This window comes from Neofelis nebulosa, chromosome 3, assembly GCF_028018385.1.
Source record: "Neofelis nebulosa isolate mNeoNeb1 chromosome 3, mNeoNeb1.pri, whole genome shotgun sequence".
Lineage (NCBI taxonomy): Eukaryota > Metazoa > Chordata > Mammalia > Carnivora > Felidae > Neofelis > Neofelis nebulosa.
Window position 1 is genome coordinate 101,514,344 of NC_080784.1, and position 72,089 is coordinate 101,586,432.

Sequence of the window (72,089 nt, forward strand, 5' to 3'; positions counted from 1 at the left end):
TATTATTCCATTCTCCCTGCTTTCTAATTCAGCCTCTAAGTTGAACTGAAACCCCAAGCCTCCTCCAATCTTTTGATCAACTCAGAGTTTAATCCTTTCCATTTTAGCTGGATTTGCACTAAGAAGAGACTGTTAAATTATAGAAGACAACTCAATCTTTGCTAAGCATTAATGTATTTGATTTTTGCTTTTCTTTTCTTTTTTTTTTTTTTAATTTCAGGGGATCCTAATGTCAAAATCTCTTTCTGGAATTTATGAGAGGATAAAAAGTAATATCTAAAATAAAAACTGTCTATCAAAAGTGATGTAGAGGTAAGTAAGAGCTTCATGAACAAAAACAAACTACCATGCTTTTGTGTTAGATATAAAATACCATCACTATTTTTTTTATAAGAACCTCACTTTTGACAATGAGGAAATGAATTACCCAAGAAAACATTTTCCTGATTAGAGCCTTTTATATAAATAAATATATTGCCCCTTTCCTGTCCTTCTTGACCAGTGTTAAACAATGGCCACTTATAAAGGAAATGATGTCAACACCCTACTGATAAAAATCAAACTGCACTGGAGAAAACACAGTGAAACATAACAGAAAAAAAAAAAAAAAAACCAAACACAGCTTTCTAACTTATGCATATCCTGGTAACTCCATGAAGAACAGTAAATTATTAAATTTAAAGCATATTTCCATTATGTTTGTACTGCTTTAATATATGTATCTTTCAGCAAAAACAACTACGAAATCCAAAGGAAAAGGTAAAAATAAATTGTCTTTGGCAAACAGAATTTACAGCCATAAATGTATGTAACTCCCTTTTGATTAAATCTTAAAATTTGACTGGCATTCCAATCCCTTTCATAGCTATCCATTCTGGAAAGGGCTATTTCAGCAGGGTTTACAGAATGATTGTGGGGAATCTTGAAGACCATTTATCAGTTTAATGATAATGAATCAATGCTTGGCAGAACATTCAGACTATGGATAAAAGATCGTATAAAATACGTGAAGAATGATCCCATACCTGTAGCAAAGTTGCAGGGTTAGAATTTAAGGTGTTGCAAATCAACCTTATTCTCAAGGAAGTGATTTCTCCCATGGATGTTCTAACTCTTCCTGAATAAGCATATACCTGGATGACCTGTTTTGCCAGCTTAAAGAACCATGAAGATCAAATATCTTTTTAGTTTTTTAAATTCATGTCTTGTTTCCTCTCCTAATTAACAGCTTTTGTGCAAAGTATGCAGAAGAATAAACTAATAGTAATCCGTTTTATATATTTTGCCATCAGCATTTCTGAGTTGATTATTAACCAGATACGGTGATTATAGGAATCCCTCCATTGTATCTGAATTTAAATATTTAAAACACTTTATATAAGTGCTATAAAAAAGCAGAGCTAATATTGGTATTCATTGTTATCTTGCATGTAAGACAATGAGATCCTAAACTGTACCTTGTGCTATGAAGTGGGGAGAAGGATACGGTTTAAAATGGATGGTATCATCGGGGCACCGATGGATAGCTCAGTCGGTTAAGTGTTCAACTTTGGCTCAGGTCATGATCTCGCAGTCTGTGAGTTTGAGCCCCTAGTCGGGTTCTGTGATGACACTTCAGAGCCTGGAGCCTGCTTCGGATTCTGTGTCTCCCTCTCTCTCTGCCCCTCCCCCACTTGTGCTCTCTCTCTCTCTCTCTCTCTCTCTCAAAAATAAACAAATATTAAAAAAAAATTTTAAATGGATGGTGTCATCAAATCCCTAGAAGCAACATGGCACTCCAACTCCCAAATGCCCAAAGGAAATGTGAAATGCTTTCCATGCCAGAACTCTCAGTACTTCATTTCCTCTGGTATCAAAGGTCTTATTTTAATTAAAGCCCAGGCAGCGCGGAGGACTCAGTTACCACCACAATTTAAGAAGTCAAGGAAGCAGTAAAGCCAAAAAGATTACCCTCTAGGGAGCTCCAGGTGCTCCTGTCACAAAACCCTCTCTTTCCAGCAGTCTCAGGCTGTACAGCGTCGAAAGTCACAAGTTCTCAAGGAAAGCAACAGAGTGGAATATCAGTCCTTGAAATGACCTTGGAGATTTCTCAGCTGGCTTAATGTTCTCTACAAAGAGACCAAGGTGCAAAATAATAATGACAGTAATAATAATACACAATAGTGACTAATTCTGTTGTCATATTCTAAGTAGATTTAGTCTATTCAACGAACAAATAAGCACATTAAAGAAAGAAAAAAAGAAAGCCTTAATCCATGTCTCAAAATGAGACTGAACTTAGTATGTTTTCTAGTATACTATCTTGTTTTTAGTCTCTTGAATAATTTGTTAAATCAACATTTAATTGTTTAATTATAGCCTCATATTTAAAAAGAGAGACAAAAGAAAGACATCAATATTAAGTGTGTGCTTCAGTTAATGGCTGTTATGTTTCAAATCAGGGAAACAAAATGTGAAGTATATCTCAATATAATAACAGAAAAAATGGAAGGGATGGAGACAAGCTCAAAAGGACCATAGGACAATTACTCAGGCAAATAAAAAGGTTGACTGCATTGCACTGTAGTCTTTATTTTCAGAGCATGTTCATTAACTTCATCAAGTTTTGTTATTCACAAGGAATCGGCTATCATGCTACTCTTGTGACAAGCCTACAACCCTGAAATTCTTAGGATGAATTTGCAGCAGATCAATTTCCAGTAGACTTTTTAATTTCTCTCTAGAAACTTTGAAATTAAGGAGTAGGGTATTAAAAATGACTTTTAGGGTTCCCACCCCCCCCCAAACTACTTAGAACCACTCCTTGGATCATTTTATAATTTTATTATTTAAAAGAGTTATTTCTATAATAATCCTGTAGCAGCATGAAACACATATAAATGACATAACTTGATACTGACTGCTAAAGGAAGGAAGAAAGTAATTATAAAGCGATACAGCCAAATAATGGAGTCATACAGTCCCATGATTGGAGATTCTACTTGAATTTGGAGTCTGATAAACCTGTGCTGAATTGCATTCTGGTTACCGGCCAGCCCTAGAATCTTAAACCTCAATCTGCATCTGTGCCTGTGGATGAGAGGCAAAAATTTATATCTTTGTTGTGAGGATTAATGGATATAACAAATGAGATTGCCTGATACAGTGCTGTGTTGGATAAATTGTAGATATTCGAAAGATAATTTTTGTGCAAGAGCGCAAATATCCTGTAACTTTACATGTGCAAGCATAGATGGCGAAGACTAAGATGTAGAGAATCACTCTGAGAACTTGTTTTGCAGATAGTATTTGAAGGATTTTAGGAATTTACTGGTAGTTACATGAACTAATGGAAACCGGCACTTCTTCCAAATCAAGCAAACATTCTAACCTTGAAACAAAACACCATGATCAATAGAGACAGACAGGGCCGGGTGGGGGGAGGGAATCTATATAAGAAACTGGTAAGGTTGCCTCTAGGAAGGAGAAATGGTGGACAAAAGTGGGAGAAGACATAATTTTCACTTTTTCCTCTGTTATGGATGGAATGTTTGTATCCCCCCAAAATTCACATGGTGGAATGCTATACCCTATTGTGGGACCTTTGGGAGGTAATTAGGATGAGATGAGGTCACAATAAAACCCTCATGAATGGGGTTAGTGCCCTTTACAAGAGTCATGAGAAAACTTGCTTCTCCCTTCTGCTCTCTGCCATGTGAGGATACAAAGAAAAGTCAGCAGTCTGCAACCTTGAGAAGGTTCTCACCAGAATTGGACCATGCTGGCACCCTCATCTGAGAGTTCCAAACTCTAGATACGTAAGGAATAAATGTCACTCGGTCTATAGTACTTTGTTATAGAAGCCCGAACTGATGAAGAAACTCCTTTTTATATATTTGTATTTTGGTATTGTGTGTGTACGTATTTTTGTTACAATTACTTTCTTATTTTGAAATAAATAGAAATTGAAGAGAAATAGCATTTAAGTACATTGCCACAGTTGCATTCCAAACAATCAGTTCTTCTATATTTGGATAGAAACTTCAAAAAAAAAAGAAAGAAAGAAAGAAAGAAAAGAAACTTCTCTATAGGGAATCAAATGAAAGTAGAAAAGTTTGTCGTTCATTCTTTTATAGGAGTCAAAACATGCCTCACATATTCAAGTAAACTAATTTTTTATTTATACATAGAAAACTACCATCACAAGCAGCTATGCAATACTTCAACTAAATAGCAAATATTTTAAAAAGTCTATATGCAAACCCCCTTTCTAGTCATTGGATGGGGAAGCAACGGGAAGAAGTCATAAAAGATTCTATAGATATGGCTAAGATACAGAGAGCTCTCTGTGCTCCAGATTATGATGTAGTGGAGAAGACAGAAACATACTTAAACAACATAAGGCATCATGTGATAGATTTTGTTAAGTGCACATGACATTTATACATGCTATATGAAGTAGAAGAAGAAAAGATATTTTGCGTGTAGGAATATTTGAGAAGGTGTCTTTGGGGAAGGTTTTATAAGAACAGATACCTGAAGGGTATCTATGGATTGAAAGGCCATTTAGACAATGAGATCAGCTTGAATCACAAGGCAGTGTCTGGAGAGCTCAGGGTGTGTTAAGGCTGGGTGGGGTGCTGGGGCACCAAGAGAAGGACAGCATGTTCGGAGAAGAGACCTAGTCAAGAAAAAGCCAAACCAGATCAGGATTTGGACATCGTGCTAGGGATTTTGAACTTTTTTCTATAAAAAAAATTTGAGAAAATTTGAAGATCTTCTACCCATGTTTACATGTTCAGAAGATACTTCTATGGGTGTATAAAGGCTGGATTGGCATGAGAAGCCACTTAGGACGGTGAGACAGGGAGGGTACACGAACCTTGGCTCTAACTGCAAGAGCAGAAATATCAAACTGTGGGCTGGCCTGCAAAGACAGCTCCAAAGCAGATACATCCCATGCCTCTTTTCACATATTTTTGAATCTGGAATCTTTGTTAACATCCTGAAAAGAAACACATGTCTGGCATTATTCGTGATTACCTTAAGTGGCGAGGTAATTCAAAAGCAATTGCCTGGCTCCGTTAACCGGAATTATGCCAAGGTCATAGCTATTTTTTTTTTATTTTTTTTGACTTTTATTTATTTTTAAGAGACAGAGAGAGACAGAGCATGAGCAGAGGAGGGGCAGAGAGAGAGGGAGACACAGAATCTCAAGCAGGCTCCAGGCTCCATGCTGTCAGCACAGAGCCCCATGCAGGGCTTAAACTCACAGACCTCAAGATCATGACCTGAGCCGAAGTCAGACGCTTAACCGACGGAGCCACCCAGGCACCCCAGTCATAGCTATTTGAGTCAATTAAAAAATAACCAGTTGAGATGCTGCCCTTTTAAGAGTTCAGGCTAGACCATTTTCACTATCCACACTAAGATTTTTTTTTTTTCAACTATGGATGCATTTGCTTTGAAACTGGGTTTTTGTATAACAAAGCGTTATGCAGTAAGCTTCCAGGGATAGTTTCCTAAGATAAGGTTTCATTTAAAGCTTTTGATTCTTCGTATAAATAAGAGATATTTTTCAAACCCAAGAAGCTAAGGGTTACTTCTGAAATTCTTTGGAAAAGTTACACCGGCTAGATAGCTGGCTCACAGTGGAAGAAATGCCTTTGTAGTTTAAGGAAGCTTAAACAGAAGCCTTCATTGCTGATTTGCCGACTGTGTCAAACATCAGAGGAATTTTCCAATGGGCCTTTATGAGTTTAGCATTTGCTTTAATTAGGAAGATACCTGGATGTTTAATGGGAACTTTTCAAGCTATTGGAGCAGAACTAGAGTAAATGACCACATTTATTTGAAGACATAAAGTTAACAGTGTCACAGGTGCTTCATAAAGCAACACATAATTGCAAATGGGAGGTGAGGAAAGTAACAGAAATTTACATCAAAGAAAATTATATCCATATATGTAGCTTAGTTTTTCTTACCACTAACGTTCAAAACAATACATGCTTACCAGGAAAGACAAAAGAAAACCTATTTTCATAACAGATATCTGTAAGAATATTCATTTTATTTTGCTTGAATGAGTTCCATTATCAGTAGAACTTAAACAGTTGGCAGCAATATGGTTTTTCTGGTTATCAAGAAAATCTTGATATTTGAGTTTTTGTTTAGACAACGGGCTCTTTAGTTAAGAGAGGGAACTTCTATGAACTATTCAAAACTTGAGTATGCTGTTCATTTTTTAAAATAAAAGCTATGATAAAAATCTAAGTTCTCTTTAAGAAGTAAGTTGGTGCTAGGAGCTTCTAGGAAGAAATACTTATAAAAAGAAAAGGCTTGAATAGCTTATAAAGAAATTTTAGTGTACATTAGCTTTTTATGCCAGTTGGTCATTTTAACGGACAGAATCTCTTAGAAAAGTAGAGAAATTAGAAGAAACAGGAAATAAACACTTTACCAGGAAGAAAGTCTCTGAGAGGTTTGGGTAAATCTGGGCACTGATGCCTCCTGAAAATATTTATATACTGAGGTGGATATTTCTTTTCTACCTCGGGCCACATGGAGCAAAAAGCTGTAAAAATCTGGAAATCCCAGCCAGGTGAGCTAATAGCTAATCAGAAGTCTTAAGGAGGCAACTTAATGTCTTGTCTCTGATCAGCTGTGAGCAGTGCTTAAAAACCTCCCAAGTTCAGAGTCAACTTTCTGTGAGGGCTATTTTTATCAAGGTTGTTCCAAAACACCAAAGTACTGGGAGTCCATAGTGTGTCTTCCAATGACTTTGCATTTAGGAAAATGCCTTGAATGAGTTAGAATAAGATTTGAATTTGCAATGGCTAGTAAGAATTCAAGTGTATTAAAATTTCTGACTTCTTCAACATTTGTTCTCAGTATTGTCATTTTATGATATATAAGTAATACGAGGAAATGTTTAAATGTTAACATCTGTGTTTTGTTATTTAAAAAAAAAGGTACTGGGTAGGTAGGAAAGAAATAGAAGTGATGAAAAATTTAAGGCTGTGGCCAGTGGTGCATGAAAACATATTCAGCACCCCTTTTATCTGGTGGCAGCCACCGTGTTATGCCTGTAGAACTTAGACAGAAAGTTGCTTAGCCTAATAAGCTCCAGTTTATGGAGAGAGGGCAGAATAATATGACATTATTCTGGACAAGTGTAAGAAATGGTAGTAGTTCCGTATCTCTGAAGTACAACAATGTCTGAATTCCAACTTTGGTCATTTCAAGTATTTCATCAAGCTGTAACTTAACCTCAGGGGTTTATCTCTTTGCTTTTAAAGGATTATTCATGAAACCAAGGGACTGCAGCCATTCTGGAATAATCCCATTTGCTCAGCACACATCATGTATAATACCACCTCACTCATAAGGGCCATTTTTCTTCCAGGACCTTTTATTGGTATTATATTACCAACCCTCTGAGTTTCCCTGTGAGGCATGTATCAATGGTACCACATTATTTCTGAAATTAAACCACAGAGAATTTGGAAGTCTGTCCTAAGTTAAAATACACACTATATAATTATTGTGTACTATTTGTGATATCTGTCTCTTTTTTTCTCACTTAGCAAAATGTACAACCAAAGTGACCAGAGGAAAGGGAAAGTGGGCAATCTAATTCATAGTGTCACTTAATAGATGGCAAAGCTGAGTCCTTGCAAATTTCTAAACCACTTTCTTTGATTTAATTTGTCAGGCCACGGAGCAATGTAACAGAATTGCCATATGAAGAAAAACTATCTAAATATGTCCTTCACCTTGGTAGAATCTAGTGAAAATAAAGAGGGAGAAATTTAAACAAATCTTTATTTTTTTAAAAAAATAACTGTATTTAACTTGAAATAAACATTTAATCTTCTTATAAAAATAAGGTGAATTATTTTGGTTTCCTGGCCTACAGGGTTGAATCCAGGTTTTGTCAGTTTAGAAGTTTATATAATTGGGGACCCCTTAAAAATTCATAACAAATATATATATAAAACAAGAAAAGAATTGCAATAAATTCCAAATTTTTCTGAGGTTATAAATATAGTAAGCATCAAAATATCAGAAAAAGCATAATAGTTTTATTAATTTATTGTCTTCCTAATTTTTTTGTGTACGCTTTTATATTATAATAATTTTGTACTATTTTCTGTTGGGAGAATAATAGGAAGAGAATTTAGTCTTTGTTTTAGTATTGGTGAACACAACTTTTTCCCCCAATAGTTTAGAAAGTCTCCCTTACCTCTACCCATCATCATCAATAATGTTATACAGGACCATTAACATTATACAGCTGTCAAACACATTAGTCTCTCCTTTATCTGTGGTTTTCTTTCTGTGACTTCAGTTACCCATGGACAACTGTGGCCTGGAAGCAGATGATCCTCCTTGTACATGTCATCAGAAGGTCAACAGTAGCCTAACGCTACATCATAATGCCTATACCATTCACCTCACTTCATCTCATCACGTGGGCATTTTATCATCTCATACCATTCATTCTAAGAAGAAGAAGGGTGAATATAATACATTAAGTATTCTGAGAGAGAGAAAGAGAGAGAGACCACGTTCACATAACTTGCATTAAAGTATATTGCTTTGTGCCCTATTTTATTATTACTTATTATCGTCAATCTCTTACTATGCCTAAGTTATAAACTAAACTTTAGGATAGGTAGGTATGTACAGGAAAAAAAAAAAGTAGTACAGTTGGTCCTTGAATAATGCAGGGATTAGGGGTGCCAAACCCCCACTGAGTTTAACTTTTGACTCCCCAAAAGCTTAACTACTAATAGCCTACTGTTGAACAGAAACCTTACGGATAACACAAATAGTCGATAACACATATTCTGCATATGTGTTATATACGATCATCTTATAATGAAGTGAGCTAGAGAAAAAAAAATGTGAAGAAAATTATAAGGAAGAGAAAATACACTTTCATGAATTTTTTTTATAGTATAGTACTGTATAAGTGGGCCTGTGCAGTGTAAACTCTTGTTAAGAGCCAACTGTATATGTGGAGTCCACTACTATCCACAGTTTCAGGCATCCACCAGAGCTTGGAACATATCCCCTGCAAATAAGGGGGACTACTGAATAGGAGAACATCTTTATCAAATGCCTTTCACAGAGAACCTTATGATTTTAGGGTATTTTAAGTTTTGTTATGCAATGTAATCACATGGTCTTTGAATTGATGACAAAGGACCTCTACTCTGTCTTTTGAGTCAGGATTAAGATTCCTGGAATAGCCATCTCTGCATTCAGAGAGTGGGCAATTACTCTACGTGTATAGGAAAGTTATTGTGAGCTACATAAATGTATCCCACTAAACCCAAACTCAAAGTATCCTCAGGATAAGTAACTACCTTTATCCAGATTCCCACACATGTTTGTGGCCACTCCAATATGGCTTGACATTGGGGGAAGTGGGGATGGAAAGATAGCAGAATTTTTAAAAAATATTCACTTATTTATTTTGAGAGAGAGAGTGCATCTGCATGCACACGAGCAGGGGAGAGGCAGAGAGAGAGGGAGAGAGAATCCCAACTGATTCAGCGCAGAGCCTGACTCAGGTTCCATCTCACAAAAAACCATGAGATCATGACCTGCACTGAAGTCAAGAGTAGGATGTTCAACCAACTGAGCCACTATGGCACTCGGAAAGACAGTGGTCTTAATCAACTTCAGTGAAAGTGTCTTATAATGATAAATTTCACAAAAATTATTGTGACCCTGTAAACATTGCTAGGGTCCTTCTGTCAAGGAGCCTGTATAAGGGGCTAAATCATAGTAAATTTGTCTCTGCTAAATTTAACAAATTAAAGAAACTAAAGATTTATATAAAATTTAGAGTACTACAATTTATGTAAAATTTAGAAATTAAGGTATCTCTTGATAGGCATCCTTTTTCCATGTCATAAATAATTAACAATTAATGAGTTTGTTTTAGTAACATATGTACCACAACAATATGAAGGATGAATGGCAATCTTAACACTGAGAAAACACTTTTATGATGTTCAGTAGATTCTAATGTAAGACTAGGTCTGCCAAATCAAATTTTCAATAATGCAAAAGATTTAAAAGGCATTACCTACAGTTGAGGTTGTGGAACAAATGGCTGATTAACTAATACAATGCTTAAGTGTTTGACTAGTATAATGAGAAATCTGAGCGCTTTTCGGAATATGATGGTATTCCCGTGATGGTAAAAAAAAAAAAAGTACAAATAGTTATCAAAAGTCTGAATATCTAAGGGAATATTGTCTGGGGACTTCTGTCAATGGGATGACCTATCCTAAGATGAAATTGATATGTAGGTGAAATCTTTTTGGCTACCATTTATTAAGAAATACTTCCATGAGGTGAAAAATGCAGTTTATAATGATACAGTTGCCTGAAAATCACTACTCCAAAATAAGATTTTGCTCCTTGTTTTGTGTGACATGAATATAAACATAAAAATGGATCGGATAATTATTTTTACTAAATATTCTTTCCATTTTTCATTAATCTATGTGCTAGATTCTGAAAGATAATTTTTAGTCATCAGTCTCTAAGTTTTCTTCCTTCCACCCTTCTTTTCTTTCTTTCTTTCTTTCTTTCTTTCTTTCTTTCTTTCTTTCTTTCTTTCTTTCTTTCTTTCTCTCTCTCTCTCTCTCTCTCTCTCTCTCTCTCTCTCTCTCCCTCCCTCCCTCCCTCCCTCCCTCCCTTCCTTCCTTCCTTCCTTCCTTCCTTCCTTCCTTTCTTCCTTCCTTCCTTCCCCCATTGCTCATTAAAAGAACAGTGAACAAGATAGTTAAGTACTTAATTGCTCAGTTTTCTTACTGACAATTTCCTTATTTTGGCTTGTTCCCCTCAAATTCTCTATCTTATCTCTGCACTACCTAACACACCAAGCATCACAGTATGGAGAGAATGCATAGTGCGGGGACCATGCCAACTTTGAATCAAATAGAACAGGCCCTGAATCCACCATAATGTGACCAAAGGCAAGTTATCTCACCTTTTCAGTGTTCCATTTTCTGGTGGGTTCAACTCTACTTACAAGAGGATAAAGGAAGAATGGACACGTCCCACATAGTGCTTTCTATGCAGCAAGCACCAACTAAATGAATGAATGGATTTATGTGACTTGGTTTTGCCTGTCTATATGATAGAAAAAGTCACCCAAGATACATTGATCTCCCCAGCTGTGTCACTGTTTATGATATGACAACAAAGTTTATTCATTGCAACTCTGCAGATATTGTATGAACTTTATTGGACGTTTCTCAGGGCGCCTGGATGGTTCACTCGGTTAAGTGTCCAACTTTTGATTTCAGCTCAGGTTATGATCTCATGGTTTTGTGAGTTCGAGCTCCACATCAGCCTCTGCACTGACAGCATGGAGCCTGTCTGAGATTCTTCCTCTCTCTCTGCCCCTCCCCTGCTCACACTCTGTCTTTTTTAAAAATAAATAATAAATAAAAAACTAAACAAAATATTTCACCTGCACAAACTCAATGCATCATAGTTTTCAGCAGATTAAAATACTGAACTAGAACTCCCTCTCTGCATCCCCTCTTTCTGTCCCTCCATCTCTCTATCTCTATCTTGGAATCTATTTCTATTGCTTTTTCTCCTGTTTCAAGAGAGAAGGAAGGAGGAAAGTTAATGAAGAAAGAACAGGGACATAAAAGCATTTGGCAATTAAGAAGACGGTTAGAAGGTTTTAATTTATTTTACTTGCCAAACTCTGAACTTATAATAAGGAAAAGAAGTGCTGTTCTCTTGGAGATTATTTCCCCCACTAGTTGCCAGGGGTAAAATAATTTCAGAGACAAACAGGAAATTGGTGGGCCATAAGCTTGCTGTCATTGCCTGGATCTTCTTTCCATGCCACATGTTTACATACATGCTGTGTTCCCCTTGACAAAGACAGACACAGACACACAGGGACTTTAAGGATTTGCATTGTGTGTGTGAAATGGTTTCATTTAAGAGCTGCTGCTGTCACTTCTCAGACAATGCAGAGGACAGAGAGGGAGTGTCAGTGACTGACTAAAAGCTAGGTTGCACAGGAGGCTTAATTCTTTGGGCTCATATACATATACATACACATATATGTATGAGGAGTAGACATATTCAAGATTAGAATTTGTTATGAAAATTTGGCTTACGTGGCTGTAATCTGAGCCAGGAAATACTGAACTTTAATGTTAGCATCTTTGTTTCTGGCAGGCTTCACAGTGGTGCAGGAGGGTGGACCCAGTCCCAACAGTCAGTATGGAAATAAAGGACTATTTTGTGAGTACCGGCCAGTCCTGTGACTATTTCCTACTATTTATGCAGCAAGAGTAGAAGTTCTTACGATACGGGAGGATACAATCTGTGAGATTGCTTAATACTTTCTTCTCATTGGCTTCTCCAACTCAGAAGTAAAGAGCCAATGACAAAAAAATCAAACGTTTAAATCACTTATATCCCACATTTTCTGCCTCAGAGTTGCCCCTTGGCATATACTATTTTAATACTTAGAAGACCCTATATAGGTGATCCTAGGAGAAACACAGTGCCCCTTCTCCTTTATCAATCTAATGCACCCCACACAAATCTATTCTGTGCTGCTGAAGGACCTAATCTTCAGCAGTTGTAAGGTTTGGTGGGGTTGTGGAGCTCAGAGGATTAGCAATTCATTCTTTGCCAAGACTCACCTAATATACTGCAATATTCCCAGAAAGGCTTATCATGTCTGTGTTTAGATTCAGGATAGAGGTGAAGATTTACACTCTTTAATATGAGGATGGAGAAGTGGGACGAGCAGCTGGCAAAGAAGGACACTCACGACATGTGTGGTCTTACATAAAATTAGAAGCAGCCTTGAAAGAAGTATTTCAGGGACAACAAAAGGAAATTTCCCTGACGCCTGCAGTTGCTCAGTTTGACTAAAGACTTTATCTTGCATGCATGTACTCATTCAACAAACATGTATTGAGCATATATTAAATGCTAGTCATTGCCCCAGGTACTGAAGATATAGCAGTGAGTAAAATGGACAGGATCTCTGTTCTAAAGTAGCATAATTCAAATCTAATGATTGAACAGTAAAGGAATTTGGATTTTTCAGTGATGTATCAGCTCTTTTCCTTAAGGAAGTTTCAGGAGTAGTATAGAAGAGAAATTGAAAAATTAATTTCTAAAATCATCTCTTGGTATATGAGGGATGTGTACATGTGTGCATTTATGGCAAAGGAGATTTGAAGTCTAGAGATAATCCTCCCTTACTTGTCATTCTTACCTGACAAAAGCCAAGCACAATAAAAGAGACTGACTTTGGACTTGAGTGAGAATGAATAAAGCAGAACATTGGAGGTGGCAAAACTAAACAGATGTTTAAAGTTTACGGATATTTTTAAAAGGAAATGTAAGACTTATTGAGAAACATAGCCAGAGACCAATTTGCTTACCTACTACCTCTCAGATCAATCTCTCAGCCATTTCCTAATATCAAAAATCAGGAGACTAAATTATGGGCATGCTAAGATGTGGTTAGGAAAAACAGATGATTTATATTTCAGACTTGTCCTCTTGTGAAAAACGAAAACCTGGCAAAAGCCTTAAAACTATAAATATCACAGATTCAAGATGAGTTAATTTAATCCCGCCTATGTTCTCCCCCTTCACTCTTGTAAATTGCACACATTTATGAAGTAGAGAAAAAAGTCCTTTTTGTTTCTCAATGGTCGGATAAAATGTTTTTTGTCTAATTACTCAACACTGAAAAATTTTCCCCAAAGAAGTTTCTAATTAAATATTTAGCTAAGGAAGCATTTTTTAGTAAAGATAACTAATGAATTATATAGACCATGTTTTACTTATTGTTTTAGAACATAAACAATGGACTTAAACCACTACAGTTTTTGATTAGAACTAAAGAACATAAACCTTCCTTTTATATTTATTTTCTGTACCATGTATTTTGGCATTTCATCATGGGGTTTGCTATTCGTGAGGGTATGAATTGTTTTTTATTCATTTGTTTCAAGATGTTTCCCATGTTTTAACTGTTGAAAAAAAAAGTATCCATTGTAGAGATTTTAAGTTTCCTAAATTGACCTTCACTTCTATTTCCTTTGCACTCCCCATAACTCCTGGTATACAGTAAACACAAAGTCCACACCAGTTGAATGCATAAACGTGGGTCAAATGGAATAACTTTGGTGAAACTCATCTGAAGACAGGACAATCAACTAGTTCTATGGAACTGGAAGTTTCTTCTAAATTAAGACACCCTGGGTCACATTACTTAATCTCTGACATTTTAGCCAAATATATTTACCTTAATCACATAAATACAGTCATATATATCACATGGCCCTTAAGAAATTCAATCAGTGTTTTGTTAATTCTTTAGAAACATAGAAAATGTGTGGTGTATAAATTTTCCAGTTGATTCCTTTTGGAACTGGAGATTTAGGTGGGTAGGTGTAAAGGGAAATAAAGTATCATTTTAGAACTTGAGACTTTGGCAACTAACAAATAATTTATGAGAACAACAACAACAACAACAACAAAAAAAAAACAGAATAGGAGCCATCCTTTTGTGTTCCAAAGAAAATGCCTTGGAGAGGTTATGAATAAAGAATACCCATTGAAGCAGAAAAATTCAAAAGAATGCAAGCTTCAAAATTTCAATAACAATGAACATGTTTTTATGTTGGCTTGCAACTTCTCTGCAGATGTTACTTTGAAAGTTTGGATTCTGCTGGATCTTCACATAAAGCATGCATCTTTGGTCTAAACATTGAAATTTGGTTAGGGAAAGCCAGCTGGAAACAGCTTCTGGAGATAGATCTTTATGTTTTCCCAAAACGAGCATAATTTTTGCATTTTGGTATAGAAAAGATCTTTTGTAAACCAACCCACTACAGTAAAATTATGGCATAAATCTGGTTGAGTGTTTTCTAGGGAAGCAATAAAACAAGCAGAATTTAGTTGACATGTTGTTTCTTCTACCTGCACTTGACATTTATTGATTTTAGCTTGTATCTCATTGAGTTTACATTTGGATTCAAATAAATCCAAAGTCATAGATAATTGGTCACTGCATAAAAATGAAATGGTTAGTGCCTGTGTGCGTGTGTGTGTGTGTGTGTTGTATAAAATCATTTCAATGGAACAAATTGTTATCACAGAATCATTTCTATTTCTTATAAGGTAATTGGATATAATTTAGAAAATGTACTAAAGAACAAAAAAATGACAGGAAACATTTTCAGAGAGGAAAGTGTGTGTGGTCGTATATTCTTATGGGGAGTTCTGCTCAAAGGGCAATTACAGTGAAGGTCTTGGTTACATCCTCTGTTGTTGCTATTATGGAACTTCACATCTAGTACACCAGTATTATGAAAAGAACAAACCAGCAACAACAAAAATAAAAAATATACATATATGAGAAAACAAAAACAAAAACAAAACAGAGAAGATTTTCATTCAAAATGATGGGCTTGAATGCCAGCCTTTTTATTTGCTAACCATAGATTTGTGGGTAAGATATTTCATATCCTTTTTCCCATTCTTATAGAAAAGAGAAAGATGGGGTACTAATAGTTACTCTTTGTGGCATAAAGGGAATTTTTTAAATATTAACAAGGAAAACAATTGGTGTACTGTTAATCCTTGAACAATGAGAGGGTTAGGGCTGCTGATTCCCTCCACCCCATCCAGTAAAAAATCCATGTATAACTTTTGACTCTCCAACTTAACTACTAATAGCCTACTATTGACTGGAAGCCTTACTGATAAACATAGAGTCAATTAAAACATATTTTGTATGTTATACATATTATATGCTGTATTCTTAAAATAAAGCTAGAAGAAAGAAATTTGGTAAGAAAACCGTAAGAAAGAGAAAACATTTATAGTACTGTACCGATAAAAAAAATTGCATATAAGTGGACCCATGCAGTTCAAACCCGTATGGTTCAAGAATAAGCTGGATACCTATAAAATATTTATTTATGATTTGTTACATGTAGGTAGTAGGATAAGATACAAACCTTACAATTTAAAACATTACAGTCTCATTAATATTTCTAGACCAACATTTTCTCTCAAACTCATCTTCATCATCTTATTATGTATTTCCAAAAGAGACAACCACTAAACAGCTCATCCTGTCATTTCAGAAAAATTATTGCTGTCATGTCTTTCTAGTGTCATTTAAATTCTTTTGGGTTAGGTTTAAATATGTTTACATTTGGTGTTCCTTCTCAGTCCAAAAATTCCTCTTCATCTATCTGAAGGATTTAAACATTTTTTTTTATGTTTATTCATTTTTGAAAGAGAGAGACAGAGCACAAGCAGGGGTGGGGCGGAGAAAGAGGGGGACACAGAATCTGAAGCACGCTCCAGGCTCTGAGCTGTCAGCACAGAGCCCGACGTGGGGCTCGAACTCATGAACCACAAGATCATGACCTGAGCCCAAGTCGGATGCTCAACCGACTGAGCCACCCAGGTGCCCCATTTATCTGAAGGCTTTTATGGAAAAAACTATATATATAACGTTTATGTTTTGTAGATGGAGTTCTCTCATCTTTGTCATCTCACATAATGCCCATTGTGACCCTGGTAAAGTAGACAGCGATGTACTGTTATGGATTGGATTGTGTCCCCCTCAAAAAAAGATATACTGAAGCCCTAACTTCCTACGTGTTCAAGAAAATGACCTTATTTGGAATGAGGGTTGTTGCAGATATAATCAGTTGAAGTAAGGAATACTGAAGTAGAATGGGCATTGAATCCAGCATGATTGGTGTTCTTGTAAGAAGATGGACATGTGAAGACAGAGACACACAGGGAGAATGCCATGTGACGGAGGTGTGTAGCTGCAAGCCAAGGGATGATGAAGATTGCTGGCAAACCACTAGAAGCTAGGAAGAGGCAAGGAAGGATTCCCTTACAGGTTTCAGATGGACAATGGTCTTCTTCACACCTTGATTTCAGACTTCTAGTCTCCGGGACTCTGAGACAATAAATTCCTCTTGGTTTAAGTCACCCAGTTGGTGGTACTTTGCTACGGCAGCCCTCAAGGAACAAACAGAGGAAGGAGTCCATGGCACTAGCTAACATTCACCCAGTGCTAAACGTGTATTATACACCAAGAAGTCTCACAGTCTATGAGTTATTTCCCAGCCTTATTTATATTTTACAGATTAAGGTATTTAGGTTCAGAGAGGTAAATTTGTTGGACCAAATTTATACAACTAGTATGTGGCAGAAATTGTTTTTGATTCATGAACTTGAGAACAGGAATCGTTAGTCAAACTTTCAAGATGAGTAAACTGATAGTCAGAGATTGACATACTCTTCACTTTGTCTTTTTAAGGCTAACTGTATTCATTTCCTGTGGTCTTTTTCCTGTGCCTAAAACCCAAACATTTTCTTTGCTACCTTTTTTTTTCCTTATGTAGACCACATGCCCTTCCTTTATGATACCCAAAACTGAGTCTAAAACTATGATCAATGGAACATTTAGAGAGAGGATGACCCTGCTCTTCATACATATTTTAATCAATTCAGCACTTTAGGTGGCCAGTCTTGAATAGCAGATGAGTTTAATGCCTGTTTCTTAGTAATATAAAAAATTCTTACTAAATTCTATACCTGAAGCTAATATTATACTGTATATTAACTAACTGGAAGTTAAATAAATACTTGAAAAAGAATTCTTATAATTATAATAACTATCATTTATTAAGCACTGCTAAGCATTAGATAGTATATTAGGTTTCTAAATACATGACTTGATTTAAATCTTTCCAGTGTCCTACAAGATCGCTATTGTATTATTTGTAATGCTAAAGAAGAGTTCCATCAATTTTGTTTTATATTCCCAGGGAATATTTTCCCAGGGAAAAAATTCTAGATGTAAGTGATTTACATAAGACCACTCAATAAATCAATAATTATTATAGCACCAGAACTAGAAGTCAGACCTCTTAACTTCTAATACAGAATTCTTCATACTGGTAGTCTTTAATTGTTGATCACCTAAGGAATTACCCAGAAAGTTTGTTAAAAATATCGAAGGTTGGAGGGGCACCTGGGTAGCTCAGTCAGTTAAGCACCTGACTCTTGGTTTCAGCTCAGGTCATGATCTCACAGTTTGTGGGTTACAGGGCTCTGTGTGGACAGGGTGGAGCCTGCTTGAGATTCTCTCTCTCCCTCTCTCTCTGCCCTTCCCCTGCTCCTGCTTGTTCTTTCTCTCTCTCTCTCAAAATAAATAAACTTTAAAAAGTACAGAACACTAGTATCTTTTAGGATAGAGCTCAGGCTAAATTTTATGTGTTTCCCAATAAATTCTTAAGCATTCTAAATCACTAAAACTGTGGTCTTGGGGAAAATGTGTTAGTCACTTAGCTGACACCTGAGGAAATAGTCCTGGAGAAGAAACGTTTGAAAGGAAGAAAGCGGAAGAAGGGGGGAAAAAGAGAGAGAGGCATTTGATGCTCTACTAACATTGAAGTATGAATTGAAATGCGAAGAATTTTACCTTTTCTAAATGTTAACAATTTTCTAACATTTGTTCACCCACTGATCTCAAATTTCCTTTAAAAAAATTATTTCATGGGGCGCCTGGGTGGCTCAGTTGGTTAACCGACCGACTTCAGCTCAGGTCATGATCTTGCAGTTTGTGAGTTTGAGCCCCGCGTCGGGCTATGTGCTGACAGCTCGGAGCCTGGAGCCTACTTCAGATTCTGTGTCTCTCCCTCCCTCCATCCCTCCCCTGCTCACGCTCTGTGTCTCTCTGTCTCTCAATAATAAATAAATGTTAAAAATAAATAAAAATTAAAAAATAAAAAATTTATGTCAAAACACAGAAACATAAAAGCAACAAAGAGGTTAATCTGCCACCCGTTCATTCTCTAAACAGAATTGCAACTCAGGCCAGCATGTGCCTGAACACAATGCAGATTGATTGTGGGTAATATGGAAGTTAATTTTGAACACTCTTCCAGCAATGGATTCAAGAGGGTGTGTAAGCTACAGTTCATGTTCCTCCTTGCTCTCTAAACTGTTCCTGTTGTGACAGTCTGTGAGTTTGCCAAACTGGACTGAAGCAGCAGATCCTGTCTCCCACTCAAATTTTGTGCTTCCAATACTCGGTTAGCCTTTAATCCTTCATCCCCATGACATTCCATCACTTTGAGAATGGGCACACACATAAGATTGATGCTAGAATACAGCTGTTTTAGCAGGGCTTTTTTTTTTTTTTTTTTTTGCACAATGGGAGGATTTTCATAGATGTTCAGCTCTTAACTCTACTTCCTCCTGAAATCTCACTGCTAATTCAACTGGGCATTGGTCTATTAACTTAAAATCGCTTCAATTTTCTAACAAAGAGCACGCTTCAGTGATCCTCCTCATCTTACTAACACTTCACAGCTTTCTCTTACTATCCAAGTACATGCTTATGTAAAATACAAAGTAAGGATTCTAGCTTGGTTTAGTTACTAATTAGGTGATTAGATGGATGTTCTTACTCAAACTCTTTCAAATCAGTATGCCTGAGTTTCTATAGCTGAAAAATAAGGTGCTTACAATAAAGGGGTTTTAAAGGTCTCTTCCAGTATTAAATATCCATAACTCAGATTGGGAACTAACAGTTATATTCTGGGATATACACTGGGCTCTAAAATCATATGCTTCCATATTGTGTAAAAGTATCAAAAGTATATAGAAAATAAGATAAATTGATGGACTGATAGAAAGATGTGATAAAGCAAGTATAATAAGATGTCAGTAGTAGGTGATAAATATACAGGTACTCACTGTAAAATTATTTCAATTTTTCTCTACTTGAAAAATGTTGTAATATGTCATTGTAAAATGGTATCATTAGCATGTATGATATATATACATATGCAGGAAATTATATCTTCTAAATACTATGGCTACTCATATTTGGAATTCTCTAAAATAATTATACACACATACTCTCTAAAATATGTCTTCCTTTATTTTGTCCACCACGGCAGACTACAATTTTTATTCCTTCGGCTTTACTCGGTTATCTCCAAAGGATTTGGAGCATTCCATGGTGATCCCAGAGCATGTCAAATTCATTGCAGCTGTAAAACAGCTGGTGCAGCCCGCTCACAGTGGCACTCTGAAATGTAGTCTGAATTTATTAAAAGCTTGTGACTTGATTATAAACTTTATTTTCATGTTTTATGATGTTAGAAATAAATATGGGAAATAGTAATATTATATTGCTTGGTAATTCCTAGCATTAAAAAAAAAAAATTCAACATCCAGTTTGAGCTTGATTAATTTATATGCTATCTCTTCCTTGATTTACTTTATGACATGTGCAAATCATTGAAGTTGAAGCGAACTGCATCAAACGTTATTTTGTGAATTGTAGTATTTTGTTCTTTGAATGAGAAGACAGACCTAGAGGCATCTCTGCTACTTTTACATAGAATGTGGTACAATTTTATCACATGGAGATTCTGGAAAAGTCTTGTCTTTCCATCTTGAAAACAACACTTTAGATGCAGTGGAAAAATTGATACCTTGCTTATTTCAAGCCCTCCCAACAGGAATGGCAGTGGCAGGTTGGGGAGGCTAAACTGTGGACATGGTAATATCCACAAAGAGGGACTATTCTACACGACAGAGGTAGAAACACCAGGCATGATTACTGGGGACACCAGCACAGGTGGAAGCAGCGCCCAGAAGATACAGTGTGACACGGCCATATCTGGAGAGCAGGAAAGAACGTCTGGTGCTATGAATCAGCTGAATGATGTATTTATATTCCAATGAAACATTCCTGGGGACATGTTGAATACCTGGGACTTGTAGGAATGACGTGTCTAGCAATATTAGATGGGGCTAAGAACCAGTGCTATACAGTATATGCATATACACACACACACACACGACCCACATGTACCTCTGCCTATGTTTCTAACATTTACCACAAATTCCTTTTTATTTGGAAGCTGATATAATACACGAGTCCCTTGTGGATAAGTCCCCAAGGCCAAAAGCTCTTCCTTCCTCACCTCAGTCTTGTGTCTCTCCCACCACTTCCATAAGTTTCTATGTGTCCAATGAATCACTTTCACATATCTCTGATACACAATGGGAGGAGGAGGAGTCTCCACAGCAGACTATATTATTCCTTGTTTTGTGGTTGATATCTCTTGCAGTTAGTTCAACCCCTTCACATGTCCTCCAAGTTCAGGTGGACAGATATCATGCAAACATTTTTCTTACTCTTGCTGTTTGATTTCCATTTGCTACTTGCCTAGATGTATGCACTGCAGACATCCTTGAATACCATATTGTTCTGGTGCCCAGCGATGTTCATCTTATTAATGTCTTCTATGCAGTGGGAAAAGGTTACTAGTTGTCTTGACTTTACTATGTAAAAATAACTTATTTGGAGTTGTTCATTGTCTGATGTTACAAAACACCTTACATTCTTCCAATTCTATCATCTATAGTTGAAAAGAATCCACTTGCAACAAAACGGTTTCTTACTTATGGCTTTGTTATTAAACAGAGGCATAGTTACTTTGCACATATATTATATTGCATACTTTATCTGAGTTTGTCCTTGCCATATTTCTGTAAGAAAGGCAGGTGATCATAGTAAGTGTTATTGTTTCTACTTTACAGTAGGAGATCAGAGAATCTTGTGACTTTTCCAAGATTACCTCAAATCAGTGACTTAGAGGTATTAAGTATTGGGCTCAAAGGATGTGAATAGTTGGTTTTGGCAATATCCTTCCTGTTGTCAGAGAATGTATGTTGAAGGCTTGAGAAGGGAATAACTATCATTTTTGACATTATTATTCATATGGTGAAAGGTGAAAGCCTGGGCTTACAGCAAAATATGTGGGATTGCTTTGAGAATTCTCCTACTGGTTGACCCAAGGCTTCTCATTAGAATTCACCAGAATGTTTATTTCTAGGTTCATAATGAAAACTCAGGAGGAGGTGGGTGGATATTGATGTCTAATAATCAGTTTTAATTCCAAAACAACGACTGATCTTTCTCTAAAACAGTCTTCTCCCATGTTATCTCTTAGAATATGGCAATCCCATTCTTGTGATTGTTCAGGTCAGGATTCTTAAAGCTATTCTTGATTCTTTATGTTGCACTGCATGCCTAGTCTATCAGCAAACCTTGAAAACATATTCAGAATCTGACCAATTTACTACTTCCATATCTCATACTTCATCCAAGCCAATAATTATTGGAATGGGCTCCTACCCTTTATCTTTGTCTCACCTTGATCTTCTTTAATCTGTTCCCAACATAATGGCCAAATGGCATTATGTTAAAACAAAGGTCAGATCATATTTTTCCTTTACACCAAAGCGCGCAATGACCTCACATCTCACAAGGAAGTCAAAATTCTTATGATGGCTCGCATCCTATGGATCATCTGCCTCCCCCATTTACCTCTCCAAACTCATCTCCTGTTGTTCTCTCACTCGCTCTATCCAGCTACACTTGCCACCTCTCTTCTTCTAATGTGCAAATATATTCCTGTCTTGGAGCTTCTGTACTCACCGTTCCTTCTGCCTGTAACCCTGCTGCTCCAGGTAACTGTGTAGGTTGTCTACACTTATTTCATCAGTCAGTTCTTTAGTCAACTATGACCTTGCTGGAGAGACCTTCCTGGTCATCTTATGTAAGACTGCGTAAGATCCATAAGCACAAACTCAGGCTCTACTTTTACACCTTAACTTTTATCATCATCTCACATACAATGTTTTACTTATTTGTATTGTTTATTTTATATCTCATCCAGTAGAACCTAAGATAAATAAGCGCAAAAATTTGGTCTGTATTTTCTACTGTTGTGGACCCAAGGTTTAGAAAAGTTCTTGCAACATAGTTAGGAGTTAATGGCGATTTGTTGCATTAATGCATTTGTTGAATATGAAGTAAATGCTCTCTTTTGGGAAAAAGGGGTCTTTATTTTCTTTAGGCTATCAAAATGGCAACGAGCCAAATATAAAATAGACCAAGTCTAATACTGTAAGAGGTGCTAAGTAAGAAATGGAAAAGACAGGCATAGGAGAAAAATACAAATATGGTAGTTGGTGATCAAGATATAATAACACAGTAAATAATAATGTCTTTTGCTTAATTTGAATTTCACCACCCTCAGATTTGCAGAAAGTACATATAATTTCCTTCTTATAAAAAAGAAAACAAAAGTTCAGAGAATTAATGTGATTTGTCTAGAGTCACACTACTAGTACATTAGAGAGCTAAAGTTTGAACACAAATCTTAAGATTTTGAATCAATGTTCCTTTCACTTTTCACAAACTCACTATGGAATAACTTATTTTCAAGTCAATGTTATAGTAACAGGAAAATTAAAGCTTCTTAAATCAATACTGAAAATATGTTTAATTAGAAGGGTCTAGTAACTATACCAAAATAAAACAAACTCTCAGAAGAGTCAAAATGATTTTTAAACGATTTTACTATTGGCATTATTTTACATAGGGAAAGTGATGGGAAAATATGCAAATATTGCAAAGAAGCCTCATTGGAATTTCATTTAATTTATTTTTTTCACTTTGCTTTCAGGAATGTGTAGACAAGTATTCTAACTCTAACAAAGAAATGCAAAATATTTTAAAGAAACACCCGTGTCAGGAATATGATAGCTGAAAATGAAATAGCTATGGAATTATACCATATAGTAGTTAACCTGAAGAGGTTCAATATACCATTCCAGATATTCTCATTAGGAAGACAATGCTTATTTAAATTTAATATTTGAATAATTTTCATGAAGAAGTAACTTCCTTGAAAGAATAATCAGAGGCTATTTTTACTCTTAAATTGTTCTGAACTTCTTAGTACGTCACGGGAGCAGAACTTCACAATTATTTTTTCGCCTTTACTCTTTTTCCCTGTCTCCCAAATGATTAGTTGGGATTTATCATTATAAATGCTTTGGTAAATCCTGTAGTTCCTTTTAAGGATGAAATGTAGAGCAAATTTGAATGACTGGTGGCAAACTTCTATATTTCTACAACTATAAACATTAACATGTGGCAGACTGTACTTTATTACTTGTCTTTCTTATTTTTTCTTTTCAAATTTTTATTTCAATTCTAGTTGGTTATTACTTGTCTTTCTTATTTTTTCTTTTCAAATTTTTATTTCAATTCTAGTTGGCTATCATACAATGCAATATTGGTTTTAGGAGTAGAATTCAGTGATTCATCACTTACAACACCCAAGGCTCATCATAACAAGTGCCCTCGTTAATGCCCATCACTCACCTGGCCCATGCCCCACCCACCTCCTTCCATCAGCCTTCAGTTTGTTCTCTAAATTTAAGAGTTTCTCATGGTTTTTCTCCCCCTTTTTCCCCTCCCATATGTTCATCTGTTTTATTTCTTAAATTCCACATAAAAGTGAAATCATATGGTATCTGTCTTCCTGTAACTGGCTTATTTTGCTTAGCATAATACACTCTAGCTCCATCCATGTTGTTGCAAATGGCATAATTTCATTCTTTTTGATGGCTGAGTAATATTCCATTGTATGTGTGCATGTGTATGTGTATAAGATTTGTTTTTTTAATAATTTGTAAAAAACATATTTTTAATGTTGGTCTCATTTTATTTAAGAGTTTATTTTGTATCCTAAAATAGTAAACAGTAGCAAATGAGTTACAGAGCAAAGGAAAGGAACCAGTGTGGACTAAATGCTAACTAGTGACTAGATAGATACTTTATATGCATTATTTTACTTGCAATTCAGAATTATTTCATTAGTATGGGTATTCATAATCTGTATTTTATAGGCAGGGAAGATGAGATTCAAAAACTAAGTTTACACAGTTACTAAGGGAGAGACACAGAGTTTGAATTCCATTCCACCTCCAGAGTAAATGACCTTTCAAATACACCCTTCTGGATCCTCTGGTATCAGGGGAAAATGATCCAGGAAACCGCCCACAAACTTGCAATGCTTGAAATGGCCTAAAGCTGTCTTGGCAAATGATTTATTTTTTTAAATATGGTCTTAATTTTTTTTTTCCAGTTTCATTGAGATATAATTGACACACAACACAGCACTGTATAATTTTAAGGTGAACGATTCTATGGCAAAGAATTTATTAATTTAAGGATCAGGATATAGTATTTAAGCTAAAACTGTTAACAAGTTCTTTCATATATTGAAATCCAGCTCCATGTCTACGAGTCCCCATTTATTATAAGAAGCCACACACAACAATGACTTGCAATTTATTGCTTTTCAGGTATTTAAAAAGAGCTATTTTCCCCCTGAGTTTTCTCTTCTTTAGGTTAAATACTACAATCCATTCTAGATGATTCCCTAGTAAATAAAGTACCAATCATTTATGATCTGTAACCTGACAGAAATTTAAAACTCAGAGAGGGGTGCCTGGGTGGCTCAGTGGGTTAAGCCTTCGACTTTGGCTCAGGTCATGATCTCGTGGTTCATGTGTTTGAATCCCTGCTTGGGATTCTCTTAGTCTCTCTCAAAATAAATAGCTAAACTTAAAAAAAAAAAAAAAAAAACTCAGAGAAAATTTTGACATTTAATATTTAATGTCCATTCTATTGATGAAATAACTGAGACCCACATTGGCTAAGTAACTTTTAAATAAAAATAGACTATATTTATCTAAGTTTACTACAATGAAGGTAAGTATGCACTCACATGTGCATATATGAAAGAGTAGTTTTGACCTTATTTAAACTCCAGAGAGAAACACACTTTCAAGGATTTTTAAAGGAATAGCCAGCATGCTTATGATTGATTTAAAAAAAAAATGCAGAGTCTATTGCTTATTTATTTTGATATCCTAAATGGCAAAGTGTCTTACACATAGTGAAGATCAATGAATACTTGCTGCATAAATGCTTTCCTTAATAACCATGACAGACACTTTGAAATAGACTTTTATAACTTAGCATTTGGTTTTCCCACTCTAATAGTATCCTAGCGCTTCTATAAGAAATTTTCAAAACTTGAATGGCTTGAAACAACAAATTTACTCTCTTCTAGTTCTGGAGGCTGGAAGTCAGAAACTAAGGTATTACCAGGGCCAAGCTCCCTCCTAAACCTCTGGAAGAGGATCCTTTCTTATCTTCCAAATTCTGGTAGCTCCAAGCATTCCTTAGCTTGCAGCTATTTGCAGCTGATTGAAATCTCCGGCCCTGTAGTCATGTTATGTTCTCCCCTCTTATAGCTTCTGTAATTCTTATAAGTCATACAAGATTAAGGGTCCACTCCACTCAAGTGCACCTACATCTACATCAACCCTATTTCTATTTCCAGATAAGGTCACCTTCTGGGTACTAACTAGGGTTTGTGACTTTAATATATTTTGAGAGGGACACAATTCAACCCATAATACTCACAAACATTAAAATCCTTATAATAATAAAAGTAAGTCCCTAACATATCCTTGTATAAGTTTTTAAGATGATTACACTTCATTTGTGCCAGAGTCTAAGTGTTCCTTGGTCCAACATGTAAGTGTTATCTACAAGCATTTATTACACAATCTTGGCTTATTCATTTAGTGACAATAGGCCTGCAGAAAAAAGCTGGCAGAATCTAGTAGAAGGATCATGCTTCCATTTAGTCAAAAGTTAAACTGAGAACTAATTTAAAATTTAGGATATGTGAGGAGGTAGTCTCAAGCTATTTTTCTAAGCCTTTTCTAGATTTAATAGATCATTCTACCTAATTGGTTATGTAGAAAATTCAAACTCCATGAAGGGCTGTGTATCTGAAGTCCACTGTACCTTTGATGGATAGACTTCAGAATATTCTGTGCACTTCTTAAAACTGTATGAAGGGTGTGTGTGTGTGTGTGTGTGTGTGTGTGCATAAATGTATTTTCCTGGGACAGAATTCCTAGCTTTCCTCAGAGTGAAGTGATTCATCATCCTTCCAAATAGGAGAACCACTGACTAGATTAGCTAAATCAAGATGGTTCAAGGAAAAATAATGAATGTTGGCAAGGACATCTCTCCATGACTTGCTCCTCAATATTCTACCTTTAACTTTTTCTCTTAGAGGTGCCTATATTCTTTAAAACTTTTAATTTCAGTGCAAAACTAGAGCCCATTGTTTTTTTTTTTCATCTTAAGCTTTGTAAATTTTCAACCAGTTTTCCTGTTTTACATCATGTTTGTCCCATTACTCATTTCCTCATAGCCATAAGCTCTGCTTTGCAAAAAATGGTTAGATTTCTGATAACCAAATCTATAATAAAATTTAACGATTGACACTGAGCCAGTATTATGTGTCATTCATCAAATATTTGGCTGACCTTATTATATTCTATTTAGATACTTACTAAGAATTAGAGATATAAAAGATAAAAATATTTTTTTTTAAAGAGTGGTCTTTTCATTCCAAAGAGGTCACAATTTATACAACAGTTTTAAAACTTGAACATACATATGAATCACATGGGGATCATGATTAAAATGGAGATTCTGAATTGGTGGAGAGGAAGAATTCTGAGACCCTATATTTCAAATAAGTTATCAGATGATGCTTATGCTGTTGGTCTGCAGATGATATCTCATGTAAGAAGTGTTCTGTGCAGTCTTTCTCAACCAGATCTGGAGGAGAAGTCTGTCCTGATGCCTTAATCATCCATTTATGTCCTAATGACCTAATTATCCATTATGTATTCACTTCAATGTCTCTAGAATGTGCTAGTTACGCACCTTCCTTGAGAGAACTGAGAAAAATAGTCTTTAAATCACTTTTTGTCTTCTGTGTTCAAGTAGAAGCTTGTATTATTTAGGAATGAATTCAGATTTAAGCAACCAAAAGTCTATTCAGGGACTTAGACAAATAAGGGTTACTTATTTCAGACAGCCAGAAGTCAGGGCTTAGTAGTTCAGTGCTTCAAGGAACTTTCACCTTTTTTTTTTCCTTCAGTTATTCTCAGCATGTACAGGTAGGTGCTTACAGATGTTGTCTCTAAGTTGTGACAGCTGCCTCAGCAAGCTCGCATCTGCTTTCCAGGTGGAAGCAGGAAGAAATATGGGTAAGGAAAAGCCAAAAGATAGCTCAGTTTATAAATGTCCCTTTTTAAAAGTTTCTTGGCAGGTAAGCACAGTGACTTCAAACTAATCTTTTTTTTTTTTTAACTTAAAATTTTTTTTTAATATTTATTTATTTTTTGAAGAGAGAGAGAGAGAGAGAGAGAGAATGGGGGAGGGGAAGAGAGAGAGGGAGACAGAATCTGAAGCAGGCTCCAGCCTCTGAGCTGTCAGCACAGAGCCCAACGAGAGGCTCAAACTTGGGAACTGTGAGATCATGACCTAAGCCTAAGTCAGATGTTTAACCGGCTGAGCCACCCAGGTGCCCCTCAAACTCATCTTTTTGTGTAGAACTGGTTCACACAGTCATTCCTAACTGGAAGTGAGTGTGGGAACAGGACTATTTGAACTCTAGTTTTGGAGCTTCCATAGTAACAGAACGTAAGAAAGAGGTTTCAAATGGCTTTGGAACAGCCAGGCCATAGTTCCTGCCACACTCATGGAACTGAAATATCATAAGTAAAAACGCAATTATCCGTGCCCAAATTTAAAGCAATAGTGTGAGCAAAAATTCTTCTAAAATATCCGAGTCGTCTAGAACTTCAAAGATACTGTATCGGATGCTGCGTGTTCCGATTACACTTAGATTTGGTTATTCCTGTACCTTCTACCCAATGCAAATGGAAGTGCATTTCTCCCTTTGGCTTTCCCTAAGTCTTTTCCTCAGTTTTACAAATTCCTTTGTAAATAGAAATAATACCTTAATGCACACAAGAACATGTATGTTTCACTTTTTATCTGTAAAATACCAAACTTTTCCACAAAAACACGAAGTTGTGAACAGTCTTAGTATTCTATGTTAGTCATAGGCAAACAAACCATTTGAAACAGATTATTTAAATATAGCTTCCTTTTTGATGTTAAAATCAAGTTCTAGTATTTACAGTCAGTTGTCTGTCTGACTTAAAAAGAAACAACGAAACTCCATGCAATGAAGAGTAGGGAATTAATAACAAAATATCATCGACTATGTCTTAGGCACTTTATATATTTTAATACCATTAGCCCTCTCAGCCACCAGCTGAGGTCTTCACATAGTCCACTTTCCTAATGGGGACTAAAGTTCAAAGCAGTAACTGATGAACATCACATTATCCAGCTAAAAAATGTCAGAGCTGGATTTGAAGCCAAGTGTGTTTAAACTTTCCACTTCCTCTCTGTCTTAGAAGGCATGTGTGGAACGTACTATCTTACTCTGCTTATCAATTACCTTAATGACATTCATGATGGATGTGTATGTAAAAACAGTAAAGATTCATTATTTGCCTCTATTCTCTTTTTTACTTAGAACTGAATTTAATAATTAAATATGCATCAAGTGATACTTGCTGGAAAGAAGAAATGCCTTTTATTTCAATGCTGTGATATTAGTAATAAAAATTAAAGGGAGAAGAAAAAAAAGAGCAGAGGCATTGGGGAAGTGTAGAAAGAAATGTAAAGAAGAAAATTTAAATCATAAATTAATTGCCACCTCTCTGACATAATAAATAAATTGGCATTTGACTTACAAAGTAACCAAGATAGTAAAACTTAGTAAAAGTGAGCCATCGGCATTTCACACATTTTAGATAGTAAATGAAAGAAAATATTTAAACTCATGTTTAAAAATATATTTACGGCTTCAGATATCATTTATGGAAGAAATAACAGTTTTGATTATACAGATTTAAATTTTCTATATTTTTAGAATTTCTCTATAATATGAATTGCTCTAAAAATTAAGAAAAAAATTTTAACTAGGTAATTTTCTCATTCCTAACACAAGGAATTATCAAGAATTGACTATGTTATAGCCCCTGGGCCAGGCACTAAGCATGTACTAAGTAAGGTACACAGATCCTGGTCCTGTCCTAAGAACCTACTCTAGTGGGATGACAGGTGAGAAAACGGCAATTCACACACAGTGTGACAAATACATGGGATTCTAGGGGAACAAACAGAAAAAAACATAGTTGTTTGAATCACTTTCAGCCTAATAGTTTAGTAACTCTTCATTTTGTAAAAGTCCATTCCAAATGAATAAAATGTAAGGTTTAAATCTATATGAAGGTAACACCCGGGCTTCCTGAAAACTTTCCACTCTGAAATGAATCATGTTGGAGGAATACAGATACCAAGGCTAGCTCTAGATTAATTAAAAGATGTTGCATTTAAAATAAAAAAAGAGAGAGAGAGAGAGAGAAGAATGAGGTGGCTTCTGTAATTAAGAGAAAGGATAATCGTTTCATGGTTTCAAAGCTTCTCAATGTTAGAAGAGACAGCCTATGTAGTTACACAGAAATTGCATATAATATACAGAGAGAAAGATATAGAGATATAGAGATCTCTGTCTCTCTCTCTCTATGCACACATATAAACAGTTAAATGCTGAGCAGGAAGTATGGCATTCAGAGCCAAAGAAGTGAGGAGTGTCCTGGCTACCTCTGGGAGTTGGCAGGAAGCACAGAGGCTGCGGATAGGAATTAGAAGTATTTGATAGCTCAGAGGAAAACATAGCACGGAGGGGGAAATAGTGTAAACAGAAAGGTCACAAAATAAAGGCAGGGCACTGGGTTCCCTGGTGGATGCAGACAGGAACAGAGGCTGTAATCCAATAACCAACAGGGTACAAAGCGCCTCCATCGCAGAAGTGGCGACCTTGGCAGGAAGCACAGATCATACCATTATGTCCTCATTTTTCTCCTCTGTTGGGAGCAGATTTTATGACTATACTTCAGACAGAAGACATTGTAGAAAGAAAAATTATGGGGCACAGAGTTTTAGAAAAAGAAGAAGGTGAGTCTGTTTCACCTAATAGCCTTTTCCTGCAGATCAGGTTTTGAGGTTAATGATGTTTATTCTGTTTGGGGGGGACTGGAATCTAATATGTGAATTTTGATATCAATATCTAAAGAACTAGATTGACAGTTTTGATTTTTTTTTTCATTCAAAACTTATCCGAGTTAGACATACCCTGAAGCTAATTTAACAGCTGAAACTTTAGGTTGCCTCACTTTGGCCCTTACAAGACCCTGTACCTGATTTGGCATTTGTAATTTTGATTCCTTTTCAAATTGCATAAAGAATATGAATGATAATTTTTTAATAAAGATGGCAGATGACTACTTGGGTCACTGCAGCATTACTGACAGATTTTGTAGGTGGAACACTTTCTTGCCAGCTCTACGGAGGCCAAATTTCTACATTCAATGTGAAGAGGGCATATGACATATCAACTAAATGTCTAGAAAACTGAAAAGGATATTTTAATGTATTGCATAAGGAAAACTGGTCAATCAATCTTGAAATGCTGCAAACTGAAATTCAACACAGTTTCTGAATATTTACTTCAGTTGCTCAGATCGTTGAAGAAAACCATAATTGCAATCTGTCAGCCTCTGATGGTTGGATATTGGATAGATTTAACTTAGTGTACAAGCAAACACAACGTGAAATTGATGTTTCTGTAAATCAGGTTTATAAGCTTTACTTTTGTTGTTATGCTACCTTTTATCTTTATCTAACTAAATTTTATGCACTAGATAATCAAATATGATGCTTTGGGCTACCGGTACGAGGACACCCAAGTGAAAATGATACGTATCATAATAAGCATTTGTGACCTCACATTAACAGAGTTCCAGATAGGGCTGGACAGCATAGTGATGTAGGTCTGGCACCCTGATGCCATTATCATTTTTTCATCTGAATTCCCTGCCACTGTCAGCATGTTTGCATCATCCCCCATCATGATTTCAATGTAGCGGTGATAGTTCCATGAGGCACATGACCTCTCTAGTGAAGGACAAAGAGATGATCCCTTCCAGGGTCTCTGTTTTTGTTACTAAGAAATAAAGATCTCACTCCATCAAACCAAGATTTAGAAAATAGATAACTAATTTTCCTTTCTCATAAAGGCTAATTGTGTGGTCAGCATTGGTCACATGGCATACCATTGCTGTAAGCTTTCCCCGGGGTCTGGGCCTGGCATTTTCAGCCTCTAAACTGGGAGTTGGGTTCTGCCAGGAGAGATGGAGGGGAGTCGTGGGGATAGGTCTATTGTGAGCAACCAAGTTCCATCACAATTAGCCTTTATGAGAAAGGAAAATTAGTGATCTATTTTCTAAATCTTGGTTTGATGGAGTGAGAGCTTTATTTATTTATTTATTTATTTATTTATTTATTTATTTTCATTCTTTGGGTGTATACTTACTCATATGAGCACATCTGTGTTTTCACCATCTGTATGTTGCATTTTTTCTCACTCTCCAGCAATTTCACTTGCCACAAATCTTCCTCCAGAGTCTGAAAAACTTCAGACATTTTTATGTTGATGTAAGCTCCTTTGAGCTGCAGACTTTGGCCAAGTTATAACAAATCCACTAAACTGTGGAGATTTTATATCTCACTAAGGCCAAGAGGGTGGGCCTCTGAGCTACACAGCACAGAATGCCAACCATCCTGCATCCAATTACTTGGGCACAGGCCAGAACAATTGGTGTTTCCTGTCTCTAGTCCAAACTTTGAGCTGCTTCCTAGCAGAGGTCACAGGAGGGTAAAGGATGTTCCCTAAGGACTCTACTGACCCCTAAGAACTTATTGGAAAATAGCAGACTAGCTCAGGCTCCAGAGAGTATCTCCAACTAGTATCTTCAAAGACTCACATTTATTCAAAATGTCTGGGCACTGTTCTTGCATGACAGGTGAAGGTCTAGCTCCATTCCTTACTTCCTCCAGGAAATTTTCCACCCATACAGCAGCCCTCACTCAGCTGACCTGAGATTATATAACACTTTGTCAATAATTCTCATTCAGCATTTAATCTTATGCTAGTCTGCAACATTTTTTTTTTCTTCAGGTGTCTTATATTCAAAGACTTTTTGTGTTTTTCCCAAACTACAAAATAAAACCTTTCAGATCAAGGACCACATTTTTCTGTTTCTTACCACACTCTTACTATCCATGTGCCATATAAATACATTAAATAAGCAACCACATATAAGATGAAAAAAACTTAAGATGGTGATAAGTGCTGGTAGAGGAAGGATCATGAGCCATGTGATGTATGGGGGGAACGTAACCTAATCCCCAGTTGAGAAATGATTTCTCTGAGAAAGTAATATATGACCTGACTGACACCTGCAGGATGAGCAGGAGAAAATTAGGGACAGATAATGTGCTCATGTGCAAATACAAAGTTGTGTCTGGAGTAGAGAGTGCAACGTGGATGATGGTAGAGAATGAAAGTGGGGGAAAGGTGGGCCAGAGGGTGCCACAATCTGTTCTCCTTCCCAGATGAAGAGCATGGAGCTGCCCAACCAGAAAAGGCACTTCTCATTACCCTTTCCATTAACGGTAGCCACAAGATACATCTCTCTCTGATGGCATGCGAGTAGAAGTGATGTCCCTATATCTCAGACAGGATTTTAAGTCAATGGGTGCACTTCCTCCACATGCTCACCTCCCATCCTCTGGGCTCCAATGGTAACAGCAGGGTGACTTTGGAAGCTCTGTGATAGAGGCCGTTGTACTACTCTCAGTCTAGGACCCTAAATGATTGCTTGCGGAAGATCCTTTACCAACCCGGAGCCCCTATCCTCAATTGTCACATTGAAGAAGGACAAACTTCAGCTTTAAGTCATTGAAAGTTGGAGGGATCTTTGCTAAGATTGCTTAACCTAAACAACGTTAGGGAATTTGGTTCTGATATCACAAGTAATGGGAAGTTATTTAAAGATTTTTACATGGAGAGATATATGATCAAATCAACATTTTGAAAAGATTTCTTTTTTTTTTTTTTTTTTTTTTAATTTTTTTTTCCAACGTTTTTAATTTATTTTTGGGACAGAGAGAGACAGAGCATGAACGGGGGAGGGGCAGAGAGAGAGGGAGACACAGAATCGGAAACAGGCTCCAGGCTCCGAGCCATCAGCCCAGAGCCTGACGCGGGGCTCGAACTCACGGACCGCGAGATCGTGACCTGGCTGAAGTCGGACGCTTAACCGACTGCGCCACCCAGGCGCCCCTTGAAAAGATTTCTGTGTGCAAAGTGGAGAATATATTGGGCTGAGTGAGAAAGAATTAGGTGAGAAAAAAATAAAGACAAACAGAAAAGCTATTGCAGAAGTCTTAGTGAGAAAAAAGTCTCTTGAGGCTGTGGAAACAGAAATGGGTGGATTCAGATCTAAAGTGATGTTGATCAGATTTGGTAACGTATCGAATGTAAAAATTTGAGAGGGAGGGTATCTACAAAGACTGCTACTTCTCTGGCTTTGGGCACTGGGTAATTGGGTCATGGCCTTCCTTTTAGATTAAAAAAAAACATAGAGAAAAGTCCTGAGTTCACATTCATTTGTGCACATGCACAGAAACCCTTATTAATGTACAAAGATCAGTCTCTTATTCCACAAAAATGAAAGGAGAGCAGTGCTGTCTTCGAGAGGTAGCCCTTTAAAGTCATTGTGCTGGTGGTTAAGGTAACTGAAGCCTGGAATCAGATCAGCTCGTTAGCTAAATAGCTAGGATGTTTAACTTGGTTATTCAATTTTTATCTGCAAAATGGGGAAATAATAGCGCCTGAGACATAGGTTTGTAACCGGGAGAAAATGCAAGAATACATATAAAGCATGTAGAAGGATACTGACCCTTGATAAAAACTCATTCACTATTGCTTCAAAGGCAGCACAGTCACATACTCTTACACGTTATCCAGGTTTGGAAGTGTCATCAGCATATCACGTACTCTTTAGGTGGCAAAATATATTCAGCTCAAGAACTTTTAATTTTACAGTGTATGCTTCATACAAATAAGTTAATTTTATAGGCCTGGTTTACACTGAATTCCACAGGCAAAGCTTATGCTAATCGTCTGTTTTTCTGCTCTCATTTTGGCAAGTTTGTTTTCGGGCCTGATTTATAGATAAATTCCAAGTCTTGGCCCTTTCTTCCAGGGCTCCACATTTACCCCCACAATAACATAATATTTTTCCACAGTCACCTAAATCTGAACTTATTTCCTTCAATTCTAAACTCAGTACCCCCTCTATGAATAGTCTCTTTAACCAATTTCTGCACTCTTTTAACTTCGTTAACTTTCATACATCTTTAATTCTTTTAGTTACTTTCTTCTTAAAGGAATCCACAGCTGCTCTAATCTTCCTCTTGAAAGCAGCTTTATATTCAGTATCAATCTTATGCCCTATCATTCCTGCCAATATTCTCCCCATTATCTTTCTCTCTGGTGCTTATAGAATCAGTCTTATCTTACATTCCTTTCAATAGGAATGAGAAAGGGGTGTGTGTGTGTGTGTGTGTGTGTGTGTGTGTGTGTTTGTGTGCGCGCACGCGTGCTTGTGCCTGGAGTTGGGAGAACCACTAAGGTTAAAAAAGAGATAACATATAAGAGCAAAACACACAATATAAACGTAAGCTCTCCACTAAAGTTATACACCTTAATCCAAATATTTCAATGCTTCTTGGGAAACACTGTAAAATTATGTTTTAGGACTATTTATAGAAGAGCCTTTCCAGGTATCAGCTATGTTCCCTACAAGCAATTTTCCACTTTTTCCTTGAGTGTGTGTGTGGGGGGACTTTTGTCAGATTCAATGTCCTAATACAGATTATGTTTTTTTATATGTATACCACTTTATTTTATATATTTTTTATTTTTATTTTTATTTTACAGAAAGAACACTGCTAGTGGGGGAGAGGAACAGAAGAAGAAAGAGAGAGAGAGAATCTCAAGCAGGCTCTGTGCTCAACATGACCCTAATGCAGGGCTCGATCCCACAACCCTGGGATTATGCTCTGAGCCAAAATCAAGAGCCAGATGCTCGACTGAGCCACCCAGGCACCCCAGTATATGCCACTTTAGAATGTTGCCTAATTTTGTCCCAAAATGTCACCTTTCATTTTCATTCACTGCCTTCTCATTTTAAATCCATATAAAGTTTTAAAGAAAAATATTCTTCTAATTTCTATGTATATTCGAGTCAAGTATAGTAAAATTTCAGGGAGATCCAAAAGAGAACAGACAGGGCAGGGCAGGATCTGTGTAGTTCTGATCATTTGGCCAAATGTTTTCATAGTATCAGAATAATATCACACCGCTATAGCACAGAAAAATGTAATGCCCCCAAAATAAATTTTTGATTTTACTATACAGAAATACTCAAAGGGCAGCTTTCCTTTTTTTTTTTTAATTTTTTTTTTAACGTTTTATTTATTTTTGAGACAGAGAGAGAGACACAGCATGAACGGGGGAGGGGCAGAGAGAGAGGGAGACACAGAATCGGAAGCAGGCTCCAGGCTCTGGGCCATCAGCCCAGAGCCCGACGCGGGGCTCGAACTAACGGACAGTGAGATCGTGACCTGAGCCGAAGTCGGATGCCCAACCGACTGAGCCACCCAGGCGCCCCGCAGTTTTCCTTTTTTGAAGGAGATAACTGGAAGAATTCAAGCACTGCCAAATTCACTCCCTCCATGTCTTCTATTCATTTATGCACTCATTTATTCTTACACCAAATACTTTTTGACAATTTTGTTATGTATAGTGAGGTTAGAAAGATGTGAGATATTTCCCTATTTTGAGGATTCTAAAAATCTGCTAGGTAGTTAGTAAGCTAATTAAATATATATTCACATATTATAATATATATATATAATATATTATATATATAATATAACTATATATATAACTATATATATATATATAATATAACTATATATAACCATAACCCAATTAATGTATCAACAATTAATAATATAATTAATTTATATATTTTGAGAACCAAAATCATGTCAAAGCATGTACAAAGCAATGCACTAGGACAAGTATTATTCTCCAATTTTTATGATGGAAGAAACAGAGACTCAGAGAAATTAATCAATATTTATAACCTCACCCAACTACTACTTAAGTAACAGAGCCAAGATTTAAGTGAAGCCATCTCCCTCTGATTCTAGAATAGTGCTCTGAACAGTTATACATTGGTTTGTACTTAACAATTGTTTTATCAAAATAAAAGAAAACCTAGTAATGTTCACACCAGGTACAATAATACAGAGGTTTTATAAAATTCATAAATCAATTTTTTATTGTGTTTTACCTAACTTTTTCTCAACATAGCTATGTTTAAAGGCATATTTTCTAATAGGTGATTCTAATTCATATAATAACGTGTTTCATAAGGGGACTCAGAATACTTTTCTTTTGTGTTTTTTTAAATGTTTTTATTTATTTGTGTGTGTGTGTGTGAGAGAGAGAGAGAGAGAGAGAGAGAGAGAGAGAGAGAGAGAGAGAATGCGCTATCAGGGGAGGGGCAGAGAGAAAGGGAGACACAGAATCCAAAGCAAGCTCCAGGCTCCAAAACGTCAGCACAGAGCTGATGTGGGTCTTGAACTCATGAACCACACGATCATGACCTGAGCCCAAGTCAGATGCTTAACTGACTGAGCCACCCAGGCACCCCTGTGCTTTTAAAACTCCTATTCTTCCTCCTAGCCCAACTCAAAATTCCCCCCCCCCTAAAAATCTTTCCCTGAACCAACACCCAGATAGCACAAATCCTTTCCTTCATGACTGAACCTTCCTGATATGGAGTACACTTAAGAGTCACAGGGCTACATCACATGAGGTCGTATTGTGTCTGTCTACGTGCCTGTCTTTCTTGACTGAATATGAGCATGACAAGGCAAGTCATAGTACAGTTGCTTCTCTCACAATACCTCATACATCGTTTTCCACATAGTTAGTCTTAAGTGAATGTTGGACACTGCTGGTATTTAACTAAAACAGTATTCTGAGCCCAAATGTACTCAGGTATGTGATTCCCTGGCTACACTAACGAGGCAAAACTGAAATGTTAGACACAGAAAGGACTTTTTTTTTTTTTTTGGTATTATCTGCCTATACTTTTCTTGATGTAAAAATATGTGCACTGGGTAAAGATTATCTAATGGTTACATTTACTCCTGAATATAGGTATTAATCTAGTTGATGTGTGTCTAAAATAATGCTTTACAAATGATTTAATAAAGGAATGTAAGCGTAAACAAAGGCCTCTAAATAAACCAGGAAAAGTTGACTATAGGTATGGAAAACTTGCAGGTCTATGCAAGGCATTGTTAGAAAATTTGTTACTTAGCACGAGGCCAATGTCCTTATTTTTAACATCTTAAGGTACCATATTATAATGGTCCATGTGGTACTTCTCTGTAATCAAACTGCTTGAGCTGGAATCATGTTCTTCACCACTTACTGGCTTAGACATTTACTTTAGTTTTCCATATTATATCCATTTGTAAAATTGTTGTGGGAATTAAATTAAGATAACTCCCCTAAAGCACTTGCTGGGTGCCTGGCATGCAGTAAACTCTGTACATGTTAGCGATTCTTATTTGAATTAGAATTCAAAGTTTCAGGTTTTGTTTCAGGTTACTCAATATGCTTATTGATGGACTATGTGAACACAGGACCCAGCAACGTCTCATGTAGCTAATGGAAAAACCTAAACCATAGAAGATGGTCAAAATGGTAAAAATCTTGGCAAATAACATTTCCCCTTTACTTTAAGCTGCTGTGGCTCCATGTTCTTTTTAAGTTTTGTTTTAAATTTACAATACATGAGGTTTAAAAGTTTCCACACTGGGTGGGGTCTAAATGTGGTGCCTCTTTAGGTTAGAAAATGACAAGATAAATACTGAAAGATTAGGAGAAATACAATACAGAACCGTATCTGTGAAGAATATATCAAACTGCCATCCTCAAGGGACCATTGTTCATTTATTCATTCAGAGAAGCATTTTGCAACAAGCAGACTATTAGTGAGGCAGGATAAAGGAGTGATTGTACATGAGAACAATTTCCAAAGTTTCTAAAAGGAAGTAAACACTAAATCTCTCCAAGAAGGACTTGTAGCATTCTTGGCTTTACTATATGCCATGCATCCATCTATCTGCTTACATTGAGAAATCTTTACTCCACATTGCCAAGTAAAGTTAATGAGGAAGTATTCTGAGACAAAAGCTCTATATCCAAGCTTTCTACTGGACTAGCTCTTTGCCAGTCAATAGGTGTTCCTGTAATAAAATCCCTAAATGTCACAGTCAGAATAGCTAGAAACATTGATAATGGGACTTATAAGCAAACATGTCAAAAAAACATATATAACAAGAAGCAAAGAAAAACAACAACAATGAGAGACATAGGAAATAGGAGAAAACAAGAGGAAATTCCTCATGAAATAGATTAAATTTTTGACTGTACATTCTCTGTGAAATGAGAGGAACTGTTTCCTCTTTGAAATAAAAGCTCCAAGAGAAGATGTAAAGATTCAAAGACAAGCTGATATACAGTAAAAGAAAATAAATATTGGATGGCAGATCTTGTTCGAAAAAATAATGATAGCCAGTAGAGATGGCAAAAGTAGCAACATTTCGGTGGTGACAACTCCCAGGGAAAAGTGATCTGGACAAAAGAAAGAGGAAAGAAACAGTAGAAGCCATATGGCAGCTGGCCAGACGTGTTGGTGAGAATATAGGACACTTCTCAGAATTAACTGTTAAGATTCTGAGTTGGGTTGGTGTCCTGTGTTAGTTCCCGGTAGTAAGAAGTAGTTAAATTATGTTTCCAGGAAGTAATTCCTGACTAACCTGTTTTGTTTGAAAGAGACATTCTAGAGCTAAAAACACAAAACTGAAACAAAAAGGAATGTTGTACGTTCATATTATTAATATTTTCTCATTTTAGTTTTTGCCTTCCAAACACAGTCTGACAGTGCCGGGATCTAAAATGTCCAAACCCAAAATACCATCTCTGATTCAGGTAAGGAGTAGACATCTGTATTAGATTCTTGATGAGATTTTGGTTACAACCTTGTCTGGATAAAATGACTCTGGACATACAGTCAGGAAAGGGCTGCTTCCTATATGTCAGAGTAAAGCTTTAATTGGAAGTATTTACTGCTGACTCCTTGTTCCCTATCCTCCATACAGAGGAAACACAACATTCATGCAATATTCGTATTTCTTGGAGAAAAGCGAAGATTACAAGTTTCTCTCAGTTCAATAGAAAAGATGAGGAGCCAAAGACAGTGACTGGCAGAAATTCAAAAGAGTGGGAACATTATGCTAAGAGATACAGTAAAAGGATGTTAAATTATGGAGAAGTGTTTGTTGTGTTTATTTTTTAACAACTGAGATAGAGTTTTAAGAGAATGAAACAATTCCAGTTATTTAAATGTCTTTGCTCCTCAACTGCCTTCACCATAGGGGTTGTAAACTCTAACTCCTTTCAAGTTCAAATACTTTGGATCTCTTGACTTCACTTTTTGTTTAGTTGTGTCTTTGAGAAAAGACCAGAGAGTTTTGAAATTTCACAGTGATGGCTAGGTGACATGGCTAGATGGATATCTACTCATGTAGCAAGTTGGTTGCTGAAATTCAGGAAACCAGGTACCGAGTACCTGGTATTTGCTACTGAATAGTTTCATACTGAAAGTTTTAATGCTTGTAACCTTAAATTGTGAAATGAAAACAAATGCATCCAAAAGTCTGAATTTCAAAGTTCTGACCTTGGGCTAATAACGTTGAATGTGGGCGAGGATGGTATTTTAAAAATGCATGCGGTTTTACAGTCCCAAGCAGTCTTCAACATTTTGAGTAGTCGAGGGTTGCAGAATATATCCCATATGAAAAGGGGGACATGACTTTGAATTCCGTCTCCGAGCCAAATTTTACAAAGGTCCCTCATTAGCCCATTGTTCTCTATAATACCCATCACCTCTCCTTGGAAGTTTGTTCCATTTCAGAAGAAAAACGAGGTCCACAGAGTCCTTTCAGTACATTTAAAAGAAAAAAACATAATTGGAACAGGATTGCTATGTCACGTCCATAAGATTTTTATTTAATCCTGCAAAGTCTCTTTTCTCCCAAGTAGTTTATTTTGTCTCCATTTATCTAACTGTATCTTCTTCTTTATTTAAGAAAAATATCTTGAAATGAAATTATCAGGTCAAAGAATATGCATTTTACATTATGATGCACATTGTCAAACCTTATTCCAAAAAGAGGAAAAAGGTATACCCCAACCAATTTTGCATGAATGTGCTTATTTCCTCACATTCTATCTCTAAATATTCCCAATAGTATTCCTTTTTTATGTTTTTGTCCTTGCCTGTTTTTCTGTAAGGGGAGCCCATATTTTTCTTACTTATGTTTTAGAAATACTTGATATTTATATATTATAAAATTATTTTTCTGTCATAAAAGTTGCAAGCATTTTCCTAGTTTGTTGCTTATGTTTCTACCTTTTTATAATTATTCTATGTAAAAGAATCAATGTTTATATAATCACATCTCTTATTTTTTTTCTTAATCAGTTATCTTTATGACTTTGTTATAAGTTTAGAAAGTCTTTTTTTACACTCAAGAAGTTAAAAAAAACTTTCACTATATTTCCTTCTACTTATTATTTTTTTAACGAGACATAGAAGAGTTGTTAAGGACACCGATTTGCACAAATTTGGATTTCAGTTCTGCTCTTTAATTTTAAACCATGTGAATTTAAGCACATTACTTTCTGTCTAAAATGAGGAAGAGAATTTCTACCTTTTGTTATGAGAGTATTAAAGCAAAGAAATTTATGAAATACTTGGCATGGAGTAATGTAATGTGCCCAGCATATTATGAGTGCTCTCTAGATAGGTATTTTACTATTATTATCCCTTACACTTAAATATTGGATTCATCTAGAATATTTCCCTGAGAAGTCAGAAACACCTTTTTATTTTTTAATTTGTTTACTTTTTATTTGAGAGACAGAGAGAGAGATAGGGAGAGAGAGAAAGAGAGAGAATACGAGTGAGGGAGAGGGGCAAAGGACAGAGAGAATCTTGAGCAGGTTCCACGTTCAGTGCAAAGCCTGATGCAGGGCTCGATCCCACAACCCTGGGATCAGAACCTGAGCTGAAATCAAGAGTCAGATGCTCAACCAGCTGACTTATCTTTTAAAAGTAAAGATTTTTCTTGTTACACATCTTTCTGATACCACCTTATGTTCTTCAGAATAAATCTTAATTCCTGAACTTGTCGTTATCAATCCTCACAATTTTGCTTTGACCTGGATGCCCAGCCAAAGCCTCCTGCTGCTGACTCTCATGTTATTATCTCATGATACCAATTTATTTATTATTTCTGAATGGGACTTGCACTTTGATACTCTTGTACTTTCTCCAAATTATTACCATTTTTTTTTCTCCCTGGAACCTACCCCTTTTTCTGTCCTGAACATATTAAAATAATTCTTTGAGGCCCAGGTCAAGAATTGCCTTCTTGATGAAACTTCCCATTGTTGCTCCTCCCCAACAGAATTAATTGTTTTCTCTTCTGACTTCCATGGGATGTTTGCCCCTCTCTTAGCACTACAGTACACATGGGCATTGCTGTGTTCACGAATATCCACCAGTTCACGAATATCTTGTGGGAAATATTCTGTCATGCTTTTCAAACTTACCTGCCCAGTGTTTGACATACCGAGTGGGAATGGAAAATATGTGATGACTATAAAGTACAATATATAACTTCTGTCCTATTTATGTACACCAATCACAACACTTACTTGGATATAGTTGCCCATATAACATATTATGTGTGCATACATATATATGTATAATTGCATATGCATATAATTTTTCTATGTAAATACTTATTACATATAAAACCTTCAGGTTACATTTATAAATTATATCAACCATGAAAAGTACTTTTTGGCAATGTCATTGCATCTTTCAGGCTTCAAAATATTAAAAGGCTGAACGCTTTCAGATACTGATATATTCTGTGTAAAATTTAAGTCGGCAAAAGTCTTAAGATACAGAGAGTCTATGCTGACCTATAGTCACGGGACTTTAGAACGGCTGGCCATGTGTTCATATTCCTGCGTCATTTCCGTTACTGTACGATGAGATCAAAGATGAACTATAACTGGTCTGCATAAAATCTAGTTAAATTAACATTCAGGGATCACCACTCTGTGCCCAGATACTATCATCAGGGTGACCATTTTTCAGACTACGCTCTCTGAAATATTTGACCTAGAAGATGCTAAAAGGTTCTCCTCAAATAAAGGAATTCTATAGAACAATTAGTTTGGGGTGTAGCACATACCAATTTCTCCCCTAGGAGAGTCATTATCTCTTGAACTTATAATTTAACTCATTGTTCTCCAAAATTACTTACTTGAAAATTGAACTTTTTTTCCTAGTACATACATAAAAGCCACACTGGGAAACCCTGACGGGTATGATCTCCTTTACTCTTTACAACAATTCTGTCAACAAGTGCTGTGCAGAAACTCCTGTTTTCCACATAAGGAAATGGAAGGTTTGCCAAATGCCATTGGCAAGGGAAGGATAGAACCCAGGTCTCTTCATTCAGGTTCCAAGACTCTTTATACCTCAGCTTCCTCTTGTGAATGCTTTAAACAGTGTGGCAATTATCCTTACCTAGGAAAACAGGATATTGCTCTGGGAATTATGAAAAATATTTTTCTAGGAAAAGAGATTATTTTTCTAAGCATTGAAATATCCCATTACCACCCTAGCATCACCACTATCTTTTAATATTCTCATTCTCCCAAGATCATCCTGCAGTCCTATATTCTCCATGAGGTCTACTGTGACAATTCCATCACATCCTTCTCATCCCAAATCTTGAGGAATTCTCTGAATTCTGCATTCTGTCAGCTACTGGATATTACCTCTTGTTGTTACATAACTGTTTCATGTGTGCCCGCCATATTTTTCTAACACCACATAATTTGTCTTAACTTCTTTATCTGTTATCAGTATTAAATACTTTATATAGTACTTGTTGAAGGAATGAATGAATGAATGAGTGCAGAAGTAAATGCATCCAAGTGGATGACGGAGCTATGGACACATAGTATGGACACATACCGGTTTAATATCCCAATTCCTAAAATTCTCATATAGTGGGGATAGAGTGGCAAAGTGGGAGGGAACTCTGACTTTTTTACTAGTTCAGTGGATCTCAAACTTCAGTATTTATCCGAATCACTTAGAGAGCTTGTTAAACCACAGGTTGCTGAGCCCCACTCTCAGGGTTTCTGATTCAGAAGGTCTGGCATAAGGCCTGAGGATTTTTGTTTTGTTTTGTTTCTTGGGTTTTTTGGGGGGGCCTGAGAATTTTCATTTCCAGTAAGTTTCCAGGTGATGCTAATGTTGCTGGTCCAAAGTCCATACTTTGAGACACACTAAGCAATGATAAATTTGACAAGTCTGATCACTGGGTTTGTTCTGTTCAGCTGTGTGACTGAGCAAGGTTCTTAAATACTTAGCCTTAGTGTCATTTTAAAAATGATCTTAATATACTTAAGTTGCTGAGTGATGGTGATATAATATATTAAAAAGAGCCAGCCACCTAAAAAGACATTAATACGTATTAGATTGCTTCCTTTCCTCCCTTCTGAGGAAGTCGCTGAGAGTGCTTTATACTGCAGTCCTTCTTTTTCCTTGTCTCCATCAGTTCTAGAAATTTATACTATGCTGTTCTCTTATAAATGTGCCCAAGTCCAATAGCATATACCTTGGAAGCAAGATATTGGATAACAGAAGTAATAACACAGACCCCAGGCACAGAATTCATTACTCACAGCCAACAGCAGTTCTTAGTTCAGACTACAGCCGGTTCTAGTTACAACTATCCCTTGCTCGAGTACAGGGCTTCTGCTTCAAAACAACTCAGAGACACTGACTGCTTTCTGTTTTATCTCCTCATGTAGCAGTGATAGTGCTTAAAGTTATCCCCAATCTGATGCCATTCTGTCTCACTCCATCAAAAGGCACAAAGAAGCCCTATCTTTGCTCTATTACGGCATCCTTTCAACAGACCCTTTGCTTGGGAAAGAATAGAGCTGAACTTGGATGATATTGCCTCACTTAGGAACTTGACCATTAGCAAGATTAATTGTGAAAAGAGAGACTACAGTAGTTTAAAAATTCTCTGGTGAGAGATTTCTCCTAATTTTCAGTGGATGGATTACAATGAATATGTGCCTCCCTTCTGGCTTATATTATCAAAATGGTCTCCTTTAAAGTTAAAAAAAAAAAAAAACTATTCTCCTGGGCTATTTTACTCCTTATTATTATGTGCATTACATATTTTTGACTCATTCACTTGGGATGATCAGAAACTATATTTACCCTGTTCCCAGTTGGATTCTGAGGTTGAGCTTAAGATGTGAGTCACAATTATGCATATTAAAGCTCAACATCTTTATATTATATAAATTTTCAGAATGCTGGAGGTGGAAATGTCCATAAGGATCAGCTACATTGACTGGCAACAAGTCTTCCAGGCTCCCACAGGAGGAGTTAGAAATGCGACAGAAAGTACTTGGGGTTCCTGCTATGCAATACAGAGAGTTTCTGAAGGTGGAGTGTGATCTCCTACTGCTACTTGGAGAGACATTTCACTCCATGTTTGAGAAAATGAATTACTCCCACTTGGTTTAACTTTCTGAGAACTTTTCTCCTCAGGTTTCTGGCAATTCTATCCCAACTCATCAGCACGACAACTGGGCTAAATAAGTCTGAAAAACTGTCAGTGATAGATGAGTGGGCTTATGTTTTGGTGACTTTGCTTTCTTCACTTTGGCATACAGCGTCTTTTCATCAAAGAAGTAAAACAAACCATGGAGAACATGAAGAGAAAAACCCTTTGTATCTCATCTGACACCAGATGGATCACCCTAGTCCCTGCCAGTAGCAAGATTGGTAGAATATGAGAAAGGGGAATTAGGATCACCCGGACCTTTTTTTCTGCCACCAGGCAGCCAATGCTTACTGAAAGAAATCATAAAATCATATACATTGGTCCATTCCACACAAACACTCTCTAATTTCAACTGATCCTCTTGGCTAGGGAGTAATCCTTTGATCCATCATTCATTGAGTCATAATTTCATTTGCTACCGTAGTTATTTCAAACTGTCTCTATTTTTCATGTTTAGATGCTTAATCCAACACCCTCCAAATCACTCTCTCTCTCGAAGCTATCAAGAATATCAGGACTATTTGACAGCAGTTTCCTCAGAGTTCCCTCTCAGTGCACCCGTACTTTAGACTTACCATCTCTGCATGCCTGACACACTTCTTTTTTTTTTAAATTTTTTTTTTTTCCCCACGTTTTTATTTATTTTTGGGACAGAGAGAGACAGAGCATGAACGGGGGAGGGACAGAGAGAGAGGGAGACACAGAATCGGAAACAGGCTCCAGGCTCTGAGCCATCAGTCCAGAGCCTGACGCGGGGCTCGAACTCACGGACCGTGAGATCGTGACCTGGCTGAAGTCGGACGCTTAACCGACTGCGCCACCCAGGCGCCCGCCTGACACACTTCTAAGGAAGAGGTTCCCGTCTTCCTTGCCAAGGCCCTGTGTGCGTACTCAATCTCACTTTCTCACACTTCCTTCTTCACTGGTACCTGTTTCCTCATGCTGCTTTCTCCTTCTTTCTGGCTCTAAAAATTCCTATTCCTTTATTTGTGACCATGCATGACCAATAGTCATAAAACAACTTTCTCATAATTTACTCCTCTCTTAAGTTCTTATCCAGTCTCTGCTTCCTTTCACACAGAAGACTGACTTACCATCTGGCCTCTGCCCTGACTACTATATTGTAATTGCCATGTTGGACAGTCTATATTCTCACACTCTTTGTTCAACTGAACAGTGTGAGCTCCTTGTTTTTGTTTGTTCACTTCTTCTTTGATATTTGTGGCATGCGCTGCTGCTGCCACAATTTTCATCCCTTTTTTGTCTCTTTAATTGACTCTTATTCAAGTGTTCAGTGTCCTAAGTATTGGTATTTCCTGTTTCTACGCTAAACGCTATTTTTGCTTTCTGTGATTTACTTTGATGAGTCCTTTTATCCTTAAGTTTTGAACTATTTCCACTGAACAAATCAATAACCATCTATCTCTCCGGCGCTCCCCTTTTTCTAAACTCAAACCTCATCAGCTCTTCCAACTCAAAATATTATAAATGAAATTTCCTTCCAAATCAACCTCTCCTTCTAGTTTCCAGTTTTGATCATTCAACACTGTTTCTCTGTTCATGTTATCATCCCCCTCCTAAACAGTAAGTTCCATGAGGACTAGTTTGTTCATCCCTCTCTCTGAACAACTAAAAAAATGCTGGCGCATGGTCCTTGGTATATAAATACGTGCCAAATTAGTGAATGAGAAAATGAATGGATGAATCCTGCTTATCTAAGCTTGAGAAATTCAGTCATTTTTAACTCTTCTTCCCACTACCTCACTAATCAAAATGGTGGCCAAGTCTCTTGAGTACTTTTACAGCATTCCTTCTCTATGCACTATCTATTCTGACTGCAATTTCTTTGGTGGTTTAAAATTTTAAATTCCTCTTGCTTGGCCTCTTGTTTTAGCCTCCTTATTGATCTTTCCAATGGCCAGAAGCAGTTTGTCCCTCCTCTCAATTTCTTCTATACATTTAAGATATTTATTACTGGTGTTAGGTAGCACAGGTCCAATGCACATTTTATAATGGTTCTCTAAATTGTATGCTTGTTGAAATAGAAGGTTTATCATGCTATCCTTTTTATTTCTCATGGCATTTAATGTATATTTCATTATTATGAAAATAATTGGCTAGTAAATATATGTGAGTGAACACCAATACCACAGTACACTTATTATTTAAAAAATTTTTTTTTAAGTTTATTTATTTTGAGAGAGAGAGAGAGAGAGAGAGAGAGAGAGAGAGAATATGAGTGGGTGAAGAGCAGAGAGAGAGGAAGAGAGAATCCCAAGCAGGCTCTGCACTGTCAGTACAGAGCCCGATGTGGGCTTGATCCCACAAATGGTGAGATCATGACCTGAGCTGAAATCAAGACTCCAACTGAGTCACCCAGGTGCCCCAGAGTAAACTTCTTAAAGCACAACTCTTTTCTAGTCACTTCCCTGTAATTAAAACCTTTAATGACTTCTCACTGCATACTGAATTAAGCTTAAACTCTTCAACTGAGAATTTAATCTATCACTTACTTCCTACCCATAACATAGCCCACAACCTTTTACCAAGGTTATACCTCTTTCCCTTCTTGCTTACATAGTCTGTAATCCGACCATTCTAAGGGAGGGAAAACTTTACCCATCTTAGGTTTTTAGCTGGGCTCTTTAACAAAAACTAAGATTGACAAGAGAAAAACAGTTTATTAATATATGCTATGCAAATCACAGGAGAAATCTTGACAAAAGTAACTCAGAGTGGTGGTCAGAACTCCAGCTTATATAGCATCTTAAAAAAAAAACAAAACAACAACATACTTGTAGAAAATGACAGCAGAAAAGAAAGTTTCATGCTTCCAAGAGCAGCAAATTGTGGGAGGGGAGTAATGGAGTAAAGTCTGTTTGCATATTCCTCTGGTACCTCTGTGCTGCTAAGAGTTTGTCTCCAGTAAAAAGAAAAACTATATCCTGCTTTTAGGCAGGAAAGGGGAGGGTAGAGAGAGCTTTCCCTGCATTTTTTCCTTCTTATTGTCTTCAGCTCAAAATGATTTTTGTGTCAGAGGCATATTTTCCTTCACCGAGTCTACTTCACCAATCATAATCCTCATTTTATTCAGGCTGTTCCCTCAAAAACATTCCAGCTTTGTTTCTGCCTGTTAAAATCCTATCTACTGTTCACGATCTATCTTCAAGAGTTCAGCATGTTGGAAATAATGTTGAAGCAAGTAAGAATCAGAAGAAAAATGAAGATAAAGAGACTGGGGACTGTTTCCTGTGGATTTCTCTGTTACCAAATCCCTGCATGAACTATGTGTCCTATCCAAAATTCCTGTCACTGTTCTGCTCCCTGCTGTGGACCCACGACTAGTATTAGGCATAGGTTATGTTTAAAATAGTCTACTCTAGTCAAAATGCCCTAGTCATTATGGTAGCATTTGGATCTAGTTTCCTCCAACGTAGAGTTGTTTCCAGTTTTGCAGAGGAGATTGGCAAGTACATAACAGAAATAGTATGTGGCACTGAACAAATAAATCAGGGTTGGAAGCATAGGATAAGCAAGTGGAAAAGCTTTTTCTCATAATATTTTGGCCCACTTCCATCCCCAAATAATTTCTTGGGTTTCTTTTTTTTTTTTTTTTTAATGTTTATTTATTTTTGAGACAGAGGGAGACAGAGCACAAGTGGGGGGAGGGGCAGACAGAGAGGGAGACAGAATCTGAAGCAGGCTGCAGGCTCTAAGCTTCAGCTCAGAGCCTGATGTGGGGCTCGAACCCACGAACCGTGAGATCATGACCTGAGCCGAAGTCAGACACTTAACCGACTGAACCACCCAGGCACCCCTCTTGGCTTTCTTTATTACCATTAATATTTTTAGTCACTGGGATGTGGGCAACAGCTTGAATCATTCTTATTAATGTTAATCTCATAAATAAAAATTTTTTAATTTATTTTTTTTATTTATTATTTAAGTATATTGAAGGTTATAAGTAAATTTTTACATAAATGTAAACAGCATCACCTGCTCCCAGGTTGAAAGAGAGAAACCTAGCACATTGTCTAATCATCACAGATATTGGTCTCATTGGATGTAGTCTCAGAGTCTACCAGAAGCCCTTTACTGCATTACTAAGGCTGTACAAAGCCAGTTGCACAGATGTAGCTCTTGTTGTTCAGATGCTTACAAACTGAAACTTTAATTCACAGTGCCACTCTTAGGATCTGCCAAGATCAAAAGTTTTGCGTGCCTCTTCTCTACTCAGGAAACCATTAATTAACACCTCTTCACAAACAAAGTTCACTCTGACTTTCCTTCTGCTCATTCTTTTGTCTTAAGATCCTCCTGACATAAACAGGTAGGATCAAAAGCCGCACCAGTTACTTATCTTCCATAACCACCCTTAAGTCTGCCCTGGTATTTATGTCTCTGCCTACCAGACAAGAGTTTCCTTTCCACTTCACCCAAGAGTATATTCTATTGTGTATTAGAGCTATGAGGATGCAAGCTGACACTCTGGTTAGGATGCTAAACAATGCCAGGGAAATACTAAAAAGCATCCTATTGAGAAAATCATCCACTTACTGAAGATTAGAGCCACATAGGCAAGCCAAACGTGCCCAAGTAGGAAGGAGATACATAAAAAAAGGGAGGTCAGAGGGTGGAGGGGTAAGTGATTAAAGGAAATAAGTAAATAGAAATCAAGTGACTCAGAGCCAGTGAATTACCTAAAGGCAATGAAAATAAAACAGCACACATGGAATCTGGTGATTACGTAAAACTTGGAAAGTTATGTGTAAGTCTAGAACTTCTCCAATTCAAATCCTATTCAATTCTTCTGAAAATAATCTCATTTATTTTCAAATCTTTGACTTTGAGCATAGCTAGCTCCTCTTCATTCATTTATAGAACAGACATTCATATGAACACTGCACTTTCCTATGATGACTAATCTAAGAAAAGTAAAAGGGGCCACCGGCTTAGCAATGGCTGCCAAATGGCAGCTGGGACACAAACACCCCCAGGCATCACAAGGAAGTAAAAAGAATAGTTTACTGCAGGTGATAACACCACTTAAAGCAACGCAAATCATGACTAACAGATTTGAGGAAAGTGTGGATGTTTGTTTAGCACTAACTGAGACCTAAATAAAATCAACTCTGAGTCATCAGGGGAAATTAATGACATTTAAATCCTTTCTTCTAAAACAGGAGTAAGACATTCCCAGATTGCAGCTAGGTCTTTTGTGCCCCAGAAAAATTAGCTTGTAATCCTCTGACAAGGCTGTGAATAACTCAAATGAATATAGTCTTAGTTCAATTTGGAATTAAATTACCATATACAGTTCTGCTGGCATCTGTGCTATCCTGGCCTTCAGACAAGTGCCTTATTTAATTTACTCTATCTGTCTATCTGTCTATCTATCTATCTATCTATCTATCTATCTGTCTATCTATCTAGTGTTTATTTAATGGATATAGCATGTTTCCATGTTTCTGGATATGGTTTAGATTCTACCAATAATATGGTCTTGTATGTAACTTGAAAGATAAAACATAGAGCCCAGTTTTTCTTTGCCAGAGGTGAAAGCCACAAAGGCTCTGGCAGACAGGAGTTCTTACAAGGGCAGTCTGAATCCATTTCAATCACCCACTTTGGGGGTGTGGGGGCAGTTGAGACACTAATAGTCATTTTTTGCATTTTCCTGACCTCTAGTGGCAGTAACTTCACTATTTTCTGGATCACAGTTGCATCTGTGACTGAAAGCCAGTAATAGGTGCCTCACACTTGCTTCCCTAGTCCTCGTAACCATTATATATGCACCTAACTCCCTGCATTAAGTCCATTTCATTTAAAATACTTGGAAAGTTAGTTCTAAATGAACCAGCCTCCTACCCCACCTCAATGCTTAAAATCTTAGAACATTTTTTCACAATGCATGTAAATAACACACATTTTACTTATCCATTCATCAGTTGATGAGTATCTGAATTGTTTTCTTTTTTGAGCTGTTATGAATAACGGTTCTATAAACATCCATGTACAGTTATAGTTCTATAAATATACATGGCTTGTTTTCAGTTCTCTTGGATACATACCTCAGAGTGGAATTACTAAGTCATATGGTAACTGTATGTTTAATCATTTAAGCAATATCCAGACTATTTTCCAAGGCACCTGCACCATTTTATAGTCTCACTACCAGTGAGCAAAGGGTCCAATTTTTCCACATTCTTGCCAACACTTCTTATTCTCTGTATTTTTTACTATAGCCACCTTAATGGATCTGAAAGTATATCATAGTGATATTCTGATTTGCATTCTTTATAGCTAATAATATTGAACTTCATTTTATGAACATTTTAATCATAGTATGCCTTCTTGCTCCTTTTTTATTTATCTTTCTTATTAGATTACTTACCTTTATTACTGGCTTGTGAAAGTGCTTTATTTATAGATACAAGTCCCTTATCAGATAGATACTTTCCAAAAATTTTCTTCCATTCTGGGCATTGTCTTTTCACTTTCTTGATGTTGTCTTCTGAAGAACAAAGCCTTTTAAAAATTATTTCGATGATTTCTGCCCATTTCTTCACTGGATAATTTGTTTTTTGGGTGTGGAGTTTGGTGAGCTCTTTATAGATTTTGGATACTAGCCCTTTGTCCAATATGTCACTTGCAAATATCTTTTCCCATTCCGTTAGTTGCCTTTTAGTTTTGTTGATTGTTTCCTTTGCAGTGCAGAAGCTTTTTATCTTCATGAGGTAGAAGCTATCTTCAATAGCTCATTTTTGCTTTTAATTCCCTTGCCTTTGGGGATGTGTCAAGTAAGAAATTACTGCAGCTGAGGTCAGAGAGGTTTTTCCTTGCTTTCTCCTCTAGACACTTCTCTAAAGAAGACATCCAGATGGCCAAAGGCACATGAAAAGATGCTCAACGTCACTCTTCATCAGGGAAATACAAATCAAAACCACACTCAGATACCACCTCACGCCAGTCAGAGTGGCCAAAATGAACAAATCGGGAGACTATAGATGCTGGAGAGGATGTGGAGAAACGGGAACCCTCTTGCACTGTTGGTGGGAATGCAAATTGGTGCAGCTGCTCTGGAAAGCAGTGTGGAGGTTCCTCAAGAAATTAAAAATAGATCTACCCTATGACCCAGCAATAGCACTGCTAGGAATTTACCCAAGGGATACAGGAGTGCTGATGCATGGGGGCACTTGTACCCCAATGTTTATAGCAGCACTCTCAACAATAGCCAAATTATGGAAAGAGCCTAAATGTCCATCAACTGATGAATGGATAAAGACATTGTGGTTTATATACACAATGGAATACTACTTGGCAATGAGAAAGAATGAAATATGGCCTTTTGTAGCAACGTGGATGGAACTGGAGAGTGCTATGCTAAATGAAATAAGTCATACAGAGAAAGACAGATACCATATGTTTTCACTCTTCTGTGGATCTTGAGAAACTTAACAGAAGACCATGGGGGAGGGGAAGGAAAAAAAAAAAAGGTTAGAGAGGGAGGGAGCCAAAACATAAGAGACTCTTAAAAACTGAGAACAAACTGGGGGTTGATGGCGGGGGGGGGGTGGGAGGGAAGGGAGGATGGGTGATGGGTATTGAGTAGGGCACCTGTTGGGATCAGCACTGGGTGTTGTATGGAAACCAACTTGACAATAAATTTCATATTTAAAAATAAATAAATAAATAAATAAATAAATAAATAAATAAATATTAAAAATAAAATTAAAAATTATTTTGATGATATCTTTTTTATTGTTTCTTGTGTTGCTTGTTCTTTTGTTGTCTTATCTAAGAAACTGTCTAATCTAGGACTACGGAAATTTATGCCTACATTTTCTACTAAGGGTTTTATACATTTAGGCTTTTGATCCATTTTGAAGCCATTTTTGTTGTTTTGTTTTGTAGATGGTGTGAGGTAGAGGTTCAAGCATCATTCCTTCAATAGTGGATATCTATTTTCCAATACCATTTGTTGAAAAAGCATTCTTTTTCCATTTATTTGTCTGGATACTCCTATAGAAATTCAACGGACTATTAAGTGTGTGGGTTTCCTTCTGGATCTCAATTCTTTCCTGTTTTTGTTGACTATATATTCTAGTGACCTTTCTAACCTCATTATACCTAATAATTTTTAAATATATTCCTTTGGACTTTTTAAAATGCAAGATCATATTACTTGCAAATAAGGAAAGTTTTTTTTTTTTTTTTTTCTAATCTGGATGCCTTTTATTTCATTTTTATGCTGAACTGCCCTGACTAGAACTACTAATACATTGTGGTGTAGATGTTGTGAGAGACACTTAGAGAAAAAACAGTCAGTCTTTCATCATTTCGTTTGAAATTAACTCCTGTGGGTCTTTGTGAATTCAGTTTATCAGGTGAGAAAGTTCCCTTATGGCATAATAGCCTGTTTATTTTTTTCATGAAGGATGCTAAATTTTTCAAGTGTTTGTGGTTCCTGATATAGTCATGTGATTTTTGTCTTTTATTCTATTGATGTGGTGTATCACATTAATTGATGTTCAAGATGTTAAACCAATCTATCAGAGCAAAACTCATTTGGTCATGGTGTACTATACTATCTACCTATATTAATATTTCTGGATTTTGCTGAGGATTTTTATATCAATATTTGTAAGAGATAGTGGTCTTCAATTTTCTTGTGATGGCATTATGTGGCTTTGGTATCAAGGTAATACTGACCAACTAATGCAATTAGTTGGGAACTAACTGTTCCCTCTTCCTCTATTTTTGGAAGAGTTTGTAAAGAATTGGTTAGCTTACTTTATAATCGAACTACTTTCTAATAATTAACTTCTCTAACCAATTCAGAAGTTATTTGGTTGTATAGAATGAGGTAGCAAAATACACTGATTTTTTTTTTAAATTAACATTTTACCAAGATTTTGTTTACACTAACATGGAACCAACTAGACCAGTATTTATGGAATCATGTTCTTAAATCACTGAATTGGAAAGTTATTCTTTAACAATATTAAATTCATAGATTCATCAATTAAAAAATTGCTTAGTTATTCCTACTTTATTATTTTTCTAGATTATCTACATTTTTGAGTTATTCCATGAAGAATGAAGTCCATAGACTTCCTGGATGCCATAGTAATACTGCTTTAAAGGTAAAGTCTGTAATATTGTGATTCTCAGTCTTCTTTAGCTCTGTAATTAAGAGAATTCTATCTTGTATCCTACTGCATAACTGCTCAAGGAGTTTTTCAGTCTTGTACTCCTGCATCTTTATCTTTGTGGATAGCACATTTGACTTCTATTCTATTCTATTCTATTCTATTCTATTCTATGGGGCAAATAATGAACAATGCATTTGTCAAAACCCATAGAACTATGCAACACAAAGAGTGAATTCTAATGTAAACTATGGATGTCAGTTAATAACAATGTATCAACATTGGTTCACAAATTGTAACAAATGTACTACATTAGTTGACCAGGATGTCAGCAATACTTTGTAATGGAGAAAGGGGGTATTTGGGACCTTTCTATTCTTTCTATTCAATTTTTCTCTCAACCTAAAGATTCTCTTTAAAGAATATATACTGACCTAAAATAAATGAATAGTATGTGAAGTCATTCTAAAGAGCTATATGAATGATAGTTGTTTTTAAAACTAGGTATAGGGATGCTTTGCAGATTATGGAGTTTCACACTATGGTTCATTATTAGTGAATTCTTTCCTTTACTCTGTTTCGCCAAAGATGCTCTGCAGATACACCAGTCCCTTGTGACCTATTTTTCTAAATTATCAGGTCTCTGCTCTATAATGTGTAAATGGTAACAACTGTGACAATGTCATGTCTATTCCCGTGTGACTTAGTTGGTTATTTCCTTTTACAGAGTCTGAGTGCTGATAAACCCTTGAAGATTCTACATCCAAGACAGCAACATCACTCCTCTCTGTAAATTGTTGCTTCCCAATAAATCATAACAAAGAAAAACAAACTTCATCTAATTCCCAGGACAAGCACAAACTGAAATAATATGAATATACATCAAAGTTAACAGAATTAAATAATCATAATCTAATGAACAGTGGAATGTTCTTCTGCTATCAAGATGGTATGAACATTTAATGACATGGAAAACACTTTCAGTATGTTCAATGGAAAGATAAAAATCGATAGACATAAATACAGATATGAAAGGAGATACATCCAAAATAACTATTCTGAGGGCATCTGGCTGGCCCAGTCAGTTAGGTATCTGAGGCATCTGACTTTGGCTCAGGTCATGATCTTGTGGTTCATGGATTCAAGCCCTATGTCAGGCTCTGTGCTGACAGCTCAGAGCCTGGAGCTTGCTTGGGATTCTGTGTCTCCCTCTCTCTCTGGCCCCCACGCCATTTGTGCACTCTCTCTCTCTCTCGCTCAAAAGTAAGTAAAACATTAAAAAAAAGTTATTCTGTCCAGAATTGCCTTAAAGAATCAAGAAACATTTTAAATTTAAATATTCCTACACTTTGTCACCCTGGCATAAACTTCATTAAGTAGTCAATTAGAAAAAACAGCTCAACTGAAAATGTACACTCACAAGTCTGAGGTCCTATTTTTGTACACGGAAGTGGAAAACATGAAATTTTTTAAACTTTTTATTTTGACATAATTTTAGATGAGATACAAAGAATTCTTATATACCCTACACCTAGATCCCCCTAATATGGACATCTTATGTAATGACGGCATGCTTATCAAAAGGAAGAAATTATTGGTAAAACACTATGTAAATAAACTACATATTTTATTTGGATTTCATTAGGTCCCCGCCCCCCCCCCCCCCCGCCCCCGCCATGTCCTTTTTCTGGCCCAGGATACCATATTGCACTTAGTTGCAATTTTTTTTTTTTTTAATTTATTTCTTCTGTCTACTCCAGTCTTGACAGTACTATGTTTTCCTGGTTTTCATGACCTTGACACTTTTGAAGAACACTGTCCTGGCATTTTGTAATGTTTCTAAATTTAGGTTGGTGTGGTATTTCCTTATAATTAGACTGAGGGTATTTACTTTTTTGTTTCGTTTGTTTTTGAGGTTTGTTGTTTGTTGCAAGACTTCTACAGAGGAGAAGTGCCCTGCTCACTACATGATATCAAGGAGTACATGGAGTCAACATGACTTACTACTGGCAATGGTTAAGGTGATGCATTCAGGTTTCTCTACTATAAAGTTATTATTTTTCCTTTTCCACACTCTATTCATTATAAATTAGCAACTAAGTCCAGCCCATATTCAAAGGCAGGTGAATTAAATGCAGAATATATTTTAAAGCAATGTTTTAAAAACATCTATTTTCTTGGGGTGACTGTGTGGCTCAGTCAGTTGAGTGTCGGACTCTTGATTTTGGTTCAGGTAATGATCCTGGGCCGTGGATTGAGCTCCACACTGGGGTCTGTGCTGAGAGTGAAGCCTACTTAAGATTCTCTCTCTCTTTCTCTTTCTCTCTCTCTCTCTTTTCCTCCTTCCCTGCTCATTCTTTCTTTACAATAAAATTTAAAAAAATAAAATATTTTCTCTATGGCTTCTTTTTTTATTTTTTTTAACGTTTATTCATTTTTTGATAGAGACAGAACGTGAGTGAGGGAAGGGCAGAGAGAGAGGGAGACACAGAATCTGAAGCAGGCTCCAGGCTCTGAGCTGTCAGCACAGAGCCCGATGCAGGGCTCGAACTCACGGACCATGAGATCATGACCTCGGCTGAAGTCGGCCACTTAACCAACTGAGCCACCCAGGGGCCCCTCTCTATGGCTTCTGAATGGTGTCTCTCTTGGTTGACAACGTGTAGCATCCTCATTGTATATGAGTTTTTGTCTCTGAAGGGTGAGGCCTAGCCATGAGGGGCTCACAATATATTTCACACATGCCCTAATAGTTAAAGTTTGGTGCCATTTCTACAGCCATTTTTGCATGGTGTGATAATAGAGATAACAGACAGAGAATGACTACCTTCTTACTTTTTTTTTTTTTAAGTTTATTTATTTATTTTGAAAGAAAGAGAGAAAGTGTGAGCAGGGAGGGACAGAGAGAGAGGGAAAGAGAGAATTCCAAGCTGAACTGACAGTGCAGAGTCTGAAGTGGGGTTCAAATTCATGAACCATTAGGTCATGACTTGAACCAAAATCAAGAGTCAGACACTTAACCAACTGAGCCACTCAAATACCCCTCCTTTTAACTTTTATAAATAAAAATATTGGTTCATTCTGGGGACTGTAATATTAATGCTTCTATTTCTTTTTAACCTTTTGGTATTCATGAAATTTTCTTCAATATAAACGAGGGGCTTTCATAACAGCAAAAAGTGATGCTATGTAAAAACAAATGAAACAATGGGTTTATGCAAGGAATATATACTAATGGACGTGTAGCCTGAAGATAGACTAGAGAAGAAACATCAATCTTAAACATTTTTTTCTATGACTAAACATATGGACTGGTTTTGGTGGTGCTGGTTGTCTGATACTCTTTTCTAAACTTTTTACATTCCGTCCAGTTGTCCAGGTTTGCTCTCATTGCTGCCATTCATAGCAGGGTGAAGGATTAGTGGGTGCCAATTATAAAATAAAAAAATTTCCAAAGGAAATAAAACTTGTGAAGTGGATGGATCCTCAAATTATGCTGCTTTTTACTTAATAAATGTGTCTTGAGGTCAGTCTCTTTTCTTCATCTTGTTTTATGTCACAGAATTATTTCAGAGCATCACTGCCTACCACTTTGCAATAGTCTGGTGGCCTTTGTCATTACTTACTGCCCAGATAGGAAAACTGTACATTGTGGTCAGGTTGAATTGCCTATTATATGTCCTATGGTGTGTTGAACGGTAGGTCCTCCAAGAGATTATGACTACATCCCAGAACCCATGAATGTAACATTATTTAGGAAAAAAGATTCTTTGAAAATGTAATTAAGGATCTTGAGATGACATAATCTTGGATTATCCAGGTAGTCCCTAAATCCAATGACAAAAATCTTTACAAGAGAAACACAGAAACATACAGAGAAGAGAAAAAGGCCATGCAAAGATGGAAGCAGAGACTGGAATTATGCAACCATGAGTAAACAATGCTTGGAGCTACCAGAAGCTAGAAGAAGCAAAGAAGGATTTTCTCTGAGACTTCAGAGGGAGTGTGCCCCTGCCAGCACCTTGATTTCAGACTTCTGGCTTGTAGAATTGTGAAAAAAATAAATTCCTGCTATTTATTTATTTATTTATTTACTTATTTACTTATTTATTTATTTTTAAGTTTACTTATTTATTTTGAGAGAGAGAGAGAGAGAGAGTGTGTGTGACAGTTAGCAGGGGAGGGGCAGAGAGAGGATGAGATAGAATCCCAAACAGGCTCTGTGCTATCAGCATAAAGCTTAATGCAGGTCTTGAACTCACAAACTGTGAGATCATGACCTAAGCCAACACCAAGAGGCAGACCCTTAACTGACTTAGCCATGCAGGCGCCAAAAATTCTTGTTGTTGTTAAGCCACTAGTTCATGAAAATTTGTTATAACAGTCCTAGAAAATTAATATACTTTCGAATTATAAGCTCTTGTTAGATCCCTATGATCTAAGACTGCTTTTCAAACTTGGGAACTCACAAACCCTAGGAATATTTCTATAGGCCCCTGAAGTCTAAGGACCCTATTTTGAGAAATGTATCAAATTCATGTCATCATTTGATTTTGAATTCATTGGGTATTTCCTATGTACCAGACACTGTGGTAGTCTTAGACAGTATATCAGAAACAAGACTGGTATAATCTCTACTCTTCTCAAATTCATATATTCATGGGCAGAATGAGTAATATAATTCTAGATGGTCATAGAGACTATAAATAAAGCATAGGCTGATGGGATAGAATTTAAACAGAGTGCCAGACACTTCTAATTTCAAATGAGTGATCAAAATCTCTTTGAGGAGATGACTCTCAAACAAGAAATGGATAACATGAAGCAGCCACCCAAGCAAAGTGAGAGAATAGCATTCTAGATGGAGAGTGGTGTGAGATTACAAGAGAAACATATTTGGGGCTCTCCTGGGATTCTGGAGAGCCTTGTAGGCACCGAGGAAGAGTACAGACACTAGTCTAGTACAAGGGACCATCATCAGTGGGTTTTAAATGGAGAGTTATATGAGGTGATGCCCTTATAAAAAATAAAATAACTCTGACTGCTCTGTGGAAAATTGATGTAAACTCCTCAATGAAAGCATAAAGAAGGAAGTAGGAAAATGAATTGGTTTCTCAGAGATGAGAAAAAGAGTGGAAGTATAAAGAACTGGAAAAATCTTGGAGGTACAACTAATAGAATCTTTTGATGGGCTGGATGTAAAAACTTGGAAACGGGAAAAAACAGGCCTCACAAATCTGGATGAGCTATGTAGAAAAAGGGTATGGAAGAATAGATTTGAGAGGAAGGAAATTAAGAGTTCTGTTTTAGACATGTTAAGTTTGAAATACTATTAGACATTTAAGTAAAAATGACATGTTGACATTTGGACGAAAGTTCATTGAAGATGTAAGGACTACTGGGAGTCATTAGCATAGGGGTGATGGTTAAAGACATGTGGCTGGAGTAACTGAACTTCAGAGAAGACAGACAAGGATAAGGAAGGAGAAGGGAAGAGAGGAAAGTAAAGAAGAGAAGAGGAGAAGGTGAGCCCTAGGGAATACTCACATTTAAATTCTTGCAGATGAAGAGACCCTTATTGTAAGAGAAAGTCTGGAGAATACAATCTCCAAAGGGAAGAAAGTGTTTCATTATGGGGTGATTTTTCAACTCTACTGTTTGCTGTTGGAAGTCTGTATGAGGTGAAGAACAGAGTGTTAATTTGGTAATGTAAAGGTAATTGGTGATTTTCACAAAACAGTCACAGCAGAATTATGAGTATGGAAGTATGGAAGACCAATTAGAATATATTTACAATAGAAAGAGAAGTGATCAAATGGAGACAGGAACTAGGTATTATCATTGGAGATTTTTTTTTTCTAGAATGTAAACAGAGGGAGTACAATATGTAGAGGAGTATAAAGGGCCATGGGTGGGATTTTATAAGATAAGAGACAAAACATCATATTTGTGTACAGATGGAAATAAGTAAAATGAAAGGAAGAAATTGGTGAATGTAGAATCTGGGGAAAAAAGTTACTTGCAGTAGGGGAGTCCTTGGGGAGCAAGACAGGGTGATATTCCAGGCACACAGAAAGGATTTAGCCCATGAGAGAAGGAAAGGAAAGGAAAGGAAAGGAAAGGAAAGGAAAGGAAAGGAAAGGAAAGGAAAGGAAAGGAAAGGAAAGGAAAGGGAAGGGAAGGGAAGGGAAGGGAAGGGAAGGGAAGGGAAGGGAAGGGAAGGGAAAGGAAGGGAAGGGAAGGAAAAAGTCGTAGGACAGAAACAGGTAGGCTGCTAGCAATTGTGTTAGCATTTTAAGTGGTGATTAAATGAGTCAAAATATCTTTTTGTTAATTTTAGGTAATTACATAAATGTAAAAAGTTATTTTTTTTTTCCTTTGGATGCTGGTGATTTCTCTCTCTCTCCCTTTTTTCCCCTCAGTTTACACACAGTGTAGTCTTGGCTTCAGGAGTAGAATCCAGTGATTGATCACATATAACACCCAGTGCTCATCCCAACAAATGCCCTCCTTAATACCCATCACCAATTTAACCTACTCCACCAACCTTCAGTTTGTTCTCTATATTTACGAGTCTCATGTTTTGCCTCCCTCTCTGTTTTTATTTTATTTTTCCTTCCCTTCCCCTCTGTTAATCTGTTAAATTTCTCAAATCCCACATATGAGTGAAATCATATGTCTTTCTCTGGACTGACTTATTTTGCTTAGCATAGTACCCTCCAGTTCCATGCACGTTATTGCATGCAAATGGCAAGATATCATTCTTTTTCATTGCCAAATAGTATTCTATTGTATGTATTTACCATATCTTCTTAATCCATTCATCAGTAGATGGACATTTCAGCTCCTGCCATAATTTGGCTATTGTTGCCATAGCACCAGAATTCTTCACAGAGTTAGAACAAACAATCCTAAAATTTGTATGGAACCACAAAAGACCCCAAATAACCAAAGTAATGTTGAAAAAGAAAACCAAAGCTGGAGGCATCACAATCCTGGACTTTAACCTGTATTACAAAGCTGTAATTATCAAGACTGTATGGTATTGGCACAAAAACAAACACAGAACAATAGAATAGAATAGAGAACCCAGAAATGGACTCACAAATTTATGGCCAACTAATCTTTGACATAGCAGGAAAGAGTATCCAATTAATAAAACAAACAAACAAACAAACAAACAAACAAACAGTCTCTTCAGCAAATGGTGCTGGGAGAACTGAAGAGCCACATGCAGAAGAATGAACCTGGACCACTTTTTTACACCATACACAAAAATAAATTCAAAGTGGATGAAAGACCTAAATGTGAGCCTGGAAACCCATCAAAATCCTAGAGGAGCAAACAGGCAGCAGCAACTTTGACCTTGACCTTGGTCACAGCAACTTCTTACTTGACATGTCTCCAGAGATAAGGGAAATAAAAACAAAAATGAACTACTGGGACCTCATCAAGATAAAAAGCTTCTACAGAGCAAAACAACAAAACTAAAAGGCAAACGATGGAATAGGAAAAGATCTTTGCAAATGACACATCAAATAAAGGGTTAATGTCCAAAATCTATTAAGAACTTACCAAACTCAACCCCCCCCTCCAAAAAAAAATAATCTGGTAAAGAAATGAGCAGAAGACATGAATAGACACTTTTCCAATGTAAAAAGTTAATTTTTAAAAACCTCTTTACAATCTGAACACCTGAGAATGTATCAGCAGACTTAGTTTGATATATACTAGCCTACAAAATGAAGCCCAAATTTTAATCTTAACTCCTTTGAACACATGAGGATAATTTGCTAAATATGTGTATACATCATCTTTTTTTTGGCTTTAGAAGGAAAGTCTGCCTCATTAAAAAGCTTTTGTCAACACTGTAATATTCTTCAGCTAAAGTCTAACCTGTAAGAGGTTTTACTTGGAGTATACACCTCTTTAACCTTGTTTTGTTTTGTTTTGTTTTGTTTTTTCATATAACTTTTGTTTAGGGTCTCAAATTCTGTGCCAGATTTTTGGTCAAGTTGTTTCCATTAAAAGATACTGATTTTAAAAACTAGTAACTTAAAACTGCCACACAGACCACACACAAATGGTCCACTAAACATTCTCCTTCCCTTCTGATGACTTTAGGATGGCACTGTTACCATTAACCAGTCTTATACTATTCAACTTAAGTGGATAAATTGACACAAACAGTTCTGAGACCATTTTCCCACTACTGACTAAGACTGGGGTGGCAGGCATTGGGGACAATATTCATTTAGCCGTCTGAGCTTTCTGGGCAGACTTGGTGACCTTGCCAGTTCCAGCTGCCTTCTTATCTTCTGCTTTGATGACAGCCACGGCAACAGTCTGTCTCATGTCACAAACAGCCAAACAGCCCAGAGGAGGAGAGTCCAAAGGGACAATGGGAGTTAACAGTTTCATATTACAGATTTTTTTCTCCGTTTATACCAACTCTAGCAGGTTGTTAGTAATTCGGCCTATTGTTTCATCATTCATAATTCTGAACTATCCTATATTGGTCTAAACAAGATTTAGTCTTCCCACACCTGGCTGAATGAACCTTTTGTCTACATGGAATGCTATGTTAAGGTCACCGTTCTCTTCTCATTCTCAGCACAGTGACTCAGTTCATCAAATGCCAAAAGGTTGCTGGGAAATTGAAGACATATAAATATATACTATCATAGAAATCATATTTTCTACTTTCTACACATAATATGATAATAATGTAATTCAGAAGAAAGAGCATATTTTTAGCTTACAAAGGGTCTGAACCAAAGTTCATTGAAGAGGCGAAATCCTACCTGAGCAGAACGATAAAGGACGTTAGCCATCCTTGGTAAAGAGTGAGGTAAAGAACCAGCCAAAGAGAGAAACTTGCATGATTAAAAGAATATATACCATCCCTGAGTTTGACAGCAGCATAAGGTTAATGAAAGCAGGGGAAGAGTATAAAATTAATTTGTAAATGTAAATTCTGACCTGGTTAGGAGATGACCTGGCTTTGAAAGATAGGTCAAAACTTGACCATATAAATCTGAAATTAATAGATAACCACTTACATTTTAAAGACAGGAGGTGCGAGGTGTAACATGATAAGACCTGTGCTTTTGAAAGATGGATGAGGGAGCTGCGTGTCTGGAGACAAAGCTGAAAGGCTGCGAGTAGTAATTGCTGTCAACCTTGCTCCGGAAGCGCAGGTTAAAGTAGACACGTGTCCATGGCCAATGTCTCTTCTGTTTCCATCAGGCTTCTTCTAAAATTAAACAATTTAAATAAATTTAAAAAGTCACAAATAAAACAAGTTCAGAAATTTTATTGACTCCTTAAAATTCCACAAATAGGGAGAGCGATGACCTTACTTTTTGCAGAGACTTTCCCCAAACCTTGCCAAAGTGGAAAGCTTCAAAATATTCTAATTACTTGATAAAAGCACAAAATTTGCTACTCAGAAAAGGGTCAGTATTTTACAGCTAGGATAGATTCTAATAACATCAGCTAAATAGCTTCCAGTGGCCAAAATATTGTTTTGAATGCTTTTAACTTATCTGACTTATTTTAATAGAAAAGATGACCATTTTATTTCTTTACTTATTAATTCATTAGGATACTCATCCATTTAAGTTTTTATTGTGTTGCTTGTCTTTTCTTCTAAATGACCTTAGTTATATATCCATGTCTATATTTATCTGCCTAAAATGAACATGGCAACATAGGACAGCATAAGGCTTACTTAAGGGACATTATAAAGATGGGGACAGACTTATCAGAATGTAGTATGTTACATGGTACACAACTCTACCTAACTTTCCCTATTCAAGAGATTCTTCATTCTCGTAAGAATCTAAATATGAAGATTTAAAGTAAATACGGGCATTTTTCTTACTTTTTTTTTTAAGAGAGGGTATTGTTTGATTTCACACATGTAATTAAAAATTGATTAGAGGGGGCATGTGGGTGGCTCAGTAGGTTAAGCATCCGACTTCGGCTCAGGTCATGATCTTGCCGTTCCCGAGTTCAAGCCTCACGTCAGGCTCTGTGCTTTCAGCTCAGAGCCTGAAGCCCATTTCAGTGTCTCCCTCTCTCTCTGCCCCTCCCCCACTCACCCTCTGTCTCTCTCTCTCTCAAAAATAAATAAAAATTTTAAAAAATGTTAAAAAGCTGATTAGAGGAAATAAAATGGGACTTATGCTGTATTATATATGATTTAAAATGATTACATCAACATTTTCAATGCATCATGATTACAAATAAATATTTAAAAATAATAAAGTATAATGTAAAGTTAAGCTTAACTTAAACTTTTTACTAAATGTGGTTCATCTTTAATCATAAGTTATAATCCCAGTATAATCCAAGGTACTCATTGTTTATTGTTTTCTACACTTAGAAGGAATGAAAGAAAATTTTCTACATTCATAGTAACTGGCTCAGTTTTTTAGGAAACCAGGAGAGAAAATAAATGTAATTTAGCTATTAGGATTTCAGAAAAAAATAGACATTAAGGCAAAATACATTTTTAGGGTCACTACATAAAAGATCAGTGTGTAAATGCACCCAAAGATATGACAATTATGGTTGCATTTGTCTCTAATAAGCTAGCCTTGAATTATATAAATCAAAAAATGTATAGAATTTCTGACAAGTTTAGGTAAATCTAATATAGAGGGAGAGTTCAATATCTTTCTATTAATCACTGAAGAGGCAAATAGAAACTCCCTCCAAAATTAAAGGTATTATTTGAATAGTAAAAATGATACGTTTATTCTAATGGAGATACGCAGGTTTCTGTGCTCTCAAATTAGAGTAACCACATTTTTTTGAGTGCATAGAGGCACATTTACAAAATTTATCATTTCACTCAGCTACGGATAAGGTAACAATAAATATCAAAGTGTAGATATCATATAGATCATGTTCTTTCAGGATAATACACTTCAGTTAAAAATGTAAAAGAAACAACAGTAACACAAGATGAATAAATATTTTCATATATTTGAAAATTTAAAAAAACTCATCTAAACACTTTATAGCAAAAGAAGTTGACATAATGCAAATTTAAAATAACTTAGAACTAACTAAAAAATAATCACACTGTACATCAAAATGCAGAAACAATGTTTAGAAAGAAATGCATAGCCTTAAATCTTAAACTAGAAAAGAAAAACAGTTGGAAAAGAATGAACTTACTTATAAAAGGAACGCCAAATAAATCCCAAATTAGAAAGAACGATGGGAGCAGATCAGAGAACTAGAAACACTTGCACACATTTACCATGCGTTTCAAGGCAAGACTGTTCACAGCACTGTCTATAATAACAACAGCTGCGAAGAGCACAAATGCTAATCAGGAGAAGAATATACACATATAGAAGTGCCTGGGTGGCTCAGTCAGTTAAGCATCTAAATGCTGATTTCAGCTCAGGTCACAATATCATGGTTCATAAGATCAAGGCCCATGTAGGGCTCTGTGCTGACAGTGCAGAGCCTGCTTGGGATTCTCTCCCTCTCTCTCTCTGCCCCTTCCCTGCTTGCTCACTCTCTCTCTCTCTCAAGATAAATAGATAAACTTAAAAAAAAAAACAAAGAGAATACACACGTTATAGTCATATTGGAATATTAAACAACAGTAAAAATGAATGAAAAAAAATCTACATGCAAGAAACTGTATATCTCCTGGTAGTTAACCTGTCACATAGGATGAGCTGGAGTAACCAAAAGAAAAGAAAAAAAGAAGTCCCGGAAGACGATTTGTAGTGTACTCTACGGTAAAACTCTAAAACAAGCATTGTACTTTTAAATTAAACTTTCTATTTTGAGATAATTGTAGATTCACATACAATTGCAAGAAACAATACAGAGAAATCTTGTGCACCCTTTATGCAGTTACTCCCAACAGTAATATCTTGCAAAACTATAGCATATTACCACAACCAGGATTTTAACATTGACTCAAACCACCAAGCTTATTCAGATTTCCCAAGTTTACCTTGTATTTATTTTTGTGGGCATATTTAGTTCTATGCAACTCTATCATATGTGTAGGTCTGTGAATCGATTGCTCGGTTATATAGAGTAATTTTATCTTTTTTTAAATTGTTTTTTAGTTTTTATTTAATTTTGAGACAGAGAGAGAGAGAGAGAGAGAGAGAGCGGGAGCGGGGGAGGGGCAGAGAGAGACGGAGACACAGAATCCAAAGCAGGCTCCAGGCTGCAAGCTGTCAGCACAGAGCCCAATGTGGGGCTCGAACTCATGAACTGCGAGATCATGACCTGAGTGGAAGTCGGCCGGTTAACCAACTGAGCCACCCAGGGGCCCCTAGAGTCATTCTATCCTAAGGATCCCTCACGGTGCCCTTGTATAACCTCGCTTCCCCAACATTATCCTTAACCTCTGGTAACTACTGACCTGTTCCATATTTCCATAGTTTTGTTATTTCAAGAATCTTATATAAATGAGATTTTACAGTATGTAACATTTGGGGACTGGCTTTTTTCTCTCATTACAACTCTGCTGATGCACTCATGCCACCACCTGGATCAGTCATTTTTCCATTTTATTGCTGAGTAGTATTGCGTGGTATGGATGTACCACAGCTTGTTCCACTGTCCACCCACTGAAAGCCATCTGGGTGGTTTTTAGTTTTCAGCTATTATGAATAAAGCGGCCATTCTTCATGTACAGGGGTTTGTTTGTTTGTTTGAATGAATGTAAGTTTCCATTTCTCTGGGATAAATGCCAAAGTGTTCAATAACTGTGTTACATGTAATTACATGTTTAATATTATGAGAAGATGTCGAACCGTTTTCCAAAGCCAGTGTACAATTCCACACTTGCACCACCAGTGTACGAGTGATCAGTTTCTCTGCATCCTTGTCAGTATTTGTTATTATCACTATTTCTTGTTTTAGCCGTTCTGAGAGATGTGTAAAGAGATCTTACTGTGGTTTTAATTTGCATTTTCCTAATGGCTAATGATGTTGAAAACCTCTTCGTATGCCAGATATTCTGTCCTATTTTTTTTTTTTTAATTTTTTTAACGTTTATTTATTTTTGAGACAGAGAGAGACAGAGCATGAACAGGGGAGGGGCAGAGAGAGAGGGAGACACAGAATCCGAAACAGGCTCCAGGCTCTGAGCTGTCAGCACAGAGCCTGACGCGGGGCTCGAACTCACGGACAGTGAGATCATGACCTGAGCCGAAGTCGGACGCTTAACCGACCGAGCCACCCAGGCGCCCCTGTCCTATTTTTTTCTAAAAGTTTCATGATTGTGTATTTTACACTTAATTTCTTTTACCCATTTTGAGGTCATTTTGTATAAGGTGTGAGGTTTAAGTCGTAGTTTATTTTTATTTGTTTGCTTATGGATGTACAAGTGCTTCTGCATCATTTGTTGAAAAAAGCCCAGGGATAATGTCAAAGATTGGGTTCTCTGGAAAACAGAATCTGAGAAGATTTCTGTGTAGAAAGTGAAGGAAGAGGAGAGATTGGACTGAGTAAAATACACTCTTATAAAAAGGCCTAAGCAGGCCTCACACTTGGACCAATGATGACAGTGTGTCATATATGAAAAATCAATACAAAAAGTCAAATATAACTTAGATAACGAACTTGTGATCGTTCCTATGGACAAATGTTAGCTTCAGAAGCTGAAATATCCCATTGCCAGATGAATTGTTCCTCCAATACACCCGGTCTGGGAGTCTGTTTCCTATGCCTCATGTTTCCTCTCACCTTAATATCAAATGAAAGGGTTTTCACCCATTCCAAAGATCTATTCACATCTTTGCTATTTATTAACTTGCCGTTCTTATCCTCTGAGAAACAATGAAGAAACATACAATATAATCAGATATGTGGCTCTCAGAAATTAAACAAAGCAATGTATGATTTCAAAGCTTTAAACTTTAGTATTGTTTTCTTGCTTTTTAAAAAGAGAAATCATGGGGCGCCTGGGTGGCTCAGTTGGTTAAGGGTCCAACTTCAGCTCAGGTCATTATCTCAAGGTCCGTAAATTCAAGCCCAGCGTCGGGCTCTGTGCTGACAGCTTGGAGCCTGGAATCTGCTTGGGATTCTGTGTCTCCCTGTCTCTCTGCTCCTCCCCAGCTTGCTCTCTCTCTCTCTCTCTCTCTCTCTCTTAAATTTAAATAAAAACATTTAGAAAAAATTACAAAGAGGAATCATTATAACATTCTTGTTTCTTAAACATGAATTCAGGAAAAATGTACGTGAGGCAATCATTGAAAATTTAAGTAACTGAGCCTCCCGCAGGCAATTTCCATTCCCGGTCTGATTCAGTGATTTCCATTTCCAGTCAACTTCACTAGAGCGGAAGCCTGTGAACTGTCATGTATTTGCTAACAGCAGTTCTCTCTCGGAAAAAAAAAATCATTTGTTCTCTCTGAAGTGTGACTCTTTAGGCAGAGGATGCTGTGAGTGTTTACTTTGTGGTGTTTGAAGTTTTTTCTTAGCTTGAATTTCCCTTTACTCAAACACAAGTATGTAGGACATCGGGTGAAGGGCAGGGAATGGTGAAGGAACAAAGGTCAGGTTTCTGTGCAGGCACAATTTTGATACAGAACTCATATTCACTCATTTCCAATTCTATACCTAGACTTGTCCAGAAACCCATGTACTCTGTGCTCGAATTTCTGACTTTTCATTCTTTAAAGTCCTTTTATGATTTGCAGACATGCTGAGAGTGATTTGAATGTAAAAGAGGGTTCAGGGTTATTGTTTCTGCAGTTGCTTTGTTAGTCTATAAAGCGTGTCTCCCTGAACTTTGATTGTAGCACCAGTCAGGTTCTCCCCAAGCACACGCATGATGCTGTTTGCCATTCCACTACATGACATAGGATGGTAACAGCCAGAATTGTTCACAGCCTCCATCTTTGAAGTTACCCCAGTGCAAAAAAATATTGCAGTTGAGAGATTTACATAAATATTACATTTATAATAATGCAGGTTTGATTATTTCCCTTTAGAGGAAATATTTATTTCTAAATGCTGCTACGTATTTTTTTATATACAAAATGGCTGGTCACAATTTTCTCCTCTGGTTTAGAGCTTAGAAGAGAAAATGAGATTTTTGAATAGGGAATCTGGCATTTCTCATTAAATTCTCATTACACTAAGTAATAGGTGTGATTATTGCCATTGTACAAATGAAGATAGGCTGTGAGATGCTAGGTTATTTGAGGGATAAAAGAGACTGATACGGTTGCTAGTTTGGAACTAATTTTCTGTCCCATTACACCTAAATTTTGCCAATTTTTTCTGAGTGACTCAGATTTTAACAGGTGTTCAAACAAACAAACATAACCATCACAGTTTGGTTGCATGATAAAATGTTTAGAAAATCTAGAGTATTCTATGTTGCTCAAATTTATTTATGGCAATACTTCTCAAAATTTTTAATTGTATCATACAATATGATATGAACCACCCACCCCCAAAAGATGTAGGATTTCCTTCTGTAACTTAAAACATTTCAAGGAAATGTCATTCAAAGGTACAAAATTTTAGAAGGGTGTTGCCTCTAAAGTATATATGCCTCTCAATGAAGTGGTCTTTGAAAAAAAACTCTAGCTCATTTTCAAAAGCAGGGAGTCCCAAAATTGCTTTTTCCACAAGGTATAAGGAAACATTTACTTTGGAGTGACTGCAAATATGTGCTGAGGGTTGCATGTATTTTGTTCTCAATATTTTCTTAAAACCACAGGAAGGGATTAGGTTTTACATATTCCTCATATCCTCACATCTTTGAAGGAAGACAAAGGTATCAGGGTATGCTATGATTTATTTTCAAGGGAATTTCTATTTGCATTTTATAAGTATTTTTGTTTTGGTATATAGGATTCTCTAGAGTATATATACCAAGAAGACTAGAAAAGACTTCAGAATATGGCAAGGTCTTTGATAAAAGAAAGACAAATTATCCCCCATAGTGCTTTCCATACTACTGGCCAAAATACATATTAATTGGACTTTGCCAATAATACCTTGTTTCTTTTCACCCTCCACACTTTCCACCCTCTACCACATACCTACACACAAACACCCAACATGCATATACTCACAGACAATCCTAATATGCAAAACAGAAGTAAAATGTGGATTATGACAGTATGGAAAGAATGCTTTGAAATCTCTAGTCTTGAGCATTTTAAAGGAAGCTGCTACACATTTTTAAAAATCATTTTTATATACTTCATTCTATTTGATTAAATAATATTTATCAAATTTCTACTATGTTTCAGGATTTATAGCACAAATAAGGAGGCCAAGCATGGAGAAGATAGATAATATCCCAGTAGATATGGGGCTTAGAGTCAAGTGTGGACACTGACCTGGAAAGTGAAGTGTGAAGTACATTAAGAAGGAAGAAGTTCTGCTTCAGATTCTGTGTCTCCCTGTCTCTCTGCCCCTCCCCTGCTCATGCTCTGTCTCTGTGAAAAAGAAATAAACGTTAAAAAATCAAAAAAAAAAAAAAAAAAAAGAAGGAAGAGGTTCGGCGTAAAAAGTCATTAGATTAAATCATGAGGAATTAAACTTGTCTAGTGATGAGAGGCTTCCTTAAAGAACTGAGTCTTACATGAGAGGATAAATAAGAATAGGGTAAGGATGAAGGAGTGATAGGATCCCATAAAAATATATCCCCCTGCAAAAACAAAACAAAACAAAACAAAACAAAAAAACCAATGAATTCTGTAAATAATGCTTGAAATCTGAAATAAAGTTAGAAGATATATAGCATAAAGATCAAAGATAAAATGACAGGAGATAAGTTTGGAGGTATAAGAAATATAGTGTGGATAGTTGTGTAGGGATTTTGGATATTTTAAGACAAAATGAAGCTACCTCATGATTTTAAGAATGGCAATGACAAGGTTAGATTTGTATTTTCACAAAGATTCCTCTGGTTTCTGGGCCAAGAATGAACGAATCAGAGAGGACAAGTATAGACACGGAGTGAATGATCAAAAACCTTCACAGAGGTAAGCAAGCCTTTGAACTTCATTAATGATGGTGTAAGAAGGAATATTATTAATATCCCAAACATATTTCTGAGATATGAAGAACAACTTGATGAATGATTAGATATGGACTATGAGGAAAAATGAAAAATCAAGGATTACTTCCAGATATCAAGTTTGACTAGCTTGGAGGTGGTGGTCCCTTTTGCAGTGAAAAGGAACACTGGAACAGAAATATGCCTCTTTGAGATGATGAGTTTGTTTGGTTAATATGTTGAC

At 36.5% G+C, this 72,089-nt stretch overlaps 1 long non-coding RNA gene across 1 annotated transcript; it reads left to right on the top strand.

The window, feature by feature from the left end:
- Positions 1–12,209: 12,209 nt before the first annotated feature.
- Positions 12,210–36,069, top strand: LOC131507101 (uncharacterized). The gene is made up of 2 exons (XR_009259328.1): positions 12,210–12,276; positions 35,790–36,069. It is a non-coding gene; the product is annotated as an uncharacterized LOC131507101 (long non-coding RNA).
- Positions 36,070–72,089: the final 36,020 nt, after the last annotated feature.